The 72,089-nt window shown below is 42.5% G+C and overlaps 2 protein-coding genes across 18 annotated transcripts in view; one reads left to right on the top strand and one right to left on the bottom strand.

The window, feature by feature from the left end:
- Positions 1-6,824, top strand: part of sel (canopy family protein seele) — a 10,092-nt gene extending 3,268 nt beyond the window's left edge. For all 3 annotated transcript variants that reach the window (XM_053788383.2, XM_053788382.2, XM_053788381.2), the window contains exons 2-5: positions 188-285; positions 1,846-1,905; positions 3,761-3,853; positions 4,908-6,824. In XM_053788383.2, the coding sequence (XP_053644358.1) occupies positions 202-285; positions 1,846-1,905; positions 3,761-3,853; positions 4,908-5,231 (561 nt within the window). In that variant the 5' untranslated portion in view covers positions 188-201 and the 3' untranslated portion in view covers positions 5,232-6,824. The remainder of the gene's footprint in view (positions 1-187; positions 286-1,845; positions 1,906-3,760; positions 3,854-4,907) is intronic.
- Positions 6,825-21,350: 14,526 nt separating this feature from the next.
- LOC128696962 (uncharacterized) lies at positions 21,351-57,250 on the bottom strand. 15 transcript variants are annotated; one of them, XM_070095115.1, is made up of 8 exons: positions 57,104-57,250; positions 56,319-56,568; positions 51,562-51,658; positions 50,379-50,485; positions 50,054-50,188; positions 25,237-25,458; positions 22,900-23,044; positions 21,351-22,177 (listed from the first exon to the last, which is right to left on the bottom strand). In XM_070095115.1, the coding sequence occupies exon 8, from the start codon at positions 22,121-22,123 to the stop codon at positions 21,356-21,358; it is 768 nt and encodes a 255-aa protein (XP_069951216.1). In that variant the 5' UTR covers positions 22,124-22,177; positions 22,900-23,044; positions 25,237-25,458; positions 50,054-50,188; positions 50,379-50,485; positions 51,562-51,658; positions 56,319-56,568; positions 57,104-57,250; the 3' UTR covers positions 21,351-21,355. The 15 variants fall into 15 exon arrangements, 13 of the variants coding, with proteins under 13 accessions (XP_069951216.1, XP_069951214.1, XP_069951215.1 ...); XM_070095113.1 differs by lacking the exon at positions 25,237-25,458; XM_070095114.1 differs by lacking the exon at positions 25,237-25,458 and having other exon boundaries at positions 50,384-50,485.
- Positions 57,251-72,089: the final 14,839 nt, after the last annotated feature.

Below are 72,089 nucleotides of genomic sequence, written 5' to 3'. Positions count from 1 at the left end.
TTAATACTGTACTTAAAAAATGTTGTGTAATATTCCTGTGAATTTTCAGGCATTCCTTCATTTTTCAGACCTAAGCTTCACCTTTAGTCTTGCAGAATTCTGTTATTTTCATTTTTATGTACTCTAGGGTACGTTTTTATTGAAATTAATTTTTCAACAAAGTTACACGTTTTTTAATTTATTTTAGTCGACAGATGAAAAATGTCTTCCTTGGTCTTCCAACTCTTAATGGTGCTAATGATTGCAGTGTGTAGTGTTGTGTCTTCCAAACCTCCCAAGTCACAGGTAAGAATTTATTTGACAGGCATGTGTGAGCAAGTGATATTTATGATTTGACAAAATGTTGGAGTGTGAGCAAGGTAACATTTATGAAGGAATTCAGGGAAACCAGTTACCTAGACTTAAATCCTGGAGGTGGGAGGTACATTGCCTGCACTCTGGGGATATTGCTGTTTGGAGGGGAATCTGAACTCTAATGTTGGTACACCTTTAGCAAGACAGTGATGGTGAAAGATCCATAGCTGAATCAGTGGGTAGAATGAATGGGAGTAAAGGGGCTGAGATAGATGGGATTAAGACTGAGATGTTAAAACCAGGGAGGGGGAGATATGATTATAGAGTGGTTGATGTATTTGTTCATTATAGTCATGAAAGACTGGAAGGTACTGAAGGACTGTCAGAAAGCATTCGTGGTTCTTTTGCTCAATATATGCCTGAAAGAAAGGAAGGTACCTAAGGATTGGCAGAGATCATGCATAGCTCTTTTGCATAATGGAAAAGGGGACATGAGAGAGAGTAAGAATTATAGCATAATAAGCCTGTGAGTATACTGGATAAAACATATGCTATTAGAATTTTTATTGAAAAGATTAGGGTTAAGACAGTAAGCAAGAATGCAGAGGAACAAGGTTTTAAAATGGTAGATGTGTAGTCCAAGTGTTTACATAGAAACTTATAAGTGATATAGTAAGAAACATATAAGTGAACAATACATGGATATAGAATTTAGAAAAAGCATATGATAGAGTGAATTGGGGAGCAATATGGCAAATGTTGCAAATGAATGGAATACAGAGTAGGTTACCAAAAACAGTGAATCTCAAGTTAGGGTATGTAGGAGAGAAGAGGATTTTTTTCAGTAAACATAGGCTTTTAGACGAGGATGTGTGATGTCACAATGGTTGTTTAAAATGTTTGTAAGTTGGGAAGAATTAAAAGGTAATGAATCTGGTACAAAGTTGGAGTTGTTATAGTTGCTCTTCAGCAGTGATACTTTCTTTTGGGAAGTTCTGAAGAGAATTTGCAAAGGTTAGTAAATGAGTTGGTCAGGGTATGCAAAAGAAGGAAGTTAAAAGTGAACAGAGAAAAGAGCATGATGATGATGATGATAATGATGAAGGCCTCTTAGAAGTAGGTGCCTTGGTGATGGTGAAGAACTTTTCATGTGAGGAATTGTAGCTACTCTTTCCATCCTTGGATGTAAAATGATTACCCCCTATTCCCGAAGTTCTTCATTACCCTTCCATGTTTAGCATTTTCTCATTAATATACCAGTAATAATAATAATAATAATAAAGAAATGCACTTGTGTTATGTCTAGTGTCTATATACCTATTTTCTTTTACTCCAGGATGAAATCTAGACTTAAATGACATGAAGCTCTCTTGATAAAATTTTTAGGACGTTGTCATAAACTGTTTACAATAATATTAGAAATAAACATCTTGATAAGAGTAGGTAAAGTTTGTATTTTATTATAAAAGTATATGCACTAATATGTTTTACTTTTTGAAATTTTAGCCATAGTAAAGCATCTTATATTGAAACAAAATAAAATATTAACAGGTTGTGAAGTGTGCCGTGTGTCGAAGTTTAGTTAATGAACTACATGCGGCCATCAGTGATGTAAGTAGAATGAAATTTCTTGTTTAAGTTTAATTCTTTGCCACTCATTGCCAGGTTAGGTATTGTTATGGACCATCCTTCTTGAGACAGCTGGGTTAGATTGTGTTAAGGAGCCATCCCAGCATCTCTCAGTATACTAAATGGTGGGGGTATTTCCTCTTTCGATTAAATTTGCTTACACTTGAGGCTGAAGATGTGGAATGTTTTCTGGATATGGATTGTGAAAAATAGATTTTGAATAGTTTTACTGCATTGTGATTATGACTTATGTAATAGTATAAGAATGAATTGGTTATGAAAGTAGCAAAGTAGTATTGATAATGTAAATTTGCTATATAATGAGCATGTTTTGCTTTTCCATCCTGTTCAAACATGGATCCTTGGTCTTTTTTTTTTTTTTTGTTATCCTAGAAAATGTACAGAGAACCTTCACAGCATGCATAACGGAGATAAAACACCTCAATTACTGGGAGCGCTTAAAGTTCCTGAACCTGTACTCCCTGGAACGCAGGCGGGAGAGATACATGATTATATACACCTGGAAAATCCTAGAGGGACTAGTACCGAACTTGCACACGAAAATCACTCAACAACGAAAGCAAAAGACTTGGCAGACGATGCAACATCCCCCGACACTGTTCAACTGCCTCCCAGCATACATAAGGGGGATTACCAATAGACCCCTGGCAGTCTTCAAGCTGGCACTGGACAAGCTCCTAAAGTCGGTACCTGACCAGCCGGGCTGTGGCTCGTACATTGGATTGCGTGCAGCCAGCAGTAACAGCCTGGTTGATCAGGCTCTGATCCACCAGGAGGCCTGGTCACAGACCGGGCCGCGGGGGCCTTGACCCCCGGAACTCTCTCCAGGTAATAACTGAGGTCAAACAGGCTACTGATTAAAATATAACCAACTCCTCAACAGTCAGACTCCAGATATTAGTACCAGTAAACTAATGACTCGGAGAGAATCTATTCTTTGACACTTGTATTCCAAATACGTACCAGCATCAACTATTCAGCAGACAAACAGTGTAAGCAACCTCTCACTGACAGTCTGATTAATCAGCACCATACCTGTATCAGTAACATTTTGGCTAGTTGGACACCACAGTACAATACTGTACTGTACCTTAATCAGGGCACTTCATTTACAGGAAGGACCCAGACAGTGCAAGCACTTTCTGGGAGAGTTAGATTTAAGGCAGTGTTTGTGAATGCTATTCTAATTAATTCCTTCAAGGGGGGTGCTTTGCTGCTGTTAATGGATTTCGTTGTTGCTGAGTCACTGACCTAGGTGGTCTAAGCACATAGCAACAACACACTATGTACACAGTAGGGCTGATGAAGGACCCCACTGTGGCTGAGTCACTGACCGAGGTGGTGGGGTGATGAGGGGCTTTGCTTGACTAAATGCCCAGCAACAACACACTACATACATAGTTGGGCTGATGAAGGAAAAATAAAGACACAGGTGCAAAATGTTATTTATCATGACAATGTTTTGCTTTATGTAGAGTTTTATCGTGTTAGTCATTGACCCATTAAAGCTCTATATAGAGCTAAATGTTACACTATAAGCTAGCTCTGCACCTGTTTTTTCTTCATTGCTGGTGATGGGGTTTTTGATCTAAGGAATTCGAGCTACCCTCTCTTTTGATCAAACTAACTACCTCCCATTCCCCAGGTGTTGTATGACCCTTATAAGTTTGGTGCTTTCCCCTGACTATAATTGTAACATTTTAATTATGGTGGTGAGTAGATTTCCATATTATCACCTACTTTACTTTCAAATGCAATAAAAAATACTAAAATTATTTTTTTAGTATGCCTTATTCATAATACTATTATATTGCAGGTCGATCCAAGGAAAAAAATTGATGTTGGCTCCTATCGTATTGATGCAGATGGGAAACAGAAATTGTCGTCCGTGAAATACGCTGGTTCTGAGGTAAAGTGACCCCATCCCTTTTTTCCTTCCATCACAGATTTATACACCCTCCAAGTCATCCACTTTTTCTCCATCTTTTCTAAAATCCAAACAATTTCAACAACCCCTCCTCGCCATGAATAATTTTTTGTCTCTACCAATGCCTCATCACACTGCCCAGCTTTTCCTCCCTCATTAGTTCCATGATTTGAATTGTTTTTCATAGACCCATGTTGCTGACAGATCCACTCCTAAATATTGGAACACATTCACTTCCTCTGGAGAGTCAGAGACCATGGGTATAGAAGGCTCCTTACCAATTTTTTTTTTAACAATTAAATATTTAATTAAACAAATCTTTAAGTTCCTTTGACTAAAATTCCAAGCATAAAGACAAAGACAAAAGCAGCAGAACCAGCTTTATGGGGGAATATTTAGCTCTTTGTGAAGCTTTATCAAGTCTTGACTTGATAAAAAAAAATTAACTTGTGTCTTAGTCTACATGTAGTACAGTACTTTAAGGCAGTAAGTGTACCTTTGCATCCAGCCTGAATTCTAGGAGTGAGGCTAGTTTCACTAGAGACCTTTATCCTGGGAAGATTGTAGAACCTGTTGTGATCCATGTTGGTATATGGTTTAAAGGCTGTGATGATTTGAAATTGATAAATTTTTAAAGTTTTTATCAAACTGTTGTAGAGGGGCCACTACAGCTATAGGAAGAGAACATTAATAAGGAGGAAAGCAAGAGGGAAAGAGAGGGAGGAAGGGTAGTGTGAAGGTGATTGGAAGTGGGAGGAGAATATCCAAGAGGGAGGGAGCAGATGGGTGGGTGAAAGAGGAGGGAGGAGAGGTAGTTGGAAGAGAATATTGAAGAGGAGGAGAGCAAGTAGTATGAGAGAAAGAGGGGGGAAGATTTTCCATTCTGATAATTTAATAACCCTTTTCCTGGCAAGAAATTAAGGATTCCAGCTAATGGTGAGGTAAAATACTGGCAGTGAGAAAGTCTAAATTACAATGTGTTTCAATGACTGCTTTAGAAAAGTGAATTTGGTACCTTCATGGAATAACTTTTCAGATGCATATGCTGGAAGTTATGGAGACTGTGTGTGGGAGTATGAAGGATTATGCTCAAGCTCGCCATAAAGAGACAGGGAAGCTGGAAGCAATGAAGCTCATTGTTAATGGAGCTATGAATCCACGCTTTGGTGAATACGAGATGGTTCAGGACCCGGATCTCAATAAAGGACTGCAGTTTCACTGTGAATCTATTGTGGAAGATTTTGAGGATGAAGTTGTTGTATATTTTAAAGAAAATGCTGAATTAGATTTAGAAGAGTCCCAGGAAAAATTTTGTACTAAATTAACTAATATTTGTGATGGTGTAAGAGATGAATTGTAGCTTTTCTCAAGGGGATTAGCATATGATATTTATGTGAGGGCGGATTTGTCGTAAATTTAAGATTTTGTAAACTTTTAATAATTTTTTATTACAATGTATGTTGTTAAAATGTGTTCAAAAGTCATGTGATATTTATTAATTTATTTTCAGTCGCTACACAAACTGAAAATTTCATACCTAAATATATATATTGTTATGATAAGCTGTATGTATTTAACTTTTGTAATGAAACGCTAAACAACTCTATGTCCGGCCCATTAATCAATTAAAAATACACAAATGCCTAATGAAATTAAAGCTTAAATCTCACAACAATAGACCATGAAGAAATATACATTCCATCAGCTTTTTATATTCAATATACCATGCTTCTTTTATTTATTTTTCTTCAGAGATGCTATATTTTACATATGTTATCCAACCTCTGCTTTCTTTCACAACTTAGCTCTTGAGATATCCATGGTTTGATGCATCATTCTCTAGGCTGTGACCCATAATCAGCTAACACCTATTACTGCCGAGTACTGAGGCAACAGCTTTACCCTAGGGAGGTATACTTCAGCAAATAGTCTTCCTATGTTATACCCTGATATGCTGTACCCAGTGAAGACAAATATTCAAGTATAATTCCACGAATCCGCATTTATTGTTAATATTGAGGAGGAGCAAATAAAGTAACAATCACTGAAGTAATGCAAGGCTTGTTACAAGTCTGTTTCATAACCTTCACTCGTGGATACCTCACAAGGGTTAAGATGACCTATACATGTCTTATCCAGTCCAGAACCTTTACACTGGGAATCAAATGCTCTGTCTGTTGAGCTGTTGTACATGGCTTCCCCTTTCTTTTAACATGTTGGATGACCTTGTGTTCCTAGTGGTTATTCTGAATATAATTGCACATACATTATAATGCAAATTTTGCAAAATGCTATTGTTTAACACTATTTATGGATAGTGATGAATGACCCAGACAGGATAAGCACTCTATTTCACTATCATAATACTATAAAAGGACTGGGGGAATTTTTTTAAGCTTACATTCATAAGACATGTATAGCAATCTTAAATAGGCAGAAAAGAGTGGGCAGATATTTTTTTTAAGACATGCTGAATTTATATTTAAAGATATAAAAATTTTACTTTCCCTGAAAAATATTTATGTAGGCATTTTGTGTACAGTATACCATATTAATTTGTGTACGGTATATTACATTATTAATTTTGTGTACAGTATACCACATTATTAATTTTGCCCAAACTTTTTAAATAAAATACAGGTTCAGAATTAGAAAACCTTGAATTTTAATATGAATTACTCGTCATAATGCACAAATAGTTATTAAAGGTATAAATTTTTGGGAAGGAGGCTTTTTAATACGCCATCTGTCTCTTGCCAAGGTAGGATGCCCAAAATAAGAAGAATCACTGTCTTGCGAAAAGCACACTGACTTCACGGTGTTAACTTCCTAAAATTTACTGTCATACGGTCATTTACTAAACCTGAGTTTATCTTGTTAAAAATATTGTACGTTATGCTATAAAAAACATTAGCTGTAAATTTAGTAAATAAACAGATTTCCATATTTTCAATATTTTTTGATTATTAAAGCATTTATAATATACATTTAAACTTTAATAAGCAACAAAACAATTATTTAAGTTTAAAAAGTAGTAGTAATGATTACAGTGGAACCTCAAATTTCGAAGGTATCGCTTATCGAACTCTTTGAAAATCAACTGCTTTTTTCGAATCAGCTTTGTCCCTATTGTCGAACTACTCGCCCTTATTTTCGAACCGCTGGGTACTAGACCTGTCTGCCAGCCCGCTCTGTCCGCGTCCCCACGCAGGCGCCGTGAGCCAGTCTGGCTTTCTTGATGCTTGAGTGAACTCTAACCTGTGCTCTCATTAAAACATTTTATGATTAATTCATTGTGTTTAGTGCTTGTGGGACTGTGAAATAACTACCATGGGCCCAAAGAAACTTGCTAGTGGTACCCCTGTGGTAAAGAAAGTGAGAAATACCATAGATGTGAAGAAGGAAATAATACAGTACAGAAGTATGAGAGTGGTGTGAAACTTGTTGAGCTTGCCACGATGTATGGGAAAAAAAAGTCGACCATTGCTTCTATCCTGGCAAAGAAAGAACAAATCAAGGAAGCTGATGTTGCAAAAGGTGTTAATATGCTAACCAAAAAAAGACCACAGACAATCGAACAGGTTGAGAAGTTGTTGCTGGTGTGGATCAAGGATAAAGAGATGGCAGTTGATAGTGTTTCAGAGACAATTATTTGTGAAAAGTTCAGTGACAAAACTGTCCCCCATTTTAGGGAAATCTTAAAGAGGCACCAGAAACAGAGGACTGTGGACAGTTATTTTGTGAGACAGGGGTCCAGTGACTCTCAAGCTGGTCCTAGTGGCATTAAAAGACAGAGAAGGGAAGTAGCCCCAGAGAGAGCTTTGATACCTAAAGTCCTTATGGAGGGGGATTCCCCTTCCAAACACTTACCCCAGCTCCCTCTCTCCTCCTCCCTATCTTCCAGATGCCATCACCAATCTTCAATAAAGGTAAGTAAAAATGTTATTTTATGTTTATTTTTTTTTTTTCAACAAGTCGGTCGTCTCCCACCGAGGCAGGGTGACCCAAAAAAAAGAAAGAAAATCCCCAAAAAGAAAATACAGTGGACCCCCGGTTAACGATTTTAATCCGTGCAAGAGGGGTAATTGTTATGCGAAATAATCGTTATGTGAATGAATTTTCCCCATAAGAAATAATGGAAATAAAATTAATCCGTGCAAGACACCCAAAAGTATGAAAAAAAAATTTTTTTACCACATGAAATATTAATTTTAATACACACAAACTGAAAAAGGCATGCACACTTACATGACACTTACTTTTATTGAAGATCTGGTGATGATTGATGGGATGGGAGGAGGGGAGAGCATTATCTTCTTACTGTTTAGAAGGGGAATCCCCTTCCATTACGACTTGAGGTAGCAAGTCCTTTTCCGGGGTTACTTCCCTTCTTCTTTTAATGCCACTAGGACCAGCTTGAGAGTCACTGGACCTCTGTCGCACAACAAATCTGTCCATAGAGCTCTGTACCTCCCGTTCCTTTACGATTTGTCTAAAATGGGCCACAACATTGTCATTGAAATAGTCACCAGCACGGCTTGCAACAGCTGTGTCAGGGTGATTTTCATCCATAAAGGTTTGCAGTTCAACCCACTGTGCACACATTTCCTTAATCTTTGAAGTAGGCACAATGGATTCCACAACTGGCATAGGCTTCTCAGGGTTAGCCCCAAACCCTTCAAAATCTTTCTTAATTTCCATACTAATTCTCACCCTTTTTACCACAGGGTTGGCACTAGAAGCTTTCTTGGGGCCCATGGTCACGTATTTTCCAGAAACAGCACCGAAAACACTGTAATAATACGAAATATTCCGAGTGTATGCTTGGATGTTACCGCGGAGGCTGGCTGGTAAACAATGGGACGGGCGGCACATGTGAGGCTGGCTGAGGGCACATTGGACGCGTCTCGGACGAAAATCGGTGAGCGGGTTTTTAATCGGTATGCGCGGCAAAAATTTTGCGATAAAAGTAAGCGGTATGCGGAAAAATCGCTATGTGATGCCATCGTTATGCGGGGGTCCACTGTACTTTCATCATCATTCAACACTTTCACCACACACACACATTATCACTGCTTTTGCAGAGGTGCTCAGAATACAACAGTTTAGAAGCATATACGTATAGAGATACACAACATATCCCTCCAAACTGCCAATATCCCAAACCCCTCCTTTAAAGTGCAGGCATTGTACTTCCCATTTCCAGGACTCAAGTCCGACTATATGAAAATAACCGGTTTCCCTGAATCCCTTCACTAAATATTACCCTGCTCACACTCCAACAGATCGTCAGGTCCCAAGTATCATTCGTCTCCATTCACTCCTATCTAACACGCTCATGCACGCTTGCTGGAAGTCCAAGCCCCTCACCCACAAAACCTCCTTTACCCCCTCTTTCCAACCCTTTCGAGGACGACCCCTACCCCTCTTTCCTTCCCCTATAGATTTATATGCTTTCCATGTCATTCTACTTTGATCCATTCTCTCTAAATGACCAAACCATATTATATTAATACATAATTGTTCACTATATTTGTTGTGTGTATGTAAAACTATAATTAATCTCTGTAAATTTTTTTTTTTTTTTGTGAATATTTTTGGGTTTCTGGAATGGAATAATTGTATTTCCATTATTTCTCATGCTAAATAACACTTCGCTTTTCAAACTTTTCGAATTTAGAACTAGCTCCTGGAATGGATTAGTTCGAAATTTGAGGTTCCACTATATTAGTATTATCCTCTTCAAGGGGGCTCCTTGGCACCGTGAAGAGGCTCTTGGTCTGAGGAATTAGACCTTTTGGTCTCCTTCCTCAGAAGGAACCTAATTACCCCCCAATTCCCCCTTCCCTATCCCATCCTCCCCATCTCCCCTTTTGTCCTTTCCTCCTCCTCATCCCTCCCTCATTCTCTTCCTATTTTCAGCCTTTGGGATTCTTCCCACAGGCATTCTAGTTCCTAGGTATGGGGAAGAGTACCGAGGCCCATCCCATTCCATTGAGGTCCTTGGCGGTGGTGTAGTTTGCTGTGGAATCTGGATCACGTGGGGATGTCCCGATCCCTCTCCATTCTCCTCAGGGGTGGCTTTGGTTATATTTCGGGTGATGGGTATCCAGCCGCCCTCTCTTTTGTCCACCAAGGTGGCTCGGTGAATATGAGGGTGCTATCCTGGATTGCTGGTTTACTGGCATGAAGGGTAGGGTATGGCACGGGTTCCATGCCTCATCTTTTCTACTTGCAGTGCTGATGTCCTCTTGGGCACGGAGGGAGATTTACGGCCCTTTCATTCCTCCTAGGAACTATTCCTCCACTTTTCCCCCTTTTTTTATTCCCTTTCCTTCTTTCTTTTTTTTCTAAAAAACAAAAAGAAAGGAGTAACCTAACCATGGAGTTCCCAATCCATGAACCTGCTCCCCCTGGACCCCTAACTGATAGTGCACCCTGTTCTGACCCTGGCTCATTATTTGACCACTCTTGGGACATTTCTAATGCCTCTGTACCTCCTGCTGGTGCCATTTCGACACCTGCTCCAGGTACCAGGGTTTTGATTGACTCCTTCAATACATCTGACCTTCACTCTTCTTTGACTATGCTTCTGGCTTCTCCCTCTACAGTGCGGCAATTTTTAGATCGCCCACCTGTCCCACGTCGGACCAACAACAATCCCACACCTAAACGCCCCAGACCATTACCTGATGATACTTCTTCACTTCCTTTTCATTCTCCTCAGAAAAGACTGGCACATCATGCATTCCCTTTTCACGCTATATTTCAAAATATGCAATGGACTAAATTTTTTTCTCTACGACCGACTTCCTCTACTGCCTATCTTTCCGACCATAGTATATTAGCAAGGCGCTCCTATGCCATGTTGGTAGAAATATGTCCTTTCATGCTCTCAAGAGTGGTACATGCATCATCACTGTCCAGAATGCTAAACAAGCTCATGATCTTTCTCTCCTTTACAACTATCAATACTATTCCTGTAACTATTGAGAAACATCATTCCCTCAATTCTTGTAGTGGTACAGTCTTTCTGCCACATACCATTGTCCAACAGAATTTCCAGATATGCAGCAATGACATTCTGGAACAGCTAGAACTCCAAGACCTCCCAGTCCTCAAAGTAGACACTTATGTCCTCCCTGCCTGCAGGCGGAGACGATACCCTTGCAATGTAGTTTGCTTAACTTCTGACTGCCGTGAGCTTCCATCCTCTGTATATATAGTAGGACACCATTTGCAAGTTCGAAAGGTGATCCCTACACCACAGTGCAGAAATTGCTAGTGTTTTGGTCATCCAGAAAAATAATGCAGGTCCGTCGCCAAATGCCCAGTCTGTGGTGCCGACAACCACACCAATATGTCTTGTAGTCTACCTCCCTCCTGCCTTAATTGTCATAAGGCTCACCCATCTTGCTCTCGCTGTTGCCAAGTTTACTTAAATGAGCGTGTCTCAAAGAGGCAGAAGGCCTCCCATATACTATGGCAGTCTCTCATCTATGCCTCCAAGGGAAACTTCCCCATATTTCTTATTCTCAAGTTACTGAACATCCCCCCTCCTCTGGGGTCCCAACTTCTGAAGCCTCCTCTGTGGTCACCCCTGTCTCTAATCCTTTTGCTGTCTTGCCCTCAGAGGTCCCTACCTTGGCACCTCATTCTGTTCTCACCTCTTCCTCTTCTCACTCATAAGTTTGTGTGTCTATGAGACCTCATACAGTACCTACTCCCAATTGCCCCTCTCCTTCTCTGAAGTCCAAAAATCTCCTTTCACCTCTCCTTCCCTTCTGCAACCTGCTCATTTTTCCTTTCCAGTCTCTGTTCCCGATTCTTCACCTCTAACTAGCTCTGTTAGGAGTTTGGAGGTTCATTCTCCTACTCGTATAGTACCTTCTTCCCCTGTCCCCTCCCAAGTTTTTTTCTCTTCTGCCCCCTCCCAGGTCACTTCCTCTCCAAATGTCCCCTCCCAAGCTGCTTCTCTAGTTCACTCTGCCCTTTTGTCCTCCCCTACTTTGGTACAGTCCATTGTCTCCCCGATCTTTACTCACCCTCCTTCCATCTCCAATATTGTACCACATACGTCCATGTCCTCAGAAACACTTTAAGCTATCTCAGAATATATTGAGGAGACTAGATGATTGATGGACACCGATCCTCCACCTGTTCCTCCTCTTCACTCTTCTCTGTTTGCACAACTCCTTTCTTCGCAGCATCCCAATCCATCACTGCTTAAAAGTTTTGCTACCTCCACATGTAGACTTTTCTAACACTACTAGTCCATAGATACCTCTACCTTCGGATTTCTTGTATCTTTCTCTTCACAAATCATGGCTTATCTACAGTGGAATATCCATGGCCTCAGAGGTAACCGGGGTGAGCTCCAGGTGTTGCTCTCCCAGTTTTTCCGTTTGTGTTTACAAGAACCCAAATTACGCTTCACTGTTATCCATCTCATCCCATGGTTTATTATATTCATTGGATCCTTTTCCCGATGGAACCTTTAATGAAAGTGCACTTCTTATATGCACCAGTATTCCATACCGTCAGTTCTTTGTTCATATTTTGCTGCATTACACTGCAGCCTGTATCCACTTAAATAAGTGGTAATCAATCTGTTCTTTGTATCTCTCTCCTTCTCGGGCCTTATCTATCCTGGATGTTGCATTTCTGGTTTCTTCCTGTTACTTGGCGAATTTAATGGCCACCATTTCCTCTGGGGGGTCTCACTGTGACTCCCACGGTGTTCAGTTGGAGGCTTTTCTTGCTTCTCTCCCCCTCCATGTTTTAAATATGGGTTCTCCCACCCATTTTCATCCTCATACTCATTCTCTCTCTTGCATCGATATCTCGGTCTGCTCTTCCTCCACTCTACTAGACTTCACCTGATCTGTCCTCCTGGACTTGCATGACAGTGATCATTTTCCAATCATTCTTACTTCTTCATATTCACCACCTCCTCATAGTCCACGCTGGAAATTTGACCAAGCAAACTGGGACCTTTACTTGCATCTAACTGCTTTTAGTGAGGTTCCTTCTTCGTCCTCCATTAATGAGCTTTTACACCTCTTCTCGACTTCAGTTTCACAGTCTCTACCCTAAACCTTGGTGGTCTCCTGCTTGTGCTTAGGAAGTACATTTGAAATGCACTGTATGGGGCAGGTACCAGTACAGTAGAACCAGAGAGAGACTCCTTGATTTTAAGCAGAAGCAAGTGGCCGCTCGCCGTGTCATCTGTGATGCTAAATGCACTTGCTGGCAAGATTGTTTCCACCATCACCTCTGCTTCCTCTGTGAGTGCAGTCTGGAAAAAAGTATGGAAACTGAGTGGCAAATACTGTCCTGACCCGGTTCCTGTTCTTCGAGTTACTGATATTGAAATCGCAAACCCTCTTGACGGCAATGACATTCTGGTAATCATCTTGTACGTATCTCTCAGGAGGATTCATCTATGTCCCTCGTTTCATTCCTCAAAGTCTGCCAGAGAGCTAGAGCATTTAAACTTTTCTTATGTCAGAGAAGAATCTTAGAATGTGCCTTTTACACTTCTGGAACTTGAGGCAACACTCTCAGCTTGCTGATCATCGGCAGCATTCATATTTGGATGCTACAGCATTTACATCAGTCAGCCCCTGCTGTCCTTTTATGACTTTAATCTTATTTGGTCACAAGGAGTTCTTCCGCAGCTGTGAAAATCTACCATTGTTCTCCCTTTCTTCAAACTGGGTACTACGGGACATGATTCCCTCTGTTATCGTCCCATTGCAGTTTGCAAGGTGATGGAATTTCTGGTAAATAAACATTTGATGTTCTATTTAGAGAGAGACAACAGTCTCCACTAGTCAATATGGCTTTTGTAAGGGCCGTTCTACCATTGACCCCTTACTACACTTAGATACGTATGTCCATAATGCCTTTGCCAATAACTACTCAATTATCACCATCTTTTTTAACCTTGAGAAGGCACATGACACTACTTAGAGGTATAATATCTTGGCCCAGGCCCACTCCTTAGGCCTCCAAGGCAATCTACCATTTTTCCTTAAGAACTTTTTAACTGAAAGACATTTCCATGTCCAGGTTAATAACATGCTTTCCTCATACTTTGTGTAAGCTGAAGGTGTCCCCCAGTGATGTATTCTGAGCATACCACTTTTTCTCCTTGCTATAAATGATCTGGCTTCTGTTCTTCCATCCAATATTTGGTCATCACTTTATGTTGATGACTTCACTATAGCTTGTGCAGGCGCTGACTTTCACCTTATTGCAGTTTCTCTCCAGCATGCAGTCAACCAATAGGGCCACCACTCTTGGGTTTAAATTTTCTAGTACTAAAACTCACCAAATTACTTTTGCTAGACGTTCTGTCGTCTATGATCATCCATTGTACCTACATGGCTCGCGTATCCCAGAACGTGATACAGTCAGGATTCGAGGTCTTCTGTTTGACAGTAGGTTATCCTGGAAACCTCACATTACCTCTCTGAAGGCAACTTGTCATAGCTGGCTGAACCTTCTTAAAACCCTCTCTCATCTTTCATGGGGGCTGATCGTAGAACTCTCCTTCGCCTACATTCAGCCCTAATTTTATCGAAACTTGATTATGGCGACCAGATATATTCAGTGGAGTCTTCTGCAACTCTCTCTAGCCTTAATCCCATCCATCACGTTTATGCCTTGGTGCTTTTTGCTCTTCACCGGTTGAGAGCCTCTATGCAGAAGTGAATATTCCATCCTTGTCCGATTGTCATGATGCTCATTGCCGTTGTTATTATGTTCGCTCTCATGACCTCTGCAATCCTTCTATATACAGTATAGGATAGTTGCTGATATTAGTAGACGTTCTTTATTTGTTAGTCACCCCTGTTTACTCCGACCCTTTTCTCTTCGCCTAAATTTGCTCATTTTCTCTTCAGTTACCCCTTTCTACGTTCATGTAGCATCTCACTTTTCCCTACCCCATTGGGAAGTTCCAATGGTTCATGTCTGTTCTTTCCCACTGCCATGTGTGAATCCCAACTGACTACGGAGGCTTCTCACTCTCTTTTTCTTAACCACTTCCTATCTCATACTCATGCCATCGCAGTGTATACCGATGGTTCCAAGTCTTTTGACGGCGTTGGATTTGCAGCAGTGTTTCTGGACAGCATCGTGCGAGGGCATTTATCCCCTGGATAGCATTTTTATGGCTGAATTGTATGCCATTCTCGTAGCATTTATCCGTATTGCATCTATGCCTGTGTCACCATTTGTGGTCGTTTCAGACTCCCTTGGTGCTTTACAGACTATACCAAAATTTGATACGCCTCATCCCCCGGTTCTTCGTATCCAACTTTGGCTACACCATGTCTCTAGGAAGCACAAAGATGTTGTTTTTCGTTGGGTACCCAGTCATGTTGATGTACAGGCAGACAATGCTGCGCTGTCAGCAGTACATGACCTCCCAGTTTTATATTGAGGTGTTCCATTCACAGACTATTTTGCTGCAATTGCTACCCACTTTCGCATCTGTTGGCAACAACGTTGGTCTGATCTGCTCCATAATAAACTACATTTTATTAAACTGAGTATAGGTTTCTGGCCGTCTTCTTATCATCGGTGTCGAGGTTACTCTCTCTCCCGTCTTCGCATCGGCCACACTTGTCTTACTCATGGAGAGGCGCCCTGTTCCAGTCTGTGAGAATTGTCAGTTTCCAGTTTCTGTTAGCCAATAGTCTACCAATGAGCATGCAGAATTTACCTTCAGTGTCATCACCACTCTACTGCCTTTACTTTACCTTCCCTTCTTGCTGATGGACCCTCTTTTAACCCAGACTTTCTCATTGACAGCAACCGATTTACTGCACAAACTCTGATGATGATGCCTCTAGTACTCCTCATGGCCCTTTCTTCCTCAGTCTCTTGCTACCCTCTACCCCTACACTATCCACTCCACTCCATGACCTAATAATCATCCTTCTCCCTCTTGCTACCCAATACTCCTCCATCCTTCCCTGCCCGGTGGCACTGTATGACCCTTGTAGGTTTAGCACTTCTTTTTTTACTATAAAAAAGAAGCGCTGAACCTACAAGTCATATAGCGCCGCCAAGGATGCAGGGGTATTGGGTAACAAGAGGGAGAGGGATGATTATTAGGTGATGGAGTGCAGCGGGGCAGTGGATAATGCAGGGGTAGAGGGTAGCAAGAGATTGAGTTAGAAAGGGGTGTGAGGAGTACTAGAGACATCATCATCAGAGTTTGTGCAGTGAATCAGTTGCTGCCAAAAAGTCATTGAGAGAGTCTGGGTTAAAGGAGGGACCATCAGCATGAAGGGCAGTAGAGTGGTGACGACGTTGGAGGTAAATTCTGCATGCTCATTGATAGAGTGGGCAGTCCAACAGAATGTGGAACCTGACAATTCTCACAAGAGTGCCTCTCCATGAGACACCCGTGAGTAAGACGAGTGTGTCTGAAGCAAAGACGGGAGAGAGTAGCCTCTCAACCTCGACACTGATGATAAGAATACGGCCAGAAACCTATACTCAGTTTAATAGAGTATAGTAGATCAGACCAGTGTTGTTGCCAACGAGTGTGAAGGTGGGTAGCAATTACAGTAAAATAGTCTGTGAATAGAACACCTCTGTATGAAACTGGGAGGTCATGTACCACTGACCACACAGCAGTGTCTGCCTGTAGGACAACATGACCAGGGACCCAAGAAAAGGCAATACCTTTGTGCTTGCTAGAGATACGGCATAACCAAAGTTGGATACGAAGAACCAGGGGATGTGGTGTATCAAATTTTTGTATAGCCTGTAAAACACTAAGGGAGTCTGAAACAATCACAAGTGGTGACACAGGCAAAGATGCAATGTGGATAAGTGCTATGAGAATGGCATACAATTCAACCATAAAAATGATATCCGGGGATAATAAATGCCCTCACAATACGCTGTCCAGAAACATGGGAACCATTGGTGTACACTGCGATGGCATGAGAATGAGATTGGAAGTGGTTAAGAAAAAGAGAGCGAGAAGCCACCATAGGCAGTTGAGCTCTCATGCATGGCAGCGGGAAAGAACAGACACAAACCGTGGAAACGTCCCAAGGGGTTAGGGAGATGCTACATGAGCATAGACAGGTGGTAACTGAAAAGAAGACGAGCAGAAAAGGGACAGAGTAAATAGGTGTGATGAACAAATAAAGAACGTCTACTAACATAAGTGACTATCCTATATATGGAAGGATTGCAGAGGTCGTGAGTGAACATAATAGTGAAGGCAATGAGTATCACGGCGATCAGACAAGGATGGAATATTTGCTGCTGCATAAAGTCTCTCGATTGGTGAAGAGCGAAAAGCACTGAGGTATTAATGTAATTCCTGGGATTAAGGCTAGAGAGAGTTGCAGAAGAGGCCACTGAATATATCTGGTTGCCATAATCGAGTTTCGATAAAATTAGGGGTGAATGTAGTTGAAGGAGAATTCTTCGATCAGCCCCCCATGAAAGATGAGTGAGGGTTTTAGCAAGTTACCTTCAGAGAGGTAATGTGAGGTTCCCAGGTTAGCCTACGGTTAAACAGAAGGCCTAGAAACCTGACCGTATCATGTTCTGGGATATGCAAACCATATAGGTACAATGGATGATCATAGACAACAGAATGTTTAGTGAAAGTAATTTGGCGAGTTTTAGTACTAGAAAATTTAAACCCAAGAGTGGTGGCCCAATTTGAAACATGGTTGACTGCATGTTGGAGAGAAACTGAAGTGAGGTGACAGCCAGCTCCTGCACAAGATACAGCGAACTCATCATCAACACAGAGAAATGACCAAATATTGGATGGAAGAACAGAGGCCAGATCATTTATAGCAAGGAGAGAAAGTGTTGTGCTCAGAACACACCCCCGGGGGACACCTTTAGCTTGGACATAGCATATTATTATTATAATCAAAAAGAAGCGCTAAGCCACAAGGGCTATACAGCGCTGCATTTTTAACCTGAACACTGAAATTTCTTTCAGTTAAGAAGGTCTTAAGGAAAAATGCTAGATTGCCCCGGAGGCCTAAGCCAAGATGTTATACTTCCTAGAAGTGTCATATGCCTTCTCAGCATCAAAAAAAAAAAAAAAAAAAAATGGCGATCACTGAGTAGTTATTGGCAAAGGCTATTATGGACATGCATAGTAAGGGGTCAATGGTAGAACGGCTCTTTCGAAAGCTATATTGACTAGTGGAGACTGTCATGTCTCTAAATACCACATCAAACATCTATTTACCAGAAGTTCCATCACCTTGCAAACTGCACTGAGAGGCATCATGTCCCGTTGTACCCGGTTTGTGGGAAGGGAGAAGAATGGCAGATTTCCACAGCTGGGGAAAAAACTCCTTGTGACCAAATAAGATTAAAGAGTTGTAAGAAGACAGCAAGGGCTGACTGATGTAAATGTTGTAGCATACGAATGCCGTCAGGCCCAGCAAGCTGAGTGTTGCTTCCAGTTCCAGAAATGTAAAAGGCACATTATAAGATTCTTCTCTGATAGAAGAAGAGTTTAAGGGCTCTAACTCTCTGGCAGGTTTTGAGGAACAAAACGAGTGGCATAGATGAAGCCCCCGAGAGATACAGACAAGATGATTACCAGTTTCGGTGGCAACGTCAAAAGGGTTTGCAATATCAACAGCGGCAACCCAAAGAACAGGAGCCGGGTCGGGAGAGTATTTACCACTCAGTTTCCATACTTTTTTTTCAGACTGCACTCAGAGATGGTAGAAACAAAATCGTGCCATCAAGTGTGTTTAGCATCACAGATGACATGGCGAGCAACTGCTCAAAATCAAGGTCTCTCTCTGTGGTTCTATTGTACAGGTACCTGCCCCATGCAAATAATAGTAATGATCTTTCATATTTTTTTTTTTTTTCAACAAGTCGGCCGTCTCCCACCGAGGCAGGGTGACCCAAAAAAGAAAGAAAATCCCCAAAAAGAAAATACTTTCATCATCATTCAACACTTTCACCACACTCGCACATTATCACTGTTTTTGCAGAGGTGCTCAGAATACAACAGTCTAGAAGCATAAACATATAAAGATACACAACATATCCCTCCAAACTGCCAATATCCCAAACCCCTCCTTTAAAGTGCAGGCATTGTACTTCCCATTTCCAGGACTCAAGTCCGACTATATGAAAATAACCGGTTTCCCTGAATCCCTTCACTAAATATTACCCTGCTCACACTCCAACAGATCGTCAGGTCCCAAGTACCATTCGTCTCCATTCACTCCTATCTAACACGCTCACGCACGCTTGCTGGAAGTCCAAGCCCCTTGTTTATTATTAATCAAAAAGAAGCGCTAAGCCACAAGGGCTATACAGCATCATATTGTTTATAAAGGAATGGAATAACGTGCTTATTTTAACACCCTCAGTATCTTCATCTCTAATGCCAGCACGGATAAAGGAAGCCAGAGACAATCCATACATCAGTATTAAAATTTTAGCCATTTAAGAGAGGTGTGGAAATTATTTAATTTCTGAAGCTATAGTGCCTAATAAGTGTTTAATGTGTTGATTTGGGTCAAAATATATTTATATTTTGAATAGAACCAACCGGGTTCGCCCTGCGCCTGCGCGGGGGGACAGGTCGACTCAGGGCATGGGTGGGCGGCAGTGTTTTGAATGTAGTGAGGAGGCTGTGAAAACATGGGATCAGGAAATTGACGTTCACGGCGGCCTAAGGATTAATATAGGCCTCACTTCCTAATAGGAAGTGTCATAACTGTTCCTGGTGAAGAGTGAGGGAACGTGATTTACGTGACCACCATAATAAAGTGGATAATAGTAGGACCGGGGGGTGATGGGTGTGCCGCCATGGAATATTACCCATGAGTTAATCCTCACTCATCGGTCTCAGATCTTAATGGAGTGACCTCTAATGTGTATAATAATTATGAGATGTTAAATCGTCTTGTGAATGGTAATGTAATCAGTGATAATAACATTAAGTTAAGAGAATGCGGGAAGTGAAATAAATCGCCCTGCTCCGAGTGAACACGTGGTTCCCATCCCGAGGCTAGTGAAGTTTTATGGAATCACGACTTTTAAACCGGGACAAACCAACGGACACCTCGTCCTGCTGGAATAAGAACCGTGTCGGTGTAGCAGGACATCGAAATGAGATGGTGAATGGAGGAAATAAGGAGCATCAATCGCCCACAGTTAAGTAACCTTACTAGTTATAGCAGACTGATACTGGCCAGTTAAAACATACCTAATTGGATAGGTTATGGGTGATCCAGCCACATCAAGTGACCACCAGAGAATATCTGGTAAGTGGTGGGATTATGTACAAATGTTTTTCCTTGATCAATGTATCCATGTGTAACCTACCCCCCCCCCCCTTCATTCAGTTAAAGTAATATAATCTATACAGTCCACAATTAATTAGTAGCGCCGTACTTGAGGGTGCTATCCAATTTATACTGGTCTCAGATAGATATGGATAAGATTGTGAGGGTCGAGGGGCCACCTGCAGTGACCAGAGGTGGTCAAGTTTTCTCACATGTCTACGGTAAAGAATATAGTTGTTGTCTCCCAATGAGATTACTCGTATGCATGTAATGTTGAGGTATGTACAAGTAATTACCCCTATAAAATTTTCCATAAGAGGCATACTCAAATTATTTTACAGAAAAACTATTTAGCACCTAAGCATTTCAATGTGGAAAAAAAACAAAAATTGTCATGCATATGCCAAGGTTAACCCCAAAAAAGTGAAGTTCAAGACATTTATTAGAGGAAATGTTTAGCCATGAATGGTTTCCTCTAATTTCTTGACTGTACTTGTCTTTTTCCACATCACCATAACATTTCTTATTTCAATACCAATCCTAACCATCTTCTCAAGTAGACTGCATCAATGTTGATCAAAAGATTCATTCTCTAGTTATCACAAGACAGTAAAATCTAAGGATGGTTTGTGTAATAAGACATATCCAACAGTTAGATATCTTTATTCTGAAATGTTTCATCTACACAGTAGGCTTCTTCAGTCAAATACAGAGGAGTCAGTAAAGCTGTTAAGACAATGTCATCAGTCCATCACTCTCAAAAAGACAATTTTGAAGAGGTCAGTCCCTCGGCCTGGAGAAGGACTGACCTCAAAACTACATCTTCAGTGCTTCTGCTTCCTCCTCTGTATTTGACTTGTGAATATGATAATCGTGTGCAATACTGACAAGTGTTAAGATAAGATTTCGTTCGGATTTTTAACCCCGGAGGGTTAGCCACCCAGGATAACTCAAGAGTCAGTGCGTCATCGAGGACTACCTTATTTCCATTGGGGTCCTCAATCTTGTCCCCCAGGATGCGACCCACACCCAGGTACCTATTTGCTGCTAGGTGAACAGGACATGTGTAAGGAAACCTGTTGAAATGTTTCCACCCGCCGGGAATCGAACCCAGGCCCTCCGTGTGTGAAACGGGAGCTTTACCTACCAGGTATTGATTAGTTTAGTAATCATAGCTTATTAATATCTCTCGAGTTTCCTCTACGGAATATGGAAAAGGGCACTCACCGGTATTAAACTTTTGACCCGATCTGAATTTCCTGCATTTATGCTTGGTCTGATTATTATTAGCGTCAGAATGGTTGACGGGATCTACTGATGACATGTCCAGCAAAGAAGCACGTTGGTGATCAGAAAGTTCGAGAAAAAATTCAACTTTGTGACCATATTTATTATATTTACGATCGTACCTGCGACAGTCAGTAAGAAACCAGTCTCTGCCATCTTGGGAGTACCATGGACCTCCACAGCTGTGCGGGTCGTAGCTGGGAAGCGGGAGCATTTTATTTGTTATCAAAAGTCTCGTTGCATTGCTCGCACTATAATCAACAACTTCCATGAAATAGATATTATAATTTTTAATTTTCTGAAGGAAACTCCTGAAGTTTACAGTAAAGCTGACATTTCCGTACCAGTTATTCTGACCATCATCGGGGACGCTGATGCCATACCAGAGCCCACACAGATCTGGTAGTTTCTTTAGCAGGTGTGTGTGAGTGTGTTTTGTCAAGCAATATGGTTTCATTTTGCCGATTCTCCGTATCTCTCGATAGTCATCCATGTGCACAGTTCTTACTATATCGTGAAACTCTTCATATGAACTAAACCCTTCAACAACTGGGAGTGAGTCGAGTGAGAATGGTCTCCAGCATGTAAACTTTGTATCATCATTACCACTATGGAGAACTTTATCTACAAATTCTTCCATCATCTTATTTTACTGGACGCTGCTAAAACTTCCTGAGACCGCACACGTTCCTTTAATCTGGAAAGACAGACATAATTAGGTATAGTTGTTATGCTTATTGTAATATTCATGTACCTGTTATTCCAGTAATTTATCCCACCTTGTAAATAGGACACAATGCAGGTTATGGTATTTTATTGCACAGACGTTTCACACACCAGGAACTTTATTAATAACATCCCTAATGGGCAAAACGTCTGTATAATAAAATGCCATATCCCCACATTGTGTGATTTATTTATAGTTATGATAATCTAACACTGTATTTCCTTAATGCACCTCCTACAAGTGTTTACATAATTAACTAGATAGGGTTTGATTGCATTAAGGTGATTGAGAAAGGTATTTCAAATTTCTTTCCCCAGTATATCTCGTGGTACTTTTTTTTTTTTTATTAAATCTTGAAAAAATAAAAATTAGTACTGCTCTCCCCTTCCTCGAATCAACCAGATTGTGTCCCATACTCCAGGTACTGTACGGCTTATGTAGGTTTTGCACTACCCAGCATGTGTCGTCCATCTTCACCTCTAACATATTCTTCTCCATCTTTGACTTCCCTATATCTTACCTCCGTTCTCCAACCTTGACTTTGCTATATCTCACCTCTGTGTTCTCCAACCCTCACTTCACTATTTCTCTCCTCCCTGTTCTCCCACCCTCACTTTCCTATATCTCACTTCTATGGTCTCCAACATTGACTTCCCTGTAAGTCATCTCCCTGTTCTCCAGCCCTCACTTACCGATATATCTTATCCAGGATACGTGTAGTTTAGAGGTTTCTCCTGGCGAGTGCACAAGTTGTAGTGTTCTCACTCTTGTTGCGATGCTTCAGTGATGTCTTATCACTCGGTTGCTTGCTGGAATTGTCGTCTCAGTGCGTCTCTTCTGTTGAGAATGGATATTATTATTAGAAAAAAGAAGTGCTAAACCTATTAGGGTTAGACTTAGACATTGCCTAGTTTTATATAAGAACTGGGTTAATGCTTTAAGTATTTTTTGTTTTAGGTGTAGTCCCCACTTCCAATTGAATGGAAAATACTCACTAGGTGAACAAGGGGCAGTAGGTCTAAGAAAACATACCCAACGTTGTGGGGCCCCGTGACCTGGCTGGGAAAGCTGTCGCTGAGGGCCCGGGTTTGATTCCTGGCAGGAGTGGAAACATTGGACGCATTTCCTTACACGTGTTGTCCTGTTCACCTAGCAATTAGGTACCTGGGTTTTAGTCGACTGTTGTAAGTCGCATCCTGGGGGACAAGATTGAGGACCCCAATGGAAATAAGACAGTCAGTCCTCGATGACATACTGCCTTTCTTGGGTTATCCTGGGTGGCTAACCCTCCGGGGTTAAAAATCCGAAAATCTTATCTTCACCCGTGCTGAGAATTATTATAATCAAGGGGGAAGCGCTAAACCCGTTGGATTATACAGCGCCTGGGGGGATGTGGAAGGCATTCAGGCTTAATTCGGGGAACTGGAGCACAGATCCAATTCCCTAAATCAAGAGCCCCTCACCAACATCCCGTGCTGAGAAGCGATCCCTGGTCCCTCAGTGTTTAAGACAACTATGCAACAGTTATCAACTTGTTGATATTATATACCATTATTATATTCACTCGGTGTGTGAGCTGAGGATGCTAATACACGAGCCATAAGGAGAATTACCAATAGCTCCCTGGTTGTCTTCATAAGGGAGCTGGACAGTTTAATATCTTTATTCTGCACCAGCTACCTATCCTGTGGGTGGTAGTCAAAAGATTACAGAGGTAAATAATGGGTCCAGGGACTGGGCCCCTAAGTTTTGATAGCTGAACAAGTTACAAAGGTAATGAGCGCCAGGTAGATCTGGTCATAATCATGACAAGTTACAAAGGTAATGAACCATCTACACGTCTATACATGGTTATGCTGTATAGCCCTTGTGGCTTAGCGCTTCTTTTTTATTATAATAATATACATGGTTACAATCATGAACAAATTACAAAGTAATGAGCCATTCACTCGTCCATACTGGCCAGATACAGGATCAGCCAGGCTGTGGTTCGTACATTGGACTACGTGCGGCCAGCAGTAACAGCCTAGTTGATCAGGCCCTGATTTACCAGGTAGACAAGCAAGTATTGCTCCTCCTGTCAACGCTTATTCTCCACTGTTATCCATCCACCATGAGCATATGGGGTCCGTGAACATGATTGCCTCGAGGAGCTTAGTAGCTACTGTTTTACTCTACAAAAAATAGTCTACATAAACTATACCACGGGTGGGGTTTGAACCCGCAGTCAGACTGGCCACGGGTTCAAACTCCACCCGTGGTATGGTTTGTTTGCAATCCTCTTATTACGCTACATGTTAGATTATTCAAAATTGTATTACGTCTATACCTCTAACTCCTTCCAATGAATGCAATAATTATCTGCCACTTAAAAAAGTAATATCAACTAATAATCTGTATGTAACTATTATAATAATGATATACGATAACGACAAATTAAGTAAAACACATACGCAACCTGCAGTCGGCCTATTTGCCCAACCACACCCACTGATGTACCAGTCCAACCTTTATTTAAAAAGAGTGTTCGGGTTCGATTCCCGGCGAGGGTAGAAACATTGGGCGTGTTTCTTTACACCGGTTGTCTATGGTCACCCATCAGCAAAATGGGTACCTAGGTGTTAGTCGCCTGGTGTGGGTCGCATCCTGGGACAAAACTGACAATTTGCCCGAAATGTTCAGCATAACAAGTGGCTTTCTGTCATTGATGTCAGCTATGGTCTGTATACCTTGTATATGTACTTGTAGTACATAAAATTATTATAAAGTTCTTGCCTTAACGACACTACCTGGGAGTTTAAGATAGTAACTCATCTGTTAGCAAGTTTATTCAGGTATACACAAATAGTTACATAGATCATACATAGCAGCAAATGTGTAGAGAACCTAGGACAACCCAAAAAAGTCAGTGGCTTATTTTCATTGCCTGTGTGTCTTACTCAGCATCTACATGTAACTGTCCTACACTTACCTCTGCTAATTATTATAATCAAAGAAAGCGCTAAACCGACAAGGGTCATACAACTTACCTCGGCTAAATATTGTCCGTTAACTGCCTCAGCGCTAAACACTCGCCTTGCCAAACACCAACAACCAAACAATGCCGGTACAGTATAATCGTTCACTCTCCGGGTTACTGAATAATTCCTCACGCTGCTACGATATATATACAGCAAGCTACACTATGTGGTGCAATAGTTAGTGGTTGCCAACTAAGCAATACATGCGTCTCTCCAGTCATTATACAAATCCTGAGAACATGAAATATTTGTTTTAATAATTTAAGTAGCCTTACAACTTTGTAATTGATATTAAACATTATTTTTCTGGGTCATTAGCAACACAATCGTGGCATACTGATTGTATACTGATTGTACTTAGGTTCAATCACACACAAGCACAATTTGTTTTGACATAACGATTGTCTTGCATAAATCAAATCTAAGTTTATTCTCTATAAGTATTGCAATGCAGGGTTTACAGATTTTGGTTATTGTGTGGTTTACATGTAATAAAATACTAAAAACAACAGACATAGCCCCACTCCACAAAGTGGGCAGTAAAGCAACAGCAAAGAACTACAGACCGATAGCACTAACATCCCATATCATAAAAATCTTTGAAAGGGTCCTAAGAAGCAAGATCACCACCCATCTAGAAACCCATCAGTTACACAACCCAGGGCAACATGGGTTTAGAACAGGTCGCTCCTGTCTGTCTCAACTATTGGATCACTACGACAAGGTCCTAGATGCACTAGAAGACAAAAAGAATGCAGATGTAATATATACAGACTTTGCAAAAGCCTTCGACAAGTGTGACCATGGCGTAATAGCGCACAAAATGCGTGCTAAAGGAATAACAGGAAAAGTCGGTCGATGGATCTATAATTTCCTCACTAACAGAACACAGAGTAGTCGTCAACAGAGTAAAGTCCGAGGCAGCTACGGTGAAAAGCTCTGTTCCACAAGGCACAGTACTCGCTCCCATCTTGTTCCTCATCCTCATATCTGACAGACAAGGATGTCAGCCACAGCACCGTGTCTTCCTTTGCAGATGACACCCGAATCTGCATGACAGTGTCTTCCATTGCAGACACTGCAAGGCTCCAGGTGGACATCAATCAAATCTTTCAGTGGGCTGCAGAAAACAATATACCTTAGACCTGCAAAAGGCCTTCGATACTGTCAACCACAATATATTATGTAATAAACTTCAATCTATCGGTATAGGTTCTGTAGACTGGTTTAAGTCCTACCTTAGCAACAGGAGACAAATAGTCAAAATCAACAAAACGGAATCAGAACCCCTGCCGATAACATGTGGAGTTCCCCAAGGTAGTATTCTGGGTCCCTTACTATTCTTATGTTATGTCAATGATATGCCTATCAGTGTCAAGTGCAAACTCCTACTGTATGCAGATGACAGTGCTCTGTTAGTGACAGGTAAAGACCCACAAGATATTGCTAATGTTTTAACACTGGAACTGGAGTCCTGCAGCAAATGGTTAGTAGACAACAAACTATCATTACACCTAGGGAAAACTGAAGCCATTCTCTTTGGAACGAAACATAAACTGAGAAGGGTAAATAATTTTAATGTTCAGTGTAATGGGGAGTCCATCACTTTGGTTTCATCAGTTAAATATCTGGGAATCCCCTTTGACCCATGCATGTCAGGAGAATTGATAGGGAACAGTGTAGTAAAGAAAGCGAATGCCAGGCTGAAGTTCCTGTATAGACAAGCACAGTGTCTACCTACTGAGGCTCGCAGGACCCTATGTCTAGCCCTTATACAATGCCATATGGATTACGCTTGCTCTTCTTGGTACTCTGCCTTGACAAAAAAACTGAAAGATAGACTGCAAATCACCCAGAACAAAATCGTAAGATTCATCCTGGGGCTGGGACCAAGAGAACATGTAGGCCAGGATGAATTACAGCAGTCGGATATGCTTTTTAGATTTTTTAGATTTTGCCACCGAAGTGGCTAGTTTATTGTGCACCCCATATCCATCCTGTGGACGGTAGCGCGAGAGCATGTGGATACACAAAAGGCCTAGGAACTAGGCCCCAAAGGGTTAACAGGAATACATATGGATTTATATCTACATATCTATAGTTCACTTATCTGTTACAAGCAAATTTAGGAAATTTGCTTAGTATATCTGGTATCTTATTTTCATTAATAAGATATCTTGACATGTCACATAGGTTATTATACTGTCTGTCTCTGTATTCCTCAATAAGTGGACAATTAAGCACATAGTGTTCAAGACAGTGACCATATGCCTGATCACATAATTTACATTTAGTTTGATCATCTGTGTGTCTCCCAAACTGCCAGAAGTACTTGTAACCAAGCCTAAGCCTGGCCACTACAACATCAGTCAGTCTGTTCACATTGCAAGTTGCTCCATAAACATACTTATCTACGTTCATGTTATCATAGTGGGTTATAGATCTACTCAGGCTTCTAACTGCATTCCTATAACAATCATCTTCATTATTTACTTCTCTCCTAATATTATTCCTAATGCTAGACACAGTTATACCAAAGTTATATTCTACGTTCTCCTTCTGGATACTCTTCTTGGCTAACATATCAACTTTATCATGAAGGAGTAATCCAATGTGTGATGGGATCCATAGCAATTGTACATTAATTCCTTTGTCCCTAATTTTTGAGTATCTATACCTGGCTTCCCCAATGAGCATGTTGTTGGAGTCATTATATGAGCCAAGAGCCTTCAATGATGACATAGAATCAGTAATGATGATAGAGTCAAGCTCAGTGTCATAGGTTAGCTTTAGCGCCATTAGGATTGCAAACAATTCAGTTTGCAGTGTAGACGCCCAGTTGTTAATTCTTATGCCTAACTCAACAAATTTATTATCGTTCTTAACTAGGGAGGTGGCAACAAGAGCAGATGCAGCCCTGCCAGAAGACTCCTGTTTAGATCCATCAGTGTATATAACTTGTGATAGCTTATTACTACCAGCTAGGCGAAAAATTTCTTCTTGAGCAGTTGCTCTAACAAGAGATTTAAGGAAGGGATTACTAGCAATGAGCTTCTGAATGTTGAAGACAGAGTAAAACAACTGAAGCTAAATCATGTTTATAAAATTGCTCACGAACAGTGTCCAGAATATCTTGCTGTCAATTTTGTCAAGGCTGGGAACCAAAGCAATCATAGTACTAGGGGGAGAGAGCACAACTTTGTAGTACCCACAGTCAGTGGCCAGGCTTCAAACACCTTTTATTGTACAGCAATAAAGGAATGGAACAGACTACCCACAAATGTCAAGGCCAGTTATAGCTTGAACCAGTTCAAGAAGACTGCCAAAAAGTGTCTGATGATTAATGAAGCAACAGAAAGGGAGGGGAATGATTTTCTATTTTTTAGCTAAAATACGTGTAAATTTTACCTTATCCCTAGTAATGACCCTCGTATTGTAGATAGTCGTAATGACCCTCGGGTAGTAGATAGTCTTTTTAGTATGATAATAAGATGTTATCTTCATTATAGAATAATAAGAAAATATTATAACCTTTATATTATAATAATAAGGTAAAAGGACCCCAATGGAAATAAGTCACTCTGTCTGACTTTTTTGGGTTATCCTAGGTTCTCTACACATATGCTGCTATGTATGATAATTCTATGTAACTGTATTGTGTATACCTGAATAAATTTACTTACTTACTTACTTACTTAATATGAAGTTCAACGATGAGAAATTTCAATTACTCAAATATGGTAAACACGAGGAAATTAAATCTTCATCAGAGTACAAAACAAATTCTGGCCACAAAATAGAGCGAAACACCAACGTCAAAGACCTGAGAGTGATCATGTCGGAGGATCTCACCTTCAAGGACCATAACATTGTATCAATCGCATCTGCTAGAAAAATGACAGGATGGATAATGAGAACCTTCAAAACTAGGGATGCCAAGTCCATGATGACACTCTTCAGGTCACTTGTTCTATCTAGGCTGGAATATTGCTGCACACTAACAGCACCTTTCAAGGCAGGTGAAATTGCTGACCTAGAAAATGTACAGAGAACCTTCACGGCGCGCATAACGGAGATAAAACACCTCAATTACTGGGAGCGCTTGAGGTTCCTGAACCTGTATTCCCTGGAACGCAGGCGGGAGAGATACCTGGAGTTTACCTGGAGAGAGTTCCGGGGGTCAACGCCCCCGCGGCCCGGTCTGTGACCAGGCCTCCTGGTGGATCAGAGCCTGATCAACCAGGCTGTTACTGTTGGCTGCATGCAAACCAACGTACGAGCCACAGCCCAGCTGGTCAGGAACCGACTTTAGGTGCTTGTCCAGTGCCAACTTGAAGACTGCCAGGAGTCTGTTGGTAATCCCCCTTATGTGTGCTGGGAGGCAGTTGAACAGTCTCGGGCCCCTGACACTTATTGTATGGTCTCTTAACGTGCTAGTGACACCCCTGCTTTTCATTGGGGGGATGTTGCATCGTCTGCCAAGTCTTTTGCTTTCGTAGTGAGTGATTTTCGTGTGCAAGTTCGGTACTATGGTGACATACTGATACCTATTAGTAAGGTAGGATTTGAAATATGCAAGCATAGTAACATGTAAATTACCCATGGTAAAGGCAATGTTTTAATTTAAGTAGGTATAAAATCTCGTTACTAATATTAAACATTATTTCTCCTGGTTATCAGCACATAACTAATGCATTTAATAATTACAACACAATACTACAATATGTATTAATTAGTCTGTGGTGTAAGACTTACACCAGAGGCAAGACTCTTGTTAGTGACCCAGTCCTGATATGCTAACCTAGTTTACTCTTACGATATTTCAAATACAAGTAATTCTTGTAGCAGTGGATGATATGGAAATACCGACGAGTTGTAGATGGTACTCACAAAAGCAGTAACTGGAAACTTGATTCAGATAAAGGCTTCGACTGTGCTACATGCTGTTGCAAGTCCGTACAACACACTTGTACCAACCTGTTTGCTGTTAGGGCGAAAGTTGTCAAAAGACTTTCAGTTACTACTTATGTATCTTTATGATCTACAAGTAACTTATGTATCATTTACAAGTAACTGTTGTACTTATCTACAAGTAGCTTTTGTGTTATCTACAAGTAACTGCTGTACGTATTATACAAGTAAATGATGTGCGTATTGTACAGGTAACTGCTGTACGCATCACCTACAAGTAACTGCCGTACGTATCTACAAGTAACTGATGACCTGGAGAGTGTACAAAGAACTTCACGGCACACATAAGTACGATTAGGCACCTAAATTACTGGGAACGGTTGAGGGGTAAATAGAGCGGGCTCAGCGCGAACGAAAAAAAATTTGTCGAAAAATTCACAAATTGAGTTAATCATATAGAAAAATAGCTTAACTCTCTGGCAACACAATGGTACAAGACTCATTGTTCTACGACATTCCTACAAGTAAGTTTATTCAGGTATACACAAATACAGTTACATAGAATTATCATACATAGCAGCATATGTGTAGAGAACCTGGGATAACCCAAAAAAGTCAGACAGTGACTTATTTCCATTGGGGTCCTTTTACCTTATTATTATAATATAAAGGTTATAATATTTTCTTATTATTCTACAATGGAGATAACATCTTATTATCATACTAAAAAGACTATCTACTACACCAAGGTCATTAAGACTATCTACAATACGAGGCTCATTACTAGGAATATGGTAAAATTTACACTTATGTTAGCTAAAAAATAGAAAATCATTCCCCTCTCTTTCTGTAGCTACATTCATCAGACACCTTTTGGCACTCTTCTTGAACTGGTTCATGCTATGACTGGCTTTGACATGTGCGGGCAGTCTGTTCCATTCCTTTATTGCTGTACAATAAAAGGTGTTTGAAGCCTGGCCACTGACTGTGGGTACTACAAAGTTGTGCTCTCTCCCCCTAGTACTATGATTGCTTTGGTTCCCAACCTTGACAAAATTGACAGCAAGATATTCTGGACATTGTTTGTGAGCAATTTTATAAACATGATTTAGCTTCAGTTGTTTTACTCTGTCTTCAACATTCAGCATATCCAACTGCTGTAATTCATCCTGGCCTACATGTTCTCTTGGTCCCAGCCCCAGGATGAATCTTACGATTTTGTTCTGGGTGATTTGCAGTCTATCTTTCAGTTTTTTTGTCAAGGCAGAGTACCAAGAAGAGCATGCGTAATCCATATGGCATTGTATAAGGGCTAGACATAGGGTCCTGCGAGCCTCAGTAGGTAGACATTGTGCTTGTCTATACAGGAACTTCAGTCTGGCATTCGCTTTCTTTACTACACTGTTCAATATCAATTCTCCTGACATGCATGGGTCAAAGGGGATTCCCAAATATTTTACTGATGAACCCAGTGATGGGCTCCCCATTACATTGAACATTAAAATTATTTACCCTTCTCAGTTTATGTTTCGTGCTAAAGAGAATGGCTTCAGTTTTCCCTAGTTGTAATGATAGTTTGTTGTCTACTAACCATTTGCTGCAGGACTCCAGTTCCAGTGTTAAAACATTAGCAATATCTTGTGGGTCTTTACCTGACACTAACAGAGCACTGTCATCTGCATACAGTAGGAGTTTGCACTTGACACTGATAGGCATATCATTGACATAACATAAGAATAATAAGGGACCCAGAATACTACCTTGGGGAACTCCACATGTTATCGGCAGGGGTTCTGATTCTGTTTTGTTGATTTTGACTATTTGTCTCCTGTTGCTAAGGTAGGACTTAAACCAGTCTACAGAACCTATACCGATAGCTTGAAGTTTATTACATAATATATTGTGGTTGACAGTATCGAAGGCCTTTTGCAAGTTACCATACCTATGAGGTTCCCCTTTGACATTTCAGGTCTCAGGTAATCCATCAGATTAATAAGGGAGGTGTCGGTTGAGTAGGATCTTCTAAAGCCCGATTGATAGCTATGGAGAATGTTGTTGTCATTAAGGTACTTAACTACTTGAGAATACACCGCCCTCTCTAGAATTTTAGATATTATACTGAGTATACTAACAGGCCTATAGTTGCTTACATCAGACCTACTATTTTTCTTGAAGATAGGAGTAACTCTGGCCTCCTTGAACCCCTCCGGTACGGTATTAGTGGTGATTGATAGATTTATTATGTGAGCAATAGGGATTGACAGTTCAGAAGCACCATCTTTTAGGAACTTAGACGGGATGTTATCAGGGCCTGTGCTCTTAGTTGGGTTTAACCTGCTTAGTTCTTTTTGAATAAAGTCATGAGATACACTTACTAGTTGACAACTGTTTGGGGTTACCCCTTTATTGGTATAGTATGTTTGAAACTTATCAGTGTGTGTTAAAGGTATTTGATGCAGCTGGTAGTTTACTTACTAGTGTTGATGCAACAGATGTGTAGTAGGAATTAAAGCAATTTGCCACCTTAGATGTTTCGTGGCATACCTCATTATCGATAGTGAGTACTATGTTAGACCTATCTACTGGCTTATGGCTATACCCCAACTGTTTTAGTTGTTGCCAGAGATTTCTGGGGTTATGCTTATACTCTTCAATTTTTGAGCAGTAGTGCTTTGCCTTTGCTCCTTTTATAAGTCTCTGTACTCTGTTCCTCACCCTTTGGAATTCATTTAGTGCTGCAATATCCTGTCTGCTTTAAATCTTTTTAGCAGCTGGTCTCTGAATTTCATATTATCTAATATCTCAGTAGTCATCCAGGGTTCAGTTCTTCGTTTAATCCTAACCTCTTTAACTGGTGCAATTTTATCAAGGATGGTAGTGAACACTTCTGAATTTTTCACAGGCATCGTTTACGTCCGTGCAACTTGTTATCTCTGTCCAGTCACAATTGTGTAGCCTATTTACCAGTGTTTCTTTACTGTAGTTTCTAGTTGACCTCATTTTTATTGTCCTGTGTAGGCCTATCCTATCCCTAGTGATTTTCCTGGTGCAGTAAATGATGAAATGATCACTAAGACCTGTGGTAATGACGCCTGACTGACTAATGTTCTCAGAGCGGTTACAAAGTATGTGGTCAATTAGGGTGGCTGAGAACTGTGTGATCCGGGTTGGAGTATTAATTAGTTGAGTGTAACTATTTAATCCTACAATGGTTATTTAAAACATCTAGGGTGACGTCACCACCCGCGGCAGGTCTGCTCACCTGTCGTCAATTTTAATTTTTTTCCGTTTTTTTTTTTCGTGTATTTATTGTACTATTCTTTCTAAGATAATAATTGACGATTTAGCATCATAATACAGTGGGTTATACGTAGACTTACAGCCAATCAGGAACCTCCTGGGAAAATTTGCTGATGTCATGGAAAATTCCAGTCTCGGGATGGCCGGGATATATGCTTCAATATAACGCTATTGTAGCTTCTACGGCTTATTTATCTATCACAATTGATCTAATATGACATAATAAACAATATAAATAACAAAGAACTATGGTAAATACTCCAGAATGAATAATATATGGTATATTCCCCGAGCGTTCCCACGGGAATATAAGATTCCCATAGTTAGGGATGGCTTCCATTTTCCTCCTATCACCTCCAGGGTGCTTACATTAAAGAAAACGGATATGGGTAACTACGATATACACTCGTAATGCACTATAAACCTGAGAAAAATGCTATTTTCTCGGGGAAAAAAAAAAAAAAAAAAATCGGTGGGTCGGCTGTTTCGCGGATTTTCTCGGAAGTTATTCACATATATATTGACGTACTGTCATTAATAATAGCAGGAATGCAATGAAATTCACAAACAACATAAAGGAAAGATTGTTTTACAAACAAATGATTAGCATTTTGAGATAATAATTTGTTTTTGATTTTTGTGAGGGCAAAAGTCAGATATTTGGCCGGCTAAATGTCAAAACCATACAAACTTTATATTTTTTAAGAATTAAGAAAGGATAAATTACAGTAAAGTTTACCATGATAAATAGTGTTTAGCATTGTTTTATGCGTAGATAATGCCAAAACAGCTTCTTCATGTCCCACATCGACGGTACCTTGCAATATGTATGATTATTAGTAAATATTTTTTTTCTCAGTTGTTTTTTGAGCTATCTTATTGAAACTTGGTCACTTTACAATGGAAAGGTGCTTCTTTACGTACAAAAAAAAAAAATGAAAGAAATCGAACGAAAAATAAAGAAGTTCAGGTGCTAACGCAATTTAAGGGCTGTATTCCCTGGAGAGCAGGCGAGAGAGATGCATGATAATATACACCTGGAAAATTCTAGAGGGATTAGTACCAAACTTGCACAGGAAAATCACCCCATATGAAAGCAAAAGACTCGGCAGGAGATCCAACATTCCCCCAACATTCGACTGAGAGTCGAAGATCAAAATGAATTTTTTATGAGAGAGCCACAAAATTTGATTAACACAAGCCTATCCGATGTTATCCTGACGCCAAATGACTTCGAACAGGCGATAAATGACATGCCCATGCACTCTGCCCCAGGGCCAGACTCATGGAACTCTGTGTTCATCAAGAACTGCAAGAAGCCCCTATCACGAGCCTTTTCCATCCTATGGAGAGGGAGCATGGACACGGGGGTCGTCCCTCAGTTACTAAAAACAACAGACATAGCCCCACTCCACAAAGGGGGCAGTAAAGCAACAGCAAAGAACTACAGACCAATAGCACTAACATCCCATATCATAAAAATCTTTGAAAGGGTCCTAAGAAGCAAGATCACCACCCATCTAGAAACCCATCAGTTACACAACCCAGGGCAACATGGGTTTAGAACAGGTCGCTCCTGTCTGTCTCAACTACTGGATCACTACGACAAGGTCCTAAATGCACTAGAAGACAAAAAGAATGCAGATGTAATATATACAGACTTTGCAAAAGCCTTCGACAAGTGTGACCATGGCGTAATAGCGCACAAAATGCGCGCTAAAGGAATAACAGGAAAAGTTGGTCGATGGATCTATAATTTCCTCACTAACAGAACACAGAGAGTAGTCGTCAACAGAGTAAAGTCCGAGGCAGCTACGGTGAAAAGCTCTGTTCCACAAGGCACAGTACTAGCTCCCATCTTGTTCCTCATCCTCATATCCGACATAGACAAGGATGTCAGCCACAGCACCGTGTCTTCCTTTGCAGATGACACCCGAATCTGCATGACAGTGTCTTCCATTGCAGACACTGCAAGGCTCCAGGCGGACATCAACCAAATCTTTCAGTGGGCTGCAGAAAACAATATGAAGTTCAACGATGAGAAATTTCAATTACTCAGATATGGTAAACATGAGGAAATTAAATCTTCATCAGAGTACAAAACAAATTCTGGCCACAAAATAGAGCGAAACACCAACGTCAAAGACCTGGGAGTGATTATGTCGGAGGATCTCACCTTCAAGGACCATAACATTGTATCAATCGCATCTGCTAGAAAAATGACAGGATGGATAATGAGAACCTTCAAAACTAGGGAGGCCAAGCCCATGATGACACTCTTCAGGTCACTTGTTCTATCTAGGCTGGAATATTGCTGCACTCTAACAGCACCTTTCAAGGCAGGTGAAATTGCCGACCTAGAAAATGTACAGAGAACTTTCACGGCGCGCATAACGGAGATAAAACACCTCAATTACTGGGAGCGCTTGAGGTTTCTAAACCTGTATTCCCTGGAACGCAGGAGGGAGAGATACATGATTATATACACCTGGAAAATCCTAGAGGGACTAGTACCGAACTTGCACACGAAAATCACTCACTACGAAAGCAAAAGACTTGGCAGACGATGCACCATCCCCCCAATGAAAAGCAGGGGTGTCACTAGCACGTTAAGAGACCATACAATAAGTGTCAGGGGACCGAGACTGTTCAACTGCCTCCCAGCACACATAAGGGGGATTACCAACAGACCCCTGGCAGTCTTCAAGCTGGCACTGGACAAGCACCTAAAGGCAGTTCCTGATCAGCCGGGCTGTGGCTCGTACGTTGGTTTGCGTGCAGCCAGCAGCAACAGCCTGGTTGATCAGGCGCTGATCCACCAGGAGGCCTGGTCACAGACCGGGCCGCGGGGGCGTTGACCCCCGAAACTCTCTCCAGGTAAACTCCAGGTAAATGAAAGGCAGGGGTGCCACTAGCACAATGAGACAACACAATACGTGTTCGGGGCCCAACATACATAAGGGGGATTATTATTATTATAATAAAAAAAGAAGCGCTAAGCCACAAGGACTATACAGCGCTGCAGGGCAGGAAGGAAGCGAGGGCATCAGGTGGCAAAAGGGAGATGGATGAGTAATAGGTTACGGATAACAGCGGGGTAGTGGATGGTGAAAGGGTAAAGGGCAGCAAGAGACTGAACTAGAAAGGGCTGAGGGGAGTGCGAAAAGTATCATCAGAGTTTGTGGAGTAAATCAGTCGTTGTCAAGAAGTCAATGAGAGTGTCAGGATTAAAGGAGGGTCCATCAGCAAGAAGGGAAGGTAAAGAGAGAGTAGTAGAACGAAGACAACGTGGGAGGTAAATTCTGCGTGCTCGTTGATAGGGAGGGCAGTCTAACAGAATGTGGCTAATCGATACTGGAACTTGACACTGCTCACAGAGAGGAACAGGGTGCCTCTCCATGAGATACCCATGAGTAAGACGAGTGTGGCCAATGCGAAGGCGGGAGAGAGTGGTCTCCCAACCTCGGCACTGATGACAAGAAGACGGCCAGTAACCTATGCTCGGTTTAATAGAATGAAGTTTGTTACCGAGCAGAGTTGACCAACATTGTTGCCAACGGGTGCGAAGGTGGGTAGCCATTGCAGCAAAATAGTCCAGAAATGGAACACCTCCATAGGAAATTGGTAGGTCATGTACTGCTGACCGCGCAGCAGTGTCTGCCTGTTCATTGCCCTGTACGTCGACATGACCAGGGACCCAACAAAAAGCAATATCTTTATGTTTGGTAGAGATACGGCGTAGCCGAAGTTGGATACGGAGAACTAGGGGATGAGATGTATCAAATTTTCGTATAGCCTGTAGAGCACTAAGGGAGTCTGAGACTACTACAAATGATGACACAGGCATAGATGTGATACGAATAAGTGCTGCAAGAATGGCATACAGTTCAGCAGTAAAAATGCTAGCTGAAGATAGTAAATGCCCCCGCACAACGCTGTCCGGAAACACTGCTGCGAATCCGACGCCGTCTGAAGACTTTGAGCCATCTGTGTACACATCGGTGGCATGAGAATGGGAGTGGAAGTGATCAAGAAAAAGAGAGCGGGAAGCCACCGTAGGCAGTTGAGCTTTCGAGCAAGGGAGTGAGAAAGAACAGACCCGAACAGCTGGAACTTCATAGGGGGGTAGGGAAAAGTGAGATGCTACATGAACATATAAAGGTGGTAACTGAAGGGAAGACAAGAGTGAATGTAGGCGAAGAGAAAAGAGACGGAGCAAACAGGGGCGGCGAACGAATAAAGAATGTCTACTAATATCGGTGACCATTCTATAAATGGAAGGATTGTGTAGATCGTGAGAGCGTACATAGTAGCGAAGGCAATGGGCATCACGGTGATCAGACAAGGATGGAACATTCGCTTCTGTATAGAGGCTCTCAACAGGGGAAGAGCAAAAAGCACCAAGGCACAAACGTAATCCTTGGTGATGGATAGAGTTAAGGCTAGAGAGAGTAGCAGGAGAGGTCGCGGAATAAATCTGGTCACCATAATCGAGTTTCGATAAAACGAGGGCTGAATGTAGGCGAAGCAGAGTTCGACGATCAGCTCCCCAGGAAAGATGAGCAAGGGTTTTAAGAAGGTTTAGCCGGCTGTGACAAGTTGCCTTCAGAGAGGTAATGTGAGGTTTCCAGGATAACCTACGGTCAAAGAGAAGGCCTAGAAACCTGACTGTATCACGTTCGGGGATACGGGAGCCATAGAGATACAAAGGATGATCGGAGATAACAGAGCGTCTAGTGAAAGTAATTTGGTGAGTTTTGGTACTTGAAAATTTAAACCCATGCGTGGTGGCCCAAGTGGAAACACGGTCGACCGCATGCTGGAGAGAAACTGCAATAAGATGACAGTCAGCGCCTGCACAAGCAATAGCGAAGTCATCAACATAGAGTGATGACCAAATATTGGGTGGAAGAACAGAGGCCAAATCATTTATAGCAAGGAGAAAAAGTGTTGTGCTTAGAACACATCCCTGAGGGACACCTTCACCTTGGACGAAGTCCGGAGAAAGAGCATTATTGACTCGAACACGGAAATGTCTGTCAGTTAAAAGGTTCTTACGGAAGGATGGTAGACTGCCTCGGAGGCCTAAGGAATGGGCCTGGGCCAAAATATTATACCTCCAAGTTGTGTCATATGCCTTCTCAAGGTCAAAAAGTACGGCAATAACTGAGTGATTATTCGCAAAGGCATTACGAACATACGTATCCAAGCATAGTAAGGGGTCTATGGTAGAACGACCCTTACGAAAGCCATATTGACTAGCGGAGAGACTGTTGTGTGTCTCTAAATACCACATTAAACGTCGATTTACGAGACGTTCCATCACTTTGCAAACTGCACTAGTAAGAGCGATGGGACGATAGTGGGAGGCATCATGTCCTGTAGTACCCGGTTTGTGAAAAGGGAGAACAATGGCAGATTTCCACAGCTGGGGAAGAACTCCTTGTGCCCAAATAAGATTGAAGAGGTGTAAGAGGACTACAAGGGCTGACCGATGTAAATGTTGTAACATACGAATATGAATGTCGTCAGGCCCAGGTGCCGATGATCGGCAAGCTGAGAGCGTTGCCTCCAGTTCTTGAAGTGTAAAAGGCACATTATACTGTTCTTCTCTGAGAGAAGAAAAGTCCAAGGGTACTAACTCTCTGGCAGACTTTGAGGAAAGAAACGAGGGGCATAGATGGAGCCCACGGGAAATATGGACCAGAAAGTGTGCCAGGTTCAATGGCAACGTCGAGAGGGTTTGCTACATCAACACCAGCGACCCGTAGAACAGGAGCCGGGTCAGGAGAGTATTTACCACTCAATTTCCTCACTTTTTTTCCAGACTGCACTCACAGAAGAAGCAGAGGTGATGGTGGAAACATAGTCTCGCCAACAAGTGCGTTTAGCTTCACGGATGACACTGCGAGCGATCGCACGCTTCTGCTTAAAATCAAGAAGTCTCTCAGCAGTTCTATTGTACCGGTACCTGCCCCATGCAGCACGTTTCAAACGTACTGCACGAGCACAAGCAGGAGACCACCAAGGCACGCACTTCTGAGAATGCCTGCCTGAGGTTTGGGGTATAGAATGAGAAGCTGCGGTATAAACTGACGTCGAGAAGAGATGTAGGAGCTCGTCAATGGAGGATGAAGAAGGAACCTCACTAAAAGCAGTGAGGTGTGAGTAAAGATCCCAATTTGCCCGATCAAATTGCCAGCGAGGGCTATGGAAAGGTGGTGAATAGGAAGGAGAAGTAAGAATGATCCGAAAATGATCGCTGTCATGTAAGTCCGGTAGAACAGACCAGGTGAAGTCTAGTGCAGTGGAGGAAGAGCAGACTGATAGATCGATGCAAGAGAGAGTATGAGTACGAGGATCAAAATGGGTGGGAGTACCCGTATTTAAAACATGGAGGGGGTGAGAGGCGAGAAAAGCCTCCAACTGGATGCCACGTGAGTCACAATGAGACCCCCCAGAGGAAATGGTGGGCATTAAAATCACCAAGTAACAGAAGTGGTGGTGGTAAAGATGAAACAAGAAAGGCAACGTCTGGGATAGAAAATGCTCGAGGAGAGAGATATAAAGAACATATTGTAAGCCACTTATTCAAGTGGATACGGGCTGCAGTGTAATGCAGCGAGGTATAGACAAATAGTTGACAGTACGGAATATCATTGCGTAGAAGGGCACTTTCATTAAAGGTCCCATCTGAGAAAGGATCCAAAGAATACAATAAATTATAGCCTGAGATAGGTTGGAAGACAGCCGAGTGTAATTTTGGTTCTTGTAAGCAAGCACCAACAGGGGAAAACCTGGAAAGCAACATCTGAAGCTCACCCTGATTACCCCTGAGGCCGCGGATATTCCACTGTAAATAGGCCATGATTGGCGATGAAGAAAATACCAGGAATCTGTAGGTAAAGGCACCTACGGCCTAGAGGGGTTAGAAAAGTCAACGTGTGGTGGCATTGGAAGACGTTCAAGTAGTGAAGGAACGGAGCGTTGCGAAGAATGGGGTTGTGAAGATGGAGGAGAGGGAAGAGAAGGAACAGGAAGTGAATCAGTGTCCATTGAAGGTTTAGTCTCTGCAATATATTCTGAAATGGCTTCAAGTGTTTCTGAATTCAAAGATGTATGGGAAACCATATTGGAGATAGAAGGAGGAGGGTGAGTAAAGATTGGGACAGTAATGGACAGTACCAAAGTAGAGGGGGAGGGAAGAGTGTAAGGGACTGGAGATGAAGTGTGGGGGGGGGGGACAGAAGAGGCAGAAACCTGGGAGGTGGCAGAAGAGGGAGAAACTTGGGAGGGGACGGGGGTGGAAGGCATAGTACGAGGAGGAGGGTGAATCTCCACACTTGTAATAGAGCCAGAGAGAGGGGAAGAACTAGGTACAGAGACTGGAAAGGTAAAGTGTGGAGGTGGAAGAAGGGAAGGAAGGGGCAAAGAAGATTTGAGCAATGTGGATTTTTTGGACTTATGAGAAGTAGAAGGGCGATTGGTATTAGGTGTCGTACGAGGCCTTTTTGATACTGGGGCTTGTGAGGAAGGACGTGAAGATGTGAGAACAGACTGAGTTGTAGTCGGGACGTCAGAGCCAAGGACAGCAAAAGGATTAGATGCCGTAGTGGCTATGGGAGGGGTAACAACAGAGGAGGCTGCAGAAGATGGGACCCCAGAAGTGGGGGGATGTTTGGAAACACGAGAATAAGAAACACGGGGTAGTCTCCCTTGGAGGCGGAGATGAGTAACTGCCATAGCATAAGGGAGACCTTCTGCCTCTTTGAGGCAACGGATTTCACGTTCATTTAAGTAGACCTGGCAACGGCGGGAGTACGAAGGGTGAGCTTCATTACAATTAAGGCATGATGGAGGTTGACTGCAAGATGTATTAGAACGGTCGTCGGCACCACAGACTGGGCATTCGGCCATAGATCTGCAATATTTCGCTGGGTGACCAAAACGCCAGCAATTTCTACATTGTTGCGGTGTAGGTATCACCTTTCGAACTTGTAACCGATGTCCCGTGACATATACAGAGGACGGGAGTTCTCGGCTGTCAAAAGTTAAACGAGCCACATTACATGGGCAGGAAGGACATATGTGTCTACTTTGAGGATTGGGAGATCCTGGAGTCCCAGCTGTTCAAAAATGTCATTGCCACATGACTGGAAATTCTGTTGGACTATGGTATGGGGCAGAATGACAGTACCACTACAAGAATTGAGAGAAAGATATTTTTCAATAGTGATAGGAGTAGTATCGATATTCGAAAGGAGAGAAAGATCATGAGCTTGGGTAGCATTCTGGACAGTGACGATGCACGTACCGCTCTTGAGAGCATGAAATGAAATATCTCTACCAACATGATGCAGGAGCACTTTGCCAATACTATGGTCAGAAAGGTAGGCAGAAGAAGTCGGTCTTAAAGTAAAGAATTTAGTCCATTGTGTGGTCCAAAACTGAGCGTGGAGAGGGAGTGCTTGAAGTGTCGGTCTTTTCGGAGTAGAATGGGAAGGTAACGAAGGAGCATCATCAGGAGATTGATGTTGGCGTTTAGGAGTAGGACCGGAGTTGGTCTGGCGTGAAATGGGCAGGCGATTCGAAAATTGCCGTACCGTAGAGGGAGAAGCCGGAAGCATAGTCAAAGGAGAGCGGAGTTCAGACAAATCGAAGGAGTCAGTCGAAGCCCCGGTACCTGAAGCGGGTGAGGAAACAGCACCAGCAAGAGGTACAGGGGCATCAGGAGTGACCGAAGAGTGGTCTAAACACAAGGCAGGGTCAGAATGGGGTGCGGTATCAAGAAGGGGCCCGGGGGTAGTGGGTTCATGGATTGGGTTCTCCATGGTTAGGTTACTCCTTTGCTTTTTGTTTTTAAGAAAAAAAAAGAAAAGAAAATAAAAATAAAAAAAAGAATAAAAAAAGGGGGGAGCGGGGAGGAATAGTTCCCAGGAGGAATGAAAGGGCCGGAAATCTCCCTCCGCGCCCAAGAGGACCTCAGCACCGCTAGTAGCGCAGATGCAGCATGGAACCCATGCCATACCCTACCCTTCATGCCAGTAAACCAGCAATCCGGGATAGCAACCTCACATCTGCCGAGCTACCTCGGTGGACAAAAGAGAGGGCGGCCGGATATCTGCCACAAAGCATACCTCCTTCGGCCACCACCCCCGGAATCCGAAAGGTGGCTTCCAGAGATACACCCATCGCCCGAAAGACACCCAAAGCTACTCCGGGATACTGGAGAGGGATCGGGACATCCCCAGGCAATCCAGATTCCACGGCAAACTACGCCACTGCCAAGAACCTCAACAAAATGGGATGGACCCCGGTGTCCTTTCCCCTACCTAGGAACTAGCGCGCCTGTGGGAGAAATCCCAAAGGCCAAAAAGAGGAAGGGCAAAAGGAAGGGGTGGGGAGGAGGAGGAGGAATGGAAAAAGGGGAGGATGGGATAGGGGAGGGGAGAATGGGGGGTAATTAGGTTCGGTCTGAGGAAGAAGACCGACAGGGCTAATTCCTCAGACCAAGAGCCTCTTCACCACGCCAAGAAGCCCCCCTTGAAGAGGTACATAAGGGGGAATACCGATAGACCCTTGGCTGTCTTCAAGGCACTGGACAGGCACCTAAAGTCTGTACCTGACCAACCGGGCAGTGGTTCCTACATCAGTTTGCGTGCGGCCAGCAGTAACAGCCTGGTTGATCAGACCCTGATCCACTATGAGGCCTGGTCTCAGACCGAGTCGCGGGGGCGTTGACCCCCAAAACCCTCTCCAAGTAAACTGCAAGTAACTGTTGTATCACCTACAAGTAACTGCTGTACATGTCTGCAGGTAACTATTGTACGTATTTGCAAGTAACTGTTGTATGTATCTGCAAATAACTTCTGAACGTATTATCTGTTGACCAGTTGCAAATGTTGGAATATATTCATATAGTTTATTTAGACATAATACATAGTTGTACAAGGTTATAGTACTAGTTGGGTGTACATGCCAAAAGCCCCTTGTATGCAGAACATTATGTGCAGCTTAAAATTAACTTAATCTTAACAAGCAATGAAAGGTTAAGTGATAGAAATTACCATAAACAATTTACAATATGAAGTACAATCGAGTATTTGAAACGATGAAATTTGAACATTTCGATACTGAAGCATTATAGTTGTACAAATTTGTCGCATTACAACGTATAACAAACAAGATGATCAATTTACTGTATGGTGTTTTGAAGTTTTAAGATTCAAGTAATTGGGAGAATTATTGGTAATGTTAAATATTGAGTGTTGATTATTTAGTCCTGGGCGAATAAGTGGTTTTTTAGAAGTCTTAAATTGATTTTCAGGCCTGGTTACCTTAGTATGTTCTGGTAATGAATTCCAGATTTTGGGGCCTTTTATGTGCATAAGAGTTTTTACACTGTGATATGGACACGAGGTACACCAAAGAGAGATCTGTGTCTTGTGTATTTAAGTACAAACATTAATACAAGGTGTAGAAGACTTATAACTGTTATCTTACTAGAGGGTTAGTAACCCAGAATAACCCAGCATTGTCATGTTAAAAAACTGGCTTATTTCCATTAAACGTTCTGCGGTATGGTTATATTGATATCGACTCAACGCAGCATGTTTTAAATGTACTGTGTGGACGCATGTAGGAGACCACGAAGGTACGCATGTCTGAGAATGCTTACTTGAGGTTTGGGGGATAGAAAATGTCGCCACAGTTAGGACTAAGGTCGAAAATTAAATCAATAGACGACAAAAGGGGGTCCTCACAACAGGTGGTAAGATGGGAGTATAAGTCCCAATCTGCTTGAGCAAATTGCCCACGAGGGTTATGAAACGGTCGGTATATGTAGTAGAGGTAAGAAGGATAGGAAAGTGATCACTATCATGTAAATCTGGAAGAACAGATCACGTGAAATCAAGTGCAATGGGCGAGGACAGATAGAAAGGTCAATGCAGGAGAGAGAGTGATTGTGGGAGTCAAAATGGGTAGGAGCACCTGCATTTAAAACATGAAGAGGGTGAAAAGTGAGAAGTCTAACTGATCACCACGAATGTTGCAGTGGGACCCTCCCCACAGGTGATGGCGAGTGTTAGTCACCCAACAAGATAGGCGGCAGTAGAGAAGAAATTAAAAACGCAATACCAGAGATACAGAATGCACGGGAGGAAGATCAAGAGAGCGAACTGTAAACCATCTGTGTAAATAAATCTGAGCTGCATTATAATGCAACGGAGAATGAATAAAAACTTGTTGATACGGTATATCAACTCACACAAGAAGTGCGCTTTCATTAAATGATTCGTCGGGTAAAGGATTTGAAGAATGTAATAGCATGTAGCCCAAAATGGTGTGATTGACAGCAGAATGAATTTTGGGCTCTTGCAACCCAACACATACTGGGGACAACTGGGAGAGCAACACTTGGAGTTCTCCTCGATTACCTCTAAGGCCACGAATATTCCACTGTAAAAAAGACATTATGTACACAAATAAAATTGGCAACAATAAGAAACGATAAAACCTATGGGCTTTTAGGATCTGTAAAGTCAACGTGCAGGGGTAATGGTAAGTGTGTAAGCAAGGAAGAATGTGAATGTTGTGGAGGAATAAATTGTAACAAGGGTCGTGCAATAGAAGGGGTAGAAGTCACGGAGTCCATCAGGGGTGTCGTCTCTGCAATATAGCTGGAGACAGCATCTAATGTCTCAGTTAAGGAAGCCAACAATGCCATGATGTCAGACAGGAGAAGCATTGCAAGGAAAGGTCGGGGAAACTATGGAGGCATCCAAAGAGGTCTGAGGGGGGGGGAGGGAGTATGAACCTGGAGAGATGCATTGGTTGGGGCAGAAGAGGCCTGCAGTGTAACAGGAGAGGAAGGAGGTTGGAGGGTAACTATGGAGGAAGACTGATGGGGAACAGAGGAAGAGGGGACTACATGAGGGGGGTGAACCTCTACCTTCATGAGAGTTGGAAAGGGGGTAAGAACGAGGCTCCAATGTAGGAAATATATTCTGTGCAGGTGATGGATGTGAAGAAAGTGTAGGTGTGCGAAGTCTCGCAGACTGAGAAGTGAAATGAAGGAGAAGTAGGAAGTGGTGTGGAGGTAGGAGTGTCAGAGGATACAACTGCAAAAGAATTAGAAATTTTGGCAACCCTGGAAGACACAGATGCAGAGGGAATGGGAGGTGGGAGGACTCTCGAGGTTGAAGGTCTTCGGGCTACCCGAGCATATGGGACACGAGGAGGTTTACCTTGAAGGCGGAGCCGAGAGACAGCCATAGTGTAGGCGAGGCCCTTATGCTCCTTAAGATAACAGATCTCTTGTTCATTATGATAAACCTGGCAACGATGTGGAAAGGAAGGACGAGGTTCCCTGCAATTGAGACAAGAAGGGGGAAGACTACATGACGTACTGGAATGATCTGCTGCACCACAGACCGGGCTGTGGAAAATATTGTATATTTTCCAAAAATATAGTGTATTTTTGCATGTAATTTAGTGAAATACATTGCAGTTAGTAAAAATTAATTTGGAAATAAAGAAGGAATCAGCAGCAGGGTTAGCATTGCTTGGGAAGAGATGCCATGTTTTGAACTGGGCAAGATGAGAGTTGAGAGTAAGACACATGTGCAACATCTGGGTATCTTTATTGTAGACGTTTCGCCATCCAGTGGCTTTATCAATACAAATTCTAGGACATAACTTGAAGACAGTAGAACTATGTACAGAAGATGAGGTAATCAGTCCCTCAACCTAGGAGTAGGTGCGAACAGCACCATAGTCGTGGAGATTCTGAAGCAGAAGAATCCTGGCGCTTATATAGTAACGTCAGGTGAAGCAGACGAGGGCAAATTCACTGGTAGGCGGGACTACGACAACTACTACTACAACTAACCCATCTCTTTGGGAAGGACCTACTTCCACTGGGAAATCCCGCCTACCAGTGAATTTGCCCTCGTCTGCTTCACCTGACGTTACTATATAAGCGCCAGGATTCTTTCTTCTGCTTCAGAATCTCCACGACTATGGTGCTGTTCGCACCTACTCCTAGGTTGAGGGACTGATTACCTCATCTTCTGTACATAGTTCTACTGTCTTCAAGTTATGTCCTAGAATTTGTATTGATAAAGCCACTGGATGGCGAAACGTCTACAATAAAGATACCCAGATGTTGCACATGTGTCTTACTCTCATCTTGTCGGTATTATATACCATTTCGTACACAACTTGTCAGACACTGCAACATCATGGAATCTTAATTCTGAGGACATGTACATAACCTTCACGACTACGACAACTACTACTACAACTAACCCATCTCTTTGGGAAGGACCTACTTCCACTGGGGAATCCCGCCTACCAGTGAATATGCCCTCGTCTGCTACACCTGACGTTACTATATAAGCGCCAGGATTCTTTCTTCTGCTTCAGAATCTCCACGACCTTGGTGCTGTTCGCACCTAATCCTAGGTTGAGGGACTGATTACCTCATCTTCTGTACATAGTTCTACTGTCTTCAAGTTATGTCCTAGAATTTGTATTGATAAAGCCACTGGATGGCGAAACGTCTACAATAAAGATACCCAGATGTTGCACATGTGTCTTACTCTCATCTTGTCGGTATTATATACCATTCGTACACAAGATGAGAGTTAGTGAAATGGGAAAAATATCTTGTAGCTCTGGAGGTTATACGTGCTTGAAACCTCTCAAATAGGAGCAGAATTTGTCGGAGGTTGTGGATGACACACCAAGTAATCTCCAGACAAATTGGCGAGTGTTATTAATATAAATTCCCTTTCTGATATACAAATGTATATATGTATTCATTAACTCAATTTAACATACAGTCCATATAATTTATATTAATAGTTTTACCAGAATTACTGGTGATGCTTATTTCATTTGGAATTAATATAGGTCCAGAGAGACTTGTGGAAGTACGAGAGTAGTGGGTATTTGAAGGGTGGCATTTTCTGGAGACCTAAAATGTCTAAAAATTCCTACATGTCTCTAACACTTGATATGGGCTGTGGCTCGTACGTTGGATTGCGTGCAGCCAGCAGTAACAGCCTGGTTGATCAGGCTCTGATCCACCAGGAGGCCTGGTCACAGACCGGGCCGTGGGGACGTTGACCCCCGGAACTCTCTCCAGGTTACCAATTGCTGGTATCTTATGAGGTTCATCCAGGTAATTTTAATATTCCACATGGGCATTCCACCACAGATCTGCAGTGTTTAAGGGGGTGTCCAAAATGCCAGCAATTTTGACACTGTTGGGGAGTGGGAACTACTTGATGGACCTCTAGGTGATGTCCCGCAATACAGACAGCAATGTTACTAGGAAAGCACCTCCGCCCACGAGCAGACAGGATGTATCTACCTTGAGGATAGGGAGGTTCTGAAGGGCTAATTGTTCTAAAATATCCTCACCACAAAACAAAAAAATCACTGTACAATGGTATGCGGCAAGACCACAGTACCACTGCAAGAATTAAGGGTAGCATGCTTAAGAACAGTGACTGGTATGTTATCTATGGAAGTGATGCGGGAGAGAGCATGAGCTTGCTCTGAATTCTGCACTGTTACAACATGCACACTGCTTCAAAGAGCATGGAAAGATATATGTTGTCCAACAGGTCATAAAAGAGCTTTACCAATTCAGTGATCAGAAAGATAATCAGTTTGAGATGTCGTTTGTAAAGAAAGGAATTTTGTCCATTGCATACTCATTTGTCTGGTGTGCAAAAGTAGCGAGTGTCGTGTAGGTCATTTTTGAGTGGTCATCGATGAACCGTCATCAGTAGGGTGTCATGGACGCTTAGGTGTAGAACTGTGGGCGGTTTGACTAGAGGGAGGTGGGCGATCCGAGAACTGTTGCACTGTATTGGGGAAGCCGGACGCATTGTGAAAGGCATGCTAGAAGCAGCGGCATGAACAGAAACTTGTGACACTGCAGCACCTGAAGCAGGTGACGAAGTGTCACCAGCAGAAGGTACAGGGGTATGAGAAGGGTTGAGAGAATGGTCCGATAATGAAGCCAGGTCAGAACAAGGTGTGGGATCAAAATGGGGCCTGGGAAGAGGAAGGGTTTCACTGGGTGAAGGTTCCATAATAATAGGTGTATCTTCCATATCTTCTTTCTTGTTATTTTAAGAAAGAAGGAAAGAAAAAAAAAAAAGGGACAGCGGAGGGAGAGGCTAGGAGGGGCCAAAAGCTCCTCCCCTCATCTGAGAGGGCCTCGAGCCCAATGGCAGGGAAGATGCAGTGTGGAACCAGTGTCATACCCTACCCTTCACACCAGTAAACCAGCACTCTGGGACAGCAGCCTCATATCTACTGAACTACCTAGGCGGACAAAAGAAAGGATGATTGGAAACCCGCTACAAAGCATACCGCCTTTGGCTGCCACTCCCCAGAACTGGCAGGCAGCTTTTAGAGATACACTCATCATCCGAAGGGCACCCTGCCCATGACCCGGAAACTGGGAAGGGAGCAGGGCATCCTCAGACAATTCAGATTCCATGGCAAATCACATCACCCCCGAGGGACATCACGGAAGGGGACGAACCCCAGCACGCCACCCCAACACCTAGAAACTAACGCTAGAGGGGAGGACCCCAGAGGCTACAAACAGGATGGGGAAAAGGGGATGGTTGGGAGAGGGGAGGGAAGGGAAAAAAGGGAGGGTATGAGGAGGGGATAGGGAAGGGAGGATTGGGGGGTAATTAAGTTCGTTCGGAGGAAGACCAAAAGGTCCAATTCCTCAGATTGATAGCCTCTTTACCACAACAAGGAGTCCCCCTTAAAGAGGCCTGCTCCATGAGCTTTTTCATACCTCGTCTTAAATCTATGTATGGTTCCTGCCTCCACTACATCACTTGCATTTCCTAACTACTCTATGACTGAAGAAATACTTCCTAACATCCCTTTGACTCTGAGTCTTCAACTTCCAATTGTGATCCCTTGTTTCTGTGTCCCCTCTCTGGAACATCCTGTCTGTCCACCTTATCTATTCCACGGAGTATTTTGTATGTCGTCATGTCTCCCCTGACTCCCCTGTCCTCCAGTGTTGTCAGACCGATTTCCCTTAACCTTTCTTCGTAGGACATTCCCCTTAGCTCTGGAACCAGCCTTGTTGCAAACCTTTGCACTTTCTCTAATTTCTTGACGTGCTTGACCAGGTGTAGGTTCCAAACTGGTGCTGCGTACTCCAGTATGGGCCTGACGTACACAGTGTATAGAGTCTTGAACGATTCCTTATTGAGGTATCAGAATGCTATTATCCGGTTTGCCAGGTGCCCACATGCCACAGCAGTTATCTGGTTAATGTGTGCTTCCGGCGACGTGCTCGGTATTATACTCGCCCCAAGATCTTTCTCCTTTAGTGAGGCTTGCAGTCTTTGGCCACCTAGCCTATACTCTGCAGTCTTCTTTGCCCTTCCCTGATCTTCATGACTTTGCATTTGGCGGGGTTAAATTCTAGGAGCCAGTTGCCAGACCAAACGTCCAGCCTGTCCAGGTCTCTCTGTAAACCTGTCTGATCCGCATCTGATTTAATTCTCCTCATTAACTTCACATCATCTGCAAATAGGGACACTTCTGAGTGTGTACTCACCTAGGTTTGGTTGCAGGGGTCGATTCATAGCTCCTGGCCCTGCCTCTTCACTGGCCCACCAGGAGGCCTGGTCACAGACCGGGCCGCGGGGGCGTTGACCCCCGGAACTCTCTCCAGGTAAACTCCAGGCCTCTACTGTGTGTGTGAGAGAAAGAGTAAGAGTGTGAGTGCATGCCATTAAATGTCAAAAAAATCTGAATATTTGTTTTTTCAGAAGACCCAGTATGCCACGGAAAATACAGTTGTCAGGAGCTCAGAAAAGAAAGATTTCCAAAGAATCGAGCAAAAGAAATGCTGCCATCTTGACAAAGACAAAACGCCTTACAGAACTTTTCTCTGCTTCCGTAGTGGACAACATAGAAGCTACTAATGAAGAACCAGTACCACTACCAGATGTTTCTTCCGAGGACCCACCCGCATTACCAGATACATCTGCAGAAAATAAAAAGAACATACCAGATCAAGATAGTAATGATGATGAATCACCACAACCACATTCTACAGATACTTGTGTAGACTTGGACAGTGAAGCGCCACCATGTGATTCAGACTCAGCCTTGTGGTTTTGTCAGAAAAAGCACGTTTCCTTTCGGTCAACTGCCACCATATAGATACCAAAAGCCCGACACCAAAAATAAATACGCATTGGTAATTATTATATAGTGTAGATGGAATATATTACAAACTGAAAATTATAGTCAGTTAAAGTCAATAAAATTGAGAAAAACAAAATCAGACGTCTTCGAAATATAACATTTTTTTTTTCGAAAATTGCTGTTTAACATTCGTTTTAGTTCATTTCTTATTTGTAATTCAATTTAATTTCCATGTTGAGGGCCCCCCAAACCTAAAGTGCTCTGGGCCCATCAAGGTCTAAATCTGGCCCTGATCAAAACTAAGCACTAAACCCACAAGAGAAGTCCAACATCAAGGAGACCGCTTTCAACACGAGTCCTTGGACACTGTTCATTAGAATTACGAATAAGTAGCAAACGAGCGTCTTTGGGCTAAGTGTCCAGGGCGTTTCAAATACCAAGGTTTAAGCCACGTTAACACACAGTAACAAGACTGTGTTAGTCCCTTAGTAATTACCAAGTAACAACCATCCCTCCTACCCCCTCCCCATCACCCTCCCACCAGTAACAACTAACTACTCACCCCCAAACCCCTCCACCAGCAGCCAACCCCCGACCCTTTCCCTAACGACCTTCCCCCTCCCCACAAACAACCACTGACGTCATTACCCCCCTCCACCAGATCAGTGGCGCCATTTAGTCATGGAGGTCAAGAATAGTGGCGCCACTAGTCACTCCTCTGCCATCCACCACATCAACACCTCCAGCTCTTCCAGTTCCATCAACCTGTGATAATTTAAAAAACTTGGACTCGGCTTAGAAAATATTTAAAAAAATTTTCTTTCTACAAAATGTTGAAGCAAGCGTTCTAAATACATAGCAAGACTTTCAAACTTGCTTACTGCAGTTCATGAATAATCTAGTAGTCCATACTTTTATCTTTGCAGACATTGTTTTGGCGAGTTGCTGCTGGTGATGACATCTCCGAAGACTTGCAGCTGCCCACGACACGGCCTTCACCACACAGCAGCTGCCCACAACATGGGGAATATTAGATAAACTTAGACATTTATTACATTTTAATTAATAATCTTTTCTTTATCATAGCAATGTTCAATGAACACACACACACAAAGGTGTTAAAGGAAAACAAAAATAGAAAAAGGAAATAACTATGAAAAGCTTCAACTGCTGTATTTGTCAGCAGGACAACATTCACACAATTCGGGAGCTTTAAGCTCGGGAAAAAAAAAAAAATTTACCAACCCCCAACCCTACTAACAATAGTAGTAATGAGGCGAATAGCCTCAATACTGCCATTATTAGTAGTTTGAGGTATGATACATTTTTAAATTTCATGACCTTGTGTCAGGAAGCTGACAATACATTGTTGCAACACTGTTTGCAGTGAAGATTGGGCAATGGATAAACACTTGTGCACGCAGAAGTCTTCTAACAAGCTATTATGATGCCCTCTTGTCTCCAGTGTTCTGTCTTGTTTGTCAGGACGACTCTGCGACAATAAACCCTCCAACTTGTTTAACTCCATAATACATTACAACCTAGCCAAACCTACTCCTAATATCCCTTAGACGCCTATTTTTAACTGGAAAAAAAAAAAACTTGCACTACTCAGTCAAGTTAAGAAAGTCAGGTTTGACTTTCTTTCATAGACCTGTTCCCCGAGAGTTCGCCGCCATCCCCCCCCCCTTCAAACTATTTTACGTACGTGCACATTTAACCAAATAAAATTTCCCAAACTAGATACATTATCCACAGGGGTTATACACAGCTTGAGTAATATTAGGCAATCAGGTTTGATCCAAGGAAGGGGAGGCTACTTTCAACTGCTTGTATCAAGATACCTTCACCAGTACAAAGACGCCCCTTGATGGGCATCCAAATTTAACATTAAGGTAGTTAGGATCATTAAGACAACATTGTATTTCCCCCTACACTTCCACGTCCCCCATAGCATACTAGGGGTTATCTAAGCAGTTGAAGGCCTGCCGTATACCAGTTTCCTAACACACACTACTATGCTAGCCTGAATTTATAACCTACCTTACCTGCCAGTTATGGCTGGCATCCTAGGCACAACCTGAGGACCACTACATTCAAGCCCTCCCCCCACTATTTTTCTGTTTCTAACCCAGCAGGGTTAATAATCCTATTCTCACTAATACCAATCTAAATCACCCCCCCCCACCCTAATTACACTCATCAGCATCAGATGTTAGTGAATTCTTTCTGCCGACTAACACTCCACTTCAGATCACAGAGGTTTTCATTTTTATCATTAACGTCTGCTGCCAGAAGCGTTACACTTCACTGCTTACAAACTATCAAACCATCTGAAATTCTGAACGCTAATACTTTTATATTCATAGGAACCTGAACGCCGCTTAAATTTTCCAAAAATGACGAAATTGCGTAAACTCAATGAATCAATATTTAACTTTGCACAGTTTGGCCAAAGGCATAAAATACGTAGAACACCCACCGCAACCACTACCCAAAGCCCGAAACCCACCAACATCCCCACTGAAACCATGTAAAATAACAGATTCCACACAGCTACTGAAGGTCGTTGGTGGGTTCCAAGGCCCACAGTTCTACGTAATCTATGCCTTCGGGGGAGATTACTCTCCCCTGCTATATGCATTCATAATGCATATAGCAGATTCTCCAGTTCTTAACCTACCTAAATATATAAAACTACTTACAATACACCTATGGAAACCAACAGTGGAAAAGCAATTCGAGACTAAACCATACCACGGGCGGGATTGAACGACGGTCTGTTGTTTTGAGACTGACCGCGGGTTCAATCCCGCCCGTGGTATGGTTTGTTTGCAATCGTGTCATTACGGTTTCGTGAGTCAATTCCAGACTATCTTTTGATTTCTCTTGGACGAGTATCAAGTCAGACTAAGGGTCAAAAGGTGTAATAGACCACATGACAGGTCGCAAAAACCATGGAGGGGGAGGGGGTGAAATTACAAAGGACGTCAGGCGACTAAGTTCAAACAGTAGTGGTACAGACAGTAGCAGTAAAAGCAGTAGTAATAACAATAGAAGTGTAGGTAGTGCTGGTAAGATTTGCGGTAATACCAATGGTGGTAGTGATAATGCTAATGGTGGTAGTATTAGTACTGGTAGTCAGTCTAGCAGTAAGTCCTGGTAGTAGTGGAGGTAGTAGTAACATTAATAGTAGTAATAGTAACAATATTCGTAGCTGAAATATTGTCTACAAATAACAGTGGGGAAACTGCAACAAGTTAACCTTCAATAATAAAGTTCAACAGGAGCTTACAATAGACATGAAAAACTCCAATATTCCTGTTGGCCAATGCTAGGCAAGAAATTAGAAGTAAATAAAAAGTTTGGCTAAGAGACTGACCATCTTTTATCAAGTTTAGAGCGTAGAACTCAAAATTAACTCCAATTTAGTCTCTCAGACTGTCACCTCTGTAGTCGAGATAAAGCCTAACCCTCAAGCGAAACATTTCATGAATAATAATACCTGTCAATGTGTCTCTTACCAACCTGGTATTGTACACCATTTATATGAAAACAATCAAAGTTAGATAAATCTGGTCCAGGAACAAAGGTCAGGTGCAGTTGAAAGTGGTCTCAAAACAACCCAGGTTATACCGAAACGTCTGAAGTTTCCTCCCTCCAAGTGTCAGTTTTGTGAACTTAGTAAAACAAAGCAACATTAGATTTGCCAAAGACATAAAATACGTAGAACACCCACCGCAACCACTACCCAAAGCCCGAAACCCACCAACATCCCCACTGAAACCATGTAAAATAACAGATTCCACACAGCTACTGAAGGTCGTTGGTGGGTTCCAAGGCCCACAGTTCTACGTAATCTATGCCTTCGGGGGAGATTACTCTCCCCTGCTATATGCATTCATAATGCATATAGCAGATTCTCCAGTTCTATACCTTACCTATCCTACTTAACACCACCTAATTCTATAAGTTATTTTGACAGTTTAAACTAAATAATTGTAGACCTACACCCAGGGCCGGATTACCGCATAGGCAAACTAGGCATTTGCCTAGGTCCCCGCACATTTGGGGGCCCCGCGGGCCAAGGGGTTCAGGGGCTCATCCAAGACTGCGCACATGGTACAAGTGCAAAGGGGTCCCTACCTAAAAAGTTAGTGTTTGGAGAGTAAAATTGATTTTTAAAAATTAATCAAAACAAAAATAATGAAATAAAATAAAAAAATAAATAAACCTAACCAAGATAGTTATAATGGCTGTTGGTAAATGGTTTTGGTTGTCTTGATGTACTTTCCCTATTAAATTTAATCTAAATAGCCAGAATGTATTTAATTAGACCTTAAACAGGCTCACACCGACCCCACCCCCAAGCTGGAAGGGGTCGCTTCGCTTACCCGTAACTCAAAAGGGCCCCGCCAATCTGAATAGCCTAAGGCCCGGAGACTTCTTAATCTGGCCCTGCCTACACCACAACTAAGCAACATACTCCAGGTATAAACCTTACTAATTTGCAGAGCAGAGGCGGCGCATGGGGGGGGGGAGATGAAGGGACGTTAAGGTAAGATCAAGTGTTTCTAGGTGAGATCAAGGGGATCTAAGTAAGATCAAGAGTGGTCTAGGTAAGATCAGTCAACAAAGTCTAAATATATACTGTATAACCCAATTTCAAAACAAATGCATCCCCCTCCCCAAGACGCTCTAATTCAGACTGGAATCTTAAGCGCTAAATCCACACCAAATGATAAATTTTTTGAACTTCAAAGCATAAAATTACTTGGCCAGGCCCTCTACAACTCTACTGAAAATAGGAAGATTTGGTTAATTCCACATTTCTGAGGAATTATTATTGATTTTTCCGGCTATAATATATTCTGCCTAAGGAACATTTATCCCGTCATGTGAAGCTAAAACTTTGGCTGTGTAGTTTTAAAAATAGGTTAGACAAATGAGTGGTTGAGACTTCGACCTGCCTAACATGGGACAACATGCCTGCTTCAGTGCTCCTTTCTTATGTCTTAATTATGGGCATCAAGACTTCTGCCATTACCCTCACCACACTAAACTATCTCAATATAATTATTACGGTAGATTAACACAGAATTACACAATCAAGTCAGGATGACATCTATATTTTTGTTAGGGTATTTATACTCCCCCAGGATGCGACCCCTACCAGTAGGCCTGCTCAGGGGCAGTAGGCCTGTTGCAGTGTTCCTCCTTTATGTGAACAGTGACAATGGATATAAATGAACATGCCCACTTGTGCCTAGGATCGAATCTCGGATCTTCAGTTGACGCCACTACCGAGCCATGATATATTACTTACACATTTCATTTCAGCTTCCTACAATCTTGCAGGATGGGTATAGACTGCATAATAAAGATATTAGACTAACTAAACCTTCCTAAAATCTAATCAGTCTTCAGTTCTAAGCTTTAGAACCCATTTCTCCAATTTTTATTTCCACCCCATTCAGGGTAACCTATATTAATATTATAATCAAGAGATTTCATCTTTGGTCGGGAGATAAGCTAATACTTCCCACGAAGCTACTTTTGATATCAATTGCTTACAATCTTTCCTATACTCTCCCCACCACCTTCCTACCTAATACAATTACTATCTGCTTCAGTAACCAAACTTTAGTGGACTTATATCCTGGAAATACCTTACAAGTGGGCCCTGCCCACCTCTAACGACGTCTCCAACTGCTGTATCTCCATATAACACTAAATGTTATGGGTCACACCATTTACTAGTGTGGTTGTTTCCAATCCTCAGACTGGTCAAAGTTGCTGTGTTGATCAATGTTGCAGCAGACACAGCCAGGCACAACACTCCTCAGACTAGTCAAAGTTGCTGTGTTGATCAATGTTGCAGCAGACACAGCCAGACACAACAATTCTCAGTTACCACACCTGAAACAAAACACATTCACATTATAACCATGAACATTACACAGTTATAGGTAAACATTACCATGTAATATAAACTGGTAACATTACTGCCTGACTGATATACCATTAATGTTTAACAGAGTCATGCTATCTTTTTCTTTAATAAATATTTCTTTCACATAAACCTGATGACTAACAATTTGTTTACATGAAAGTCTATCTGGATCACAAGGCTCAAGTTCATTGGATCAAGAGACCTTCACTAAGTTATTTTTCAATAATGGAAAAAAATAGCCCAGAACTGGATACACCATTATGGGTTATGTAACGTCTAGTGTGAGAGTTATTGTTTGATCAGAGGAAGGGGAGAAGCTCCAGTTCCTCGCATCAAAACCCCTCCACTAAGGTCAATCACCCCGCCCCCCCTCTAAGACATTAGACCCCAAAGAAAATTAACTTAAAATAATAATTTGGTGACCAAACTGGTGGTGGGGACCAGGAGCTGCAGCTCAACTCTGCTGTTGTACTGACAAATACGTCACCAGACAATACTTACGTTATTTAGGTGTATTAAAAGAATGGGGAAGCAGTAAAGCCGGCCGGGGTGGCAGGAGGATCAACACGTCTCTCCTGTACGATCACTGAATTTCAACTGACCTTTAGTGCTTTTGAGGTTGGTCACTGTCCTGATCTTTACTATAACACCATTGTCCTCATCGCCTCCGAGCCGTGTGGACGAGCTGCGCAGACGCTCCTGTTTGAGTTTGTTTTGCGCAGTTTACCTGATTGAGCTGCCCCTAGCGTTGGTTGGTGGAAACTTTATTTTCTCCAACATGGCGCTGAATAGCAGAAGAAGAATCAACACTGTCTGCATTGAGATGATCCGTGGTGCTGTCACAGGATCCAACATGGATTTATTATTACCAGCGATCATTCGCGATACCTATGGTATAGCAAATGAGGAGATATGTGGTGTCGCATTGAATGGAATGACAAGAATCTTCGTTAAAATGACGTCTGCACAAGTCTACGAGGCAGTGGTCGACAAGTATCAGGAGACCATCATACCGGTTAATACAGCTGTGTCGGTGAGACTTCATGATGTATCTCGACATTACACCTGGGTGAAAATCAGGAATGTGCCTTTTGAGGCGACTGATTTTGATATCACCAGTGAACTGCGTACTTATGGGACGGTTCACGTAGCCACAGCAGGGAGATGGGCAACTGGACCGTATGCAGGTGCGCTGGAAGGCGCGTATTCAGTTAAAATGACTCTTCGACACCCTATTCCTTCATATATTGTGTTGAAAGAATTAAGGACTCAAGTCTATGTAACGTATGCGGGGCAACAACGTACGTGTCGGCTATGTGGGTCATATGACCACATCGCGGCGCAGTGTGGGAAACGAAGTGGGTACCCGGCACAACAGCAACGGCAACAGCAGCAACAGCAGCCAGTGGACGAGGTTGGCGATGAGCGAGAACAGTCTCTTGCTACACCGCCCCAACAACGGTTGTCATGGAGTGAGGAGGTGGACAAAGAAAAGGAGCTCGAATCGCCAATTGTAACGCTTCAAGGAGAATCCCAGTCATTGGACATACATAAGGTTTTTGAGGAGAGACTACCTAATATGGGTGTAGAAGTGGCGGCGTCTTTGGTAAAGGCGCTGGATGACTTGTTAGAGGAATCGGTCCTAGATCAGGTGGAAGACCCAGGCTTAGTTCTGGGGAAGGCTGTGAATGATGGTATGGCAGAAGATGACGGTTTGTCGACGAGAGAGTCTAAAGGATTGAAGGTGCATGCAGTAGAGGTGGAGGTGCATCAGGACGGTGCTTCAGATGTCAAAATGCAGGTGGAGGGCGGGACACGAAAGAGGACTGCAGCATCATCGGATTCTGATGATGTGCTAACTCCTGCCCAACGCCCTGGGAAAAAGTCTTTGGTGGAGGTACAGCAGAGAGGGAATGGTGAACCCAAGGATCAAGGGATTGCAAAGGTGATTCCCAACAAAGGGGAGAGGGACAGAGGTGCTGCAAGACGAACTGGGGTAAAGTCAATGCCGGGGACAAAAGGAAAACCCATTTGTTGAATTCAAGTGTTTTACAATAAATATTAACGGGTTGAGAGCTGAGAGGAAGCTTAAGTGGTTTAATGAGTATTTGGTGCGACTTGGTGTGGATGTGGTATTCTTACAGGAACATAATTTTAGGCCTGGTTATGAGTTGGATATGAGTGGTTATAATGTGTACATGGAACATGCGACACGTTTGAAAGGTGGGGCTGCCATTTTGGTAAAGGAAACTAGCCCGTTTATAGTAAGGCGTAGTGAAGGGGGGGAGGGGAGGGTAATTAGAGTGGATGGAACTTGGGGTAGGGTTCCCATTAGTTTAGTATGTGTATATGGTCCGGCTGAGGGTGACGTGAGTATTAAAACTAAATTTGTTCGGGACGTGCTGGTCTATTTTTTACGTGGTTTACCGAATGTTGCAATAATAGGCGGAGATTGGAATTGCGTGATACGTCGTAAAGATGTGGAGCCCAGAGGTGCGGGGTGTTGTTTGGGTATATTGGGGGATATATTGACCGGGGTGGGGTTAAAGGATGTGTGTGGGGGGGGAGGGATGGTAGAGCATACCTTCATTAAACGAGGTTATGCGGCGAGGTTGGACCGAATGTACGTGCCTTGTGCGGTTACTGTGCGGAGGGTGGATGTGATAGATGTGGTTTTTTCGGATCATAGAGGAGTGGTAATAGATGTGGATATTGAGGGTGTGCCTCGGAGGGGTCCATCATTTTGGAAATTGAATGTAAAGTTATTAAAGGAAGAGGATAGTCTTTTGTCTTTTGGACATATGTGGGATCGTTTAGTGGTAGAAGCACCAGGGGATGTTGCCATGGTTAATTGGTGGGAAACAATAGCTAAAAAACGTATTAAGGAATATTATATTAATCGAGGGAAGAGATATAATCAGTTACAATACGGTTTTCAAAAATATTTAGAGGGGCAGTTGCGCGACTGTTATGCACAAATTAATGCTAATTATCCTGTTATTGAAATTGAAAGTTTGAAGGAAAATATCCGGAATTTACAAAATGAGAGGTTTGATGGGGAAAGGCTTAAGGGCGGGATTGAGGAGGTTTTGTGGGGAGATCGGCCGTCGGCGTGTGTGTTGCGGAGTCAACACACACGTCGCAAGGCAATGGAGTTAATGGGGTTGAATGTTCAGGTAGGTATGCAAGGGTATAAAGTGGACCAGGTGTTGACGACGACTGAGGGTATGAGTGGGTATATTGATGCTTGGGTTAAGTTGAAAACGCAAAGTGTGGGAATAAGTGAAATAGCATTACAGTCAATTGGAAGGTTTGTGCAGTGTGAGTTGACAGAGCATGATCGATTCGTTTTGGAAGGGCCGATAACGGAGTGCGAGACATGGGAAGCTTTATCCGGGGCGCAATTAGGTAAGGCACCAGGAATTGATGGGTTGCCCAGTGACTTTTATCTCCAAAATTGGAGCGTTTTAAAAGAATTTTTGGTAAGATTATTCAATATCCTTAAGCGGGATCGGGTTTTAGGGGCACAGCAGCGGATGGCTGTGGTCGTTTTAGTGCCTAAAGGTGAGCCATTAACAGTTAAAGACTATCGTGCTATTTCGTTATTGTGTGGTGATTATAAGATTTTTGCAAGAATTTTAGCTAACAGAATAAAAAAGGTCCTGGGTAAAGTGATTGATAAGGGACAATATGGGGTGCCGGGAAGGTCTATGTATGACGGGCATGGTTTGATTAGAAGTTTTATTGAAGAAAGAGTAAAATTGGGAGTGGGGGGGGTGTTGGCTATAGATTGGGAGGCGGCATATGATAGTGTAGAAAGGGAAGCGTTATGGAAGATTATGAGATGGCAGGGGTTTGGAGAGGAAATTATATCATGGGCCAAATTAATGTATCAAGATGCATCCTTGCGGGTGCAGGTAAATGGAAGGTTAGGAGAACAAATTCAGATGAGCAGGGGTCTACGTCAAGGTTGTCCCCTTTCACAAATATTTTTTGCGTGTTTACAGGATCCCTTTTATAGAGGAATTAGGGTCTTATTGGCAGCAAATGGGGTTGGTGACGAAAGGGGTGGGGGGGCTGGCATTGTTGGATATGTTGATGACACAACGATTTTAGTAAGTGGTAACAGGGATTTGCCTCGGGTGGAAAAGTTAGTAAATGTTTTTGAAAAGGCTTCTGGCATGTCAATTAATAAGGAAAAAACGAAGTATATGGATCTTGGGGATAGGTTAAGTGAGGAATGTGAAGTAGTTGAAAGGTGGAAAAAGGTGGACCAATTACTGATATGTGGGATCGTTTATGTAAGTGATATCAAGTTAGCACAACAAATAAATTCAGTGCGTATTGTAGATGGTGTACTGAAGCGCCTCAGTGGTTTACGAGCTGCACACTTAACTTTGCATCAAAGAGTAATTACAACGAATGTCCTATTATATAGTAAACTTTGGCATGTAGCAGCAATATATCCGATACTTCGTAGTGAGATACAAAGGTTACAAAAGCGCGTTTTTAGATTCATTTGGGGTACTGGAAGCGAATGGTTAGGTAGAGCGGTTGTCACACTCCCGGTTGGCCGAGGAGGGCTGGGTCTTATAGCTGTTGAAAAGAGGATTATGAGTGTGTATTTGAAACGTAGTTATAAGCGGGAGGGGGGGGCGAGGGAAGGCGGACTTCATAAGATACGTCAGGATATGCAACGGTGGTGGGTGGGTAGGGAGTTCATAATAGGTGAGGCAATGTTACGGGTCATCATAAACATGAGCGATCCTTCACATATTAAATTGGGAAACCTTGATGGGGTGGAAGGTAAGGCAGTGGTAGCAGTGGTAGAAGGTGTTTATCCGATGTATGATTGGCGTAATATCTGGGGGCGTTTGAACAAATTACGTTTAAAACCTAAAGTACGAGAAGTAATGTATAGATTTTTACATGGGATCTTACCGTCTGGAATGGTTTTATTCCATAAGAGAATACGGGAGGATGGGATATGCAAGGCTTGTGGTGGATGGGAGACTGTTTTCCATATAGTGTATTTTTGCGAATGTATTGAACTAATAAGGGTTTGGTTGGGTAAGGTAATAAGGTTAGTGGGAGGGGGGGGGTTTGCAGGTGTTGAGGGTTTTAAGCTTAGACATAGGTGGGGTGAATCAGATGGTAGAGAATGCGGTAGGGTATATAATTACGGATTATATTTATATGTCTTGGGCTATGAGAGGAGCGAACGTGTGTGAAAGAATTAATGCATTAACAGCAACTTTTTATAGGACAAAGTGTAGAAATAAGGAGGTGTATGGGGGGAGATGGGAGAGGGATTTAAGTGAGGGTTATAGGAATTTCACTTTACGGGATTTACGGGAGTTGAAAGGCAGGTAAGGGGGATGAAATGGGCTGGTTTCCTAGAATGGTCGGTAGCGTGATGAGTTTGATGAATGTTATATGAGGTATGTCTGGGGTGCAATTTTAACATTATTTGTTCCGAGTGTTTCAAGTACAATACAGTTATATTTGGAATTATCGACTTATAACTATGTATGTGTATGTGTGTATATATATGCATGTGTTGTATGTGTGTGTGTATTTGTGTATGTATGTATGTGTATGTATGTATGTATGTATATATGTATGTGTATGTATATGTGTGTATATGTGTATGTGTATGTATATGTATGTGTATATATATATATATGTAATATATATAATTATATATATATATGTGTGTATATGTATATATATGTATATGTATGTATTGTATGTATGTTTACTTTCTTGTATATACCTTTAATGGTTTTTCTCATGAACATTTTCAATGATATTCAATACATATTTTCTATGCGCATTTATGATTTTGATACAATGTGTAAATGTCAAAAAGGGCTTTTTATGTTTCAGTTTAATTTACAATGTATTTTTGTAAGCACAATTGATTTGGTGCCAATAGAAGCATAGTGTGTTTTGATATATTTGAGTATTGTTTTTCTTTTTAATTTGTCTAGATGGTGGCAATACTATGTATGTAGTTTAAGTTTTACGAACCTTGAAGTTGTAAGAATTGGATGAAGTTATTCATGGTTGAGTTGACGTAATATTATAACTGACGTTGTAAGTGATTGTGTTCAATTAGACAACATACTTTATATACTTATTTATATGTATGTACATGAATGGTAAATTGAAGTCTGATTTTAAAGGTGAAGAGTGGGTTTTCCTTTTTTATTGTTCTTTTTTTTTCTTTATGGTAATACAAGGTTGTATCATGTACACCAACAAATATGGTTAGAGGTATGTGGTAAAATTTTCGTGTTGATTAGACATTTATAATACAGATGAAATACTAGGCTTAGGTTAGGGTAAATTTATGATAATTGTGGAATGTTCTTTTGATTCAAACTGCTCTTTATTATACTTGTATTTTATTATTCTAGTGTAAATTAAGAGCAAGGATGATTAATTTGAGGAAGAGTTAATATAGGTTTGCATGTTTTTGCGAAAGTTAACTTATCCACATGTAGCTAGTATAGGACAATTTTAAGCTTCGGTATCTGATTTTATATGTAGGTAATAGTGGTCATATTTGTTATATTGTAATGTTATTCGTTAATGTTTCAATATCTAATGTAACGTTTTTTCAGTTATTTGTTCATATATTGTCATCTTTAGGGTTTTTCCTTTTGTCTATTGTCTATTGTTGGTTTTAAATAAAATATAAAATAAATAAAGAAAAAAAAAAAAAAAAAAAAAAAAAAATTATTACCATAGGGTATATGAGGGTAGGGTGGATTGTGTTCTATGGTGGATGTGAGCCATCAGGTTCAGACATTTCTTGTATTATAGTGTCAGGCGTTTAGCTGGCTGGATTGTGTTTATATATTTTGTCATTGAAGTTTTTAATGCTTTTATAAATGTATAAGTATAAGAGATTTGTCACTGTGTATCTAAGGTGAAAGTGGCACGTTTTTCATGGGGGGGGGAAGTGTAAGCTTTACTGGGTAGGTTCTATCGTTTTTTATATGACCACCTTCTCATGTGAAGCACAGTACGTACAAGCGGTGTTTGATTTGAGTGCAGCAGCCAGTTCTGTCATTATATATGTGCTTCTTCAGTACTGTGTAGTCACAGTTGATTATTGTTCACTGCCTGTATCTTGTTACATATTGCTTATGTACCCATATATTTTTGTACCTGAGTTTTAAAAAAAAAAAAAAAATTTCTGGTTAGTGCTAGTTTAGAGGTCCTCTTCAAGGGGGGCTCCTTGGCGTGGTGAAGAGGCTCTTGGTCTGAGGAATTAGCCCTGTCGGTCTTCTTCCTCAGACCGAACCTAATTACCCCCCATTCTCCCCTCCCCTATCCCATCCTCCCCATCCTCCCCTTTTTCCATTCCTCCTCCTCCTCCTCACCCCTCCCTTTTGCCCTTCCTCTTTTTAGCCTTCGTGATTTCTCCCACAGGCGCGCTAGTTCCTAGGTAGGGGAAAGGACACCGGGGTCGATCCCATTCCGTTGAGGTTTCTTGGCGGTGGCGTAGTTTGCCGTGGAATCTGGATTGCCTAGGGATGTCCCGATCCCTCTCCGGTATCCCGGAGTAGCTTTGGGTGTCTTTTGGGCGACGGGTGTATCTCTGGAAGCCACCTTTCGGATTCCGGGGGTGGTGGCTGAAGGAGGTATGCTTTGTGGCGGATATCCGGCCGCCCTCTCTTTTGTCCACCGAGGTAGCTCGGCAGATGTGAGGTTGCTATCCCGGATTGCTGGTTTACTGGCATGAAGGGTAGGGTATGGCACGGGTTCCATGCTGCATCTGCGCTACTAGCGGTGTCGAGTCCTCTTGGGCGCGGAGGGAGATTTCCGGCCCTTTCATTCCTCCTGGGAACTATTCCTCCCCGCTCCCCCCTTTTTTTATTCTTTTTTTTGTTTTTATTTTCTTTTCTTCTTTCTTTTTTTTTCTTAAAAACAAAAAGCAAAGGAGTAACCTAACCATGGCAGCCCTAGTCCATGAAACCACTACCCCCGGGCCCCTTCTTGATACCGCACCCCATTCTGACCCTGCCTTGTGTTTAGACCACTCTTCGGACACTCCTGATGCCCCTGTACCTCTTGCTGGTGCTGTTTCCTCACCCGCTTCAGGTACCGGGGCTTCGACTGACTCCTTCGATTTGTCTGAACTCCGCTCTCCTTTGACTATGCTTCCGGCTTCTCCCTCTACGGTAAGGCAATTTTCGAATCGCCCACCCATTTCATGCCGGACCAACTCCGGTCCTACTCCTAAACGCCAACGTCAATCTCCTGATGATGCTCCGTCGTTACCTTCCCATTCTACTTGGAAACGACCTACACGTCAAGCACTCCCTCTCCACGCTCAGTTTCGGACCACACAATGGACTAAATTCTTTACTTTAAGACCAACTTCTTCTTCTGCCTACCTTTCTGACCATAGTATTGCCAAAGCGCTCCTGCGTCATGTTGGCAGAGATATTTCATTTCACGCTCTCAAGAGCGGTACGCGCATCGTCACTGTCCAGAATGCTACCCAAGCTCATGATCTTTCTCTCCTTTCGAATATCGATACTACTCCTATCACTATTGAAAAACATCTTTCTCTCAATTCTTGTAGTGGTACTGTCATTCTGCCCCATACCATAGTCCAACAGAATTTCCAGTCATGTGGCAATGACATTTTTGAACAGCTGGAACTCCAGGATCTCCCAATCCTCAAAGTAGACACTTATGTCCTTCCTGCCCGGGGGCGGAGACGTTACCCTTGCAATGTGGCTCGTTTAACTTTTGACAGCCGAGAACTCCCGTCCTCTGTATATGTCGCGGGACATCGGTTACAAGTTCGAAAGGTGATACCTACACCGCAACAATGTAGAAATTGCTGGCGTTTTGGTCACCCAGCGAAATATTGCAGATCTATGGCCGAATGCCCAGTCTGTGGTGCCGACAACCATTCTAATACATCTTGCAGTCAACCTCCATCTTGCCTTAATTGTAATGAAGCTCACCCTTCGTACTCCCGCCGTTGCCAGGTCTACTTAAATGAACGTGAAATCCGTTGCCTCAAAGAGGCAGAAGGTCTCCCTTATGCTATGGCAGTTACTCATCTCCGCCTCCAAGGGAGACTACCCCGTGTTTCTTATTCTCGTGTTTCCAAACATCCCCCCACTTCTGGGGTCCCATCTTCTGCAGCCTCCTCTGTTGTTACCCCTCCCATAGCCATTACGGCATCTAATCCTTTTGCTGTCCTTGGCTCTGACGTCCCGACTACAACTCAGTCTGTTCTCACATCTTCGCGTCCTTCCTCACAAGCCCCAGTATCGACAAGACCTCGTACGACACCTAATACCAATCGCCCCTCTACTCAGAAGTCCAAAAAATCCACATTGCTCAAATCTTCTTTGCCCCTTCCTTCCCTTCTTCCACCTCCACACGTTACCTTCCCAGTCTCTGTACCTAGTTCTTCCCCTCTCTCTGGCTCTATTACAAGTGTGGAGATTCACCCTCCTCCTCGTACTATGCCTTCCACCCCCGTCCCCTCCCAAGTTTCTCCCTCTTCTGTCACCTCCCAGGTTTCTACCTCTTCTGTCCCCCCCCACACTTCATCTCCAGTCCCTTACACTTTTCCCTCCCCCTCTACTTTGGTACAGTCCATTACTGTCCCAATCTTTACTCACCCTCCTCCTCCTATCTCCAATATGGTTTCCCATACATCTTTGAATTCAGAAACACTTGAAGCCATTTCAGAATATATTGCAGAGACTAAACCTTCAATGGACACTGATTCACTTCCTGTTCCTTCTCTTCCCTCTCCTCCATCTTCACAACCCCATTCTTCGCAACGCTCCGTTCCTTCGCTACTTGAACATCTTCCAATGCCACCACACGTTGACTTTTCTAACCCCTCTAGTCCGTAGGTGCCTTTACCTACAGATTCCTGATATTTTCTTCATCGCCAATCATGGCCTATTTACAGTGGAATATCCGCGGCCTCAGGGGTAATCGGGGTGAGCTTCAGATGTTGCTTTCCAGGTTTTCCCCTGTTGGTGCTTGCTTACAAGAACCAAAATTACACTCGGCTGTTTTCCATCCTATCTCAGGCTATAATTTATTGTATTCTTCGGATCCTTTCTCAGATGGGACCTTTAATGAAAGTGCCCTTCTTCTACGCAATGATATTCCGTACTGTCAACTATTTGTCCATACCTCGCTGCATTACACTGCAGCCCGTATCCACTTGAATAAGTGGTTTACAATATGTTCTTTATATCTCTCTCCTTCTCGAGCATTTTCTATCCCAGACTTTGCCTTTCTTGTTTCATCCTTACCACCACCACTTCTGTTACTTGGTGATTTTAATGCCCACCATTTCCTCTGGGGGGGGTCTCATTGTGACTCACGTGGCATTCAGTTGGAGGCTTTTCTTGCCTCTCACCCCCTCCATGTTTTAAATACGGGTACTCCCACCCATTTTGATCCTCGTACTCATACTCTCTCTTGCATCGATCTATCAGTCTGCTCTTCCTCCACTGCACTAGACTTCACCTGGTCTGTTCTACCAGACTTACATGACAGCGATCATTTTCCGATCATTCTTACTTCTCCTTACTATTCACCACCTTCCCGTAGCCCTCGCTGGCAATTTGATCGGGCAAATTGGGATCTTTACTCACACCTCACTGCTTTTAGTGAGGTTCCTTCTTCATCCTCCATTGATGAGCTCCTACACATCTTCTCGACATCAGTTTATACCGCAGCTTCTCATTCTATACCCCAAACCTCAGGCAGGCATTCTCAGAAGTGCGTGCCTTGGTGGTCTCCTGCTTGTGCTCGTGCAGTACGTTTGAAACGTGCTGCATGGGGCAGGTACCGGTACAATAGAACCGCTGAGAGACTTGTTGATTTTAAGCAGAAGCGTGCGATCGCTCGCCGTGTCATCCGTGAAGCTAAACGCACTTGTTGGCGAGACTATGTTTCCACCATCACCTCTGCTTCTTCTATGAGTGCAGTCTGGAAAAAAGTGAGGAAATTGAGTGGTAAATACTCTCCTGACCCGGCTCCTGTTCTACGGGTCACTGGTGTTGATATAGCAAACCCTCTCGACGTTGCCATTGAACTTGGCACACATCTGGTCCGTATTTCCCGAGGGCTCCATCTATGCCCCTCGTTTCTTTCCTCAAAGTCTGCCAGAGAGTTAGTACCCTTGGACTTTTCTTCTCTCGGAGAAGAACAGTATAATGTGCCTTTTACACTTCAAGAACTGGAGGCAACGCTCTCAGCTTGCCGATCATCGGCAGCTGGGCCTGATGACATTCATATTCGTATGTTACAACATTTACATCGGTCAGCCCTTGTAGTCCTCTTACACCTCTTCAATCTTATTTGGGCACAAGGAGTTCTTCCCCAGCTGTGGAAATCTGCCATTGTTCTCCCTTTCCGCAAACCGGGTACTACAGGACATGATGCCTCCCACTATCGCCCCATCGCTCTTACAAGTGCAGTTTGCAAAGTGATGGAACGCCTCGTAAATCGACGTTTAATGTGGTATTTAGAGACTCGCAACAGTCTCTCCGCTAGTCAATATGGCTTTCGTAAGGGTCGTTCTACCATAGACCCCTTACTACGCTTGGATACGTATGTTCGTAATGCCTTTGCGAATAATCACTCAGTTATTGCCATATTTTTCGACCTTGAGAAGGCATATGACACAACTTGGAGGTATAATATTTTGGCCCAGGCCCATTCCTTAGGCCTCCGAGGCAATCTACCATCCTTCCTTAAGAACTTTTTAACTGACAGACATTTCCGTGTTCGAGTCAATAATGTTCTTTCCCCGGACTTCGTCCAAGCTGAAGGTGTCCCTCAGGGATGTGTTCTAAGCACAACACTTTTTCTCCTTGCTATAAATGATTTGGCCTCTGTTCTTCCACCCAATATTTGGTCATCACTCTATGTTGATGACTTCGCTATTGCTTGTGCAGGCGCTGACTGTCACCTTATTGCAGTTTCTCTCCAGCATGCGGTCGACCGTGTTTCCACTTGGGCCACCACACATGGGTTTAAATTTTCAAGTACCAAAACTCACCAAATTACTTTCACTAGACGCTCTGTTATCTCCGATCATCCTTTGTATCTCTATGGCTCCCGTATCCCCGAACGTGATACAGTCAGGTTTCTAGGCCTTCTCTTTGACCGTCGGTTAACCTGGAAACCTCACATTACCTCTCTGAAGGCAACTTGTCACAGCCGGCTAAACCTTCTTAAAACCCTTGCTCATCTTTCCTGGGGAGCTGATCGTCGAACTCTGCTTCGCCTACATTCAGCCCTCGTTTTATCGAAACTCGATTATGGCGACCAGATTTATTCCGCGGCCTCTCCTGCTACTCTCTCTAGCCTTAACTCTATCCATCACCAAGGCTTACGTTTGTGCCTTGGTGCTTTTCGCTCTTCCCCTGTTGAGAGCCTCTATACAGAAGCAAATGTTCCATCCTTGTCTGATCGCCGTGATGCCCATTGCCTTCGTTACTATGTACGCTCTCACGATCTACACAATCCTTCCATTTATAGAATGGTCACCGATATTAGTAGACATTCTTTATTCGTTCGCCGCCCCTGTTTGCTCCGTCCCTTTTCTCTTCGCCTACTTTCACTCTTGTCTTCCCTTCAGTTACCACCTTTATATGTTCATGTAGCATCTCACTTTTCCCTACCCCCCTGGGAAGTTCCAGCTGTTCGGGTCTGTTCTTTCTCACTCCCTTGCTCGAAAGCTCAACTGCCTACGGTGGCTTCCCGCTCTCTTTTTCTTGATCACTTCCACTCTCATTCTCATGCCACCGCTGTGTACACAGATGGCTCTAAGTCTTCAGACGGCGTCGGATTCGCAGCAGTGTTTCCGGACAGCGTCGTACGAGGGCATTTACTATCTTCAGCTAGCATTTTTACTGCTGAACTGTATGCCATTCTTGCAGCACTTATTCGTATCGCATCTATGCCTGTGTCATCATTTGTAGTAGTATCAGACTCCCTTAGTGCTCTACAGGCTATACGAAAATTTGATACATCTCATCCCCTAGTTCTCCGTATCCAACTTTGGCTACGCCGTATCTCTACCAAACATAAAGATATTGTTTTTTGTTGGGTCCCTGGTCATGTCGACGTACAGGGCAATGAACAGGCAGACACTGCTGCGCGGTCAGCAGTATATGACCTACCAATTTCCTATCGAGGTGTTCCATTTCTGGACTATTTTGCTGCAATAGCTACCCACCTTCGCACCCGTTGGCAACAACGTTGGTCAACTCTGCTCGGTAACAAACTTCATTCTATTAAACCGAGCATAGGTTACTGGCCGTCTTCTTGTCATCAGTGCCGAGGTTGGGAGACCACTCTCTCCCGCCTTCGCATTGGCCACACTCGTCTTACTCATGGGTATCTCATGGAGAGGCACCCTGTTCCTCTCTGTGAGCAGTGTCAAGTTCCAGTATCGATTAGCCACATTCTGTTAGACTGCCCTCTCTATCAACGAGCACGCAGAATTTACCTCCAACGTCGTCTTCGTTCTCCTACTCTCTCTTTACCTTCCCTTCTTGCTGATGGACCCTCCTTTAATCCTGACTCTCTCATTGACTTCTTGACAACGACTGATTTACTCCACAAACTCTGATGATACTTTTCGCACTCCCCTCAGCCCTTTCTGGTTCAGTCTCTTGCTGCCCTTTACCCTTTCACCATCCACTGCCCCGCTGTTATCCGTAACCTGTTGCTCATCCATCTCCCTTTTGCCACCTGATGCCCTCGCTTCCTTCCTGCCCTGCAGCGCTGTATAGTCCTTGTGGCTTAGCGCTTCTTTTTGATTATAATAATAATAGTTTAGAGGTAAATGACCAGACTATGAGGCCAGAGGTGACCAGGGTACACATGTGCATGTGTGTGTGTGTGCATGTGTGTCTGTGTATGTGTGTGTAGGGTACCTATTGCGTGTATGGCTTTGATTGGCTATGTCGACCTCAGAAGGCCTATTTCTGGTTAGTGTCAGTGTAAAGGTCAATGACCAATGAGTCAGTTGGTGGTCTGAGGCTCTATATGTATCTGTGTGTATTTGTACACCACTTTTAGTGCTAGGCAATGGTGTGGGGCAATGGTGTCTGTGTTTTAGATCTGTGTGCTGCTCACAAAGGTTTCTGATATATTGTCGTTTTGCAATTACATCTTACACATTCATACACACACACACACACACACACATACACAAACACATACACACACACACACACACACACACACACACATATATATATATATATATATATATATATATATATATATATATATATATATATATATATATATATATATATATATATATATATATATATATATATATATATATATATATATATATATATATATAGGTATTGGGAAGATGGAGGGAATATTTTGAGGAATTGTTAAATGTTGATGAAGATAGGGAAGCTGTGATTTCGTGTATAGGACAAGGAGGAATAGCATCTTGTAGGAGTGAGGAAGAGCCAGTTGTGAGTGTGGGGGAAGTTCGTGAGGCAGTAGGTAAAATGAAAGGGGGTAAGGCAGCCGGGATTGATGGGATAAAGATAGAAATGTTAAAAGCAGGTGGGGATATAGTTTTGGAGTGGTTGGTGCAATTATTTAATAAATGTATGGAAGAGGGTAAGGTACCTAGGGATTGGCAGAGAGCATGCATAGTTCCTTTGTATAAAGGCAAAGGGGATAAAAGAGAGTGCAAAAATTATAGGGGGATAAGTCTGCTGAGTATACCTGGTAAAGTGTATGGTAGAGTTATTATTGAAAGAATTAAGAGTAAGACGGAGAATAGGATAGCAGATGAACAAGGAGGCTTTAGGAAAGGTAGGGGGTGTGTGGACCAGGTGTTTACAGTGAAACATATAAGTGAACAGTATTTAGATAAGGCTAAAGAGGTCTTTGTGGCATTTATGGATTTGGAAAAGGTGTATGACAGGGTGGATAGGGGGGCAATGTGGCAGATGTTGCAAGTGTATGGTGTAGGAGGTAGGTTACTGAAAGCAGTGAAGAGTTTTTACGAGGATAGTGAGGCTCAAGTTAGAGTATGTAGGAAAGAGGGAAATTATTTCCCAGTAAAAGTAGGCCTTAGACAAGGATGTGTGATGTCACCGTGGTTGTTTAATATATTTATAGATGGGGTTGTAAGAGAAGTAAATGCGAGGGTCTTGGCAAGAGGCGTGGAGTTAAAAGATAAAGAATCACACACAAAGTGGGAGTTGTCACAGCTGCTCTTTGCTGATGACACTGTGCTCTTGGGAGATTCTGAAGAGAAGTTGCAGAGATTGGTGGATGAATTTGGTAGGGTGTGCAAAAGAAGAAAATTAAAGGTGAATACAGGAAAGAGTAAGGTTATGAGGATAACAAAAAGATTAGGTGATGAAAGATTGAATATCAGATTGGAGGGAGAGAGTATGGAGGAGGTAAATGTATTCAGATATTTGGG

The sequence above is a fragment of the Cherax quadricarinatus genome, chromosome 49 (assembly GCF_038502225.1).
Source record: "Cherax quadricarinatus isolate ZL_2023a chromosome 49, ASM3850222v1, whole genome shotgun sequence".
In the NCBI taxonomy this organism is placed as follows: domain Eukaryota; kingdom Metazoa; phylum Arthropoda; class Malacostraca; order Decapoda; family Parastacidae; genus Cherax; species Cherax quadricarinatus.
The sequence above is the reverse complement of the archived record's forward strand: the minus strand, read 5'-3'. Positions and strand labels throughout refer to the sequence as shown.

What these genes read in the sequence shown, in the direction of transcription:
- LOC128696962 (XM_070095115.1), bottom strand. Translation starts at nt 22,123, where the DNA reads ATGATGGAAGAATTTGTAGATAAAGTTCTCCATAGTGGTAATGATGAT.